Source organism: Anabrus simplex, chromosome 12, assembly GCF_040414725.1.
Source record: "Anabrus simplex isolate iqAnaSimp1 chromosome 12, ASM4041472v1, whole genome shotgun sequence".
In the NCBI taxonomy this organism is placed as follows: Eukaryota; Metazoa; Arthropoda; class Insecta; order Orthoptera; family Tettigoniidae; genus Anabrus; species Anabrus simplex.
In genome coordinates, this window is record NC_090276.1 from 82259185 (window position 1) to 82331273 (window position 72089).

Consider the following 72089-nt stretch of genomic DNA (forward strand, 5'->3'; position numbering starts at 1 on the left):
GTTTTTCCTTTTACATGAAGGCCCTGTAAGTTGGGTATTAAAAACCCCTGTATAATAATTTTCCTATTGTAAGTTGTGCCTTCAGAGGCCAGATTTTGTAAGTTGGCGTTGCCTTGAATAGGCTTGAAAACTGAGAGCCTGTTAGCTCTTTTTCAAAGTAAGATTACTGTATGCCTCTTGGAGGCTAGATGTTGAATTTTGGGAGCAAGTGCTCCATGAATTTAGGGGATTTCTGCCCTTTGAACAAATTTGTGCTCATTTATAAATTTGAGCTGGGAGCTCAAAAATTGTAAAGTGAGGTACTTGAAGCCCAGCACCTGTAGAATTCACTAAAATTGTGTTTGCTTAACTTGGTTCTAAATTGCTCATTGTACCTGTTACATTGTTATTTGTTAATTTTGAAATTCTAAAGAAATATAACCTTTGTTAAAGTTTTAAATTCAATTCTTGACTTTGTAGTTAGACCCATTCCAGCCCGCACCTTCTTTAACCTCTTTCTGCTCCATGGGTAACCCCGTAACAATAATAATAATAATAATAATAATAATAATAATAATAATAATAATAATAATAATAATAATAATAATAATACTGAGCTCAATAGCCGCAGTCGCTTAAGTGTGGCCAATATCCAGTATACGGGAGATAGTGGGTTCGAACCCCACTGTCTGCAGCCCTGAAGATGGTTTTCCGTGGTTTCCCATTTTCACACCAAGCAAATGCTGGGCTGTACCTTAATTAAGGCTACGGATGCTTCCTTCCCACTCCCAGCCCTTTCCTGTCCCTGTAAGTCTCTGTAAGACCTATCTGTGTTGGTGCGATGTAAAGCAACTTGCAAAAAAAGTAATAATAATTGAATAATAGTGGCCTCGGTTCCTTCTAATTTTTAAAGACATATTATAAGGATGACAAACGTACTGATAAAATTAAAGTGGAAGGATTATTACAGATTATTATTAAATATGTCTTAGAATATGTGGTATAATAATTTCATGTGGCTATTTCTTTTTTTTTTTTTTGCTTTACGTCGCACCGACACAGATATGTATTATGGCGACGATGGGATAGGAAAGGCCTAGGAATTGGAAGGAAGCGGCCGTGGCGTTAATTAAGGTACAGCCCCGGCATTTGCCTGGTGTGAAAATGGGAAACCACGGAAAACCATCTTCAGGGCTGCCGACAGTGGGACTCGAACCCACTATCTCCCAATTACTGGATACTGGCCGCACTTAAGCGACTGCAGCTATCGAGCTCGGTGTGGCTATTTCTAGCTGGGTGCAACCCTTGTAAGGCAGGCCCTCCGATGAGGGTGTGGCGGCATCTGCCATGTGTAGGTAACTGCGTATTATTGTGGTGGAAGATAGTGTTATGTGCATTGCAGGGATGTTGGGGACAGCACACTCAGACCCCGAGCCACTGGAATTAACCAATGAAGGTTAAAATCCCCGATCCGGCCGGGAATCGAACCCGGGACCCTCTGAACTGAAGGCCAGTATGCTGACCAATCAGCCAACGAGTCGGACAGGATTTGTGGTGAAGATGTTAGTCAATTCTCTACAATGTGACACTTGTAGGAAAGTAGTTGTACGTAAAAAAAAAAATCCTTATCGATTCATTTCTTTCAAGAATACAGGTAATTTGGATGTTCCTACGAAAGATGTTGTTCATGTGTGCAAGCTTACTGAGATGTATTTCCGAGAGAATAAATGTAATGGTTTAAGCTAAGTCGTGAAAGGGAACATCCCTAATGAACTCACAGCTGTTGTACGAAACATTTTAGGCTCACATACTTCAGATCTGAACCCAAGGACACGCACGTTTATCACCTTATTAGTGTAATTTCATCACAGGGCTTGAAAATACGTGTGAATCATGCTATAAGAGACTTGAATGGAAACAGATTTGATCATACATTGGTCTGAAACAGGTGGCTATTTTTAAGCATTTATACCAGTGTTTCTCTTTCTTAACAATAAAATAAAGGACCTAATAGGTCTAATTAATCAGAATTTTTGCTATTATTTCTGAGTGCTTTTAATTATTTGAATTACCTCCTGTCCAATATTCCCGTTTCGGCTACTATTTTACATTAATGCGTCGGGGAAGTGTAGTGACGTAAGATGATGGCGGCCGCACGCTTCTGGCTTCAGAATCCTGCTACTCATTGCCAGTCTATATCTATATGTCTGTGGAAATACGTCAGTGAACTCACGGCCAACTGGATCTCTTGCTGCACTCCCTATACCGGCCTTGAAAATCGCTTGTGAAGCCCAGCATAAAGCTGTAACAAATACTTTAATATGATAATACGGGACAGCTTGCTGTTTTCAGCGAGAAAGCCGATAGTGCTGCTACCTACACGGCTTGGTGTGACCAACTTTTCAAAACATGCTGCCATCTGTATGATTCTTGGCGCACTGCCGTGTTGTTTATAACGTATCAGTGTTTGTCACTAAATAATCTTACATTGCAGTTATATTCCATGAAAAGTGTTATGCGCTGAACAAATTACCCAGCAAGATAATGGGCATGGGAAATGATAAGGACTGCAAGTTTTAAAAAGAAGTAATGACCTCGCATCTGTGTTGAGGTTACATTCTACGCCCCTTATATTAAGAAATTTAATGTAATAGCCTACTGAAATGTTTTTTTTCTAGTTGCTTTACGACGCACCGACACACATAGTTCTTATGGCGACGATGAAACAGGAAAGGGCTAGGAGTGGGGAGGAAGCGGCCGTGGCCTAAATTAAGGTACAGCCCCAGCATTTGCCTGGTGTGAAAATGGGAAACCACGGAAAACCATTTTCAGGGCTACCGACAGTGGGGTTCGAACCCACCATCTCCCGAATACTGGATACTGGCTGCACTTAAGCGGCTGCAGCTATCGAGCTCGGTTAATGAAGTGTTAGTGGGACGTAAAACCAATAATAATAATAACAAATATGCTTGAGGGTCCATATTGTTAAAAAGTGCCATAAATTTCACAATCGAAAACTTGTGGGCCTGTAGCGTAATGGTTATCGTGGTAGTCTTGAAATTGAAAATTGAAGGCCATGAGTTTCGAAACCAGTCACCTTTTCTTTTACTGTAAGAACATAATAATAATAATAATAATAATAATAATAATAATAATAATAATAATAATAATAATAATAATAATAATAATAATAATAATAATTTTCTTTACGTCCCACTAAGTAGTTTTACGGTTTTTGGACAAGCCGAGGTGCCGGAATATAATCCTGTAGGAATTCTTTTACATGCCAGTAAATCTACCGACACGAGGCTGACGTATTTGAGCACCTTCAAATACCACCGGACTGAGCCAGGATCGAACCTGCCAAATTGGACCAGAAGGCTATCGCATCAACCGTCTGAGCCACTCAGCCCGGCGTAAGAAAATTATTTCAGTGTATTATTGGCATAGGCTTGAGCACCAGTCCAACTAATTTAATACGTGTGTATGGTAATTCTTCATGCATAAATTTGTGAAAGAGACTTTTGGAAATTCTGAACACTTCATCCTTGTCAGGAACATCGTAGTTCACTCACGTAACCTCAATATGTGTTTTATATATATATATATATATTACGTATATCTGTTTTCAGAGGTAAAACAGAAAATTCAAAGAAAAGCAAAAGCGAGATGGCAGCGTGAGTTTGAGTTGCTCTGTAGATCGGCCGTACCGAAGAAGAAGAAGAAGAAGAAGACAACATAATGGACCAAAGTACTGTTTCTTATTTACAGCTTCTTCTCTTTCCCAAAATCTTAATAAATCATGGATGTTGTTAGGTTATCTGCCCCCTTTGCCTCTTTGGCTGAATGGTTAGCTCTTCGTGTCACCCCCCCCCTACCCCCCGCCCTTTTCATTTTTCGAAGTGTCGGACCCCTTCCATTTTCCTTCTGATTAGTGTTAATAGAGGATGACTGGCCAGTTGTACTTCCTTTTAAATTATCACCACCACGGAATGGTCAGCGTACTGGCCTTCGGTTCAAAGGGCCCTGGTACGATTCCCGACTGAGTCGGAGATTTTAATCGTGTCTGTTAATTCCTGTAGATCGAGGTTTTGTGTTTGTATCCATACGCATCTTCAAGTATATAAAATACATCCTACGAAAAACAACCACAAAAACACGCAATAGTGAGTACGGTATATATCCCTCCACATATGATTGCTGTTATGAAAGGCATCCGGCTGGAAAACTAGGCTAAGTCCATACAAAATCCTGCGCTAGGTAATTGAGAACAGGCTAGAAAAAAGAGGAGAGTGTAGTTATTAAACATTTTCCCCAGAGGCTGGGTGGATCCTCAAACAGATTCTGCTTTATAATTTTTAAGACATAGCGAAAGGCACGGCTAACATAATGCTCGTTTGGAGGTTTATGAAGGAGGAATTTCATATTTTAAAATTTCATTCTTAATTATTATGATTATTCAATTATTTTAACAAAAATATTTCCAATGAGTGTAGTGCATTCCTCTCAGCTGTAGCACAGATAAGTGTGCAGTTCACACCAACACGCTAGATGTCACCACCGTCGCTGTTCGCACTCCACTCAATGCTGTTGAGATAGAGCTGTCCGGTATTGGTGTATTAAAGTATTTGGCTGTAATTGGAAAGTTTAACCATAATGCCGCTGGAGTGCTGGCCTCCTACTCACTGACAGGAAGCTGTATTTTGCAAATTGCCGCATTTCCAGTTTTATTTATATTGTTTCACTGTCGTAAATGTTTGCAATGTGTTCGCAATGAGGTGCTTGTTGGCTTGATATTGAGAGCTGATAGTTATGCGCTAGTGAGTTTAATTTTTTATTGTATATTGTGATTATATTTTTAAATTGTGTTTACAAATCTTGGAATCTGTGACATTATTCTGCACCCTTTTGTACTTTGAGCAGAAATTTTCTGTAAACAAGAACAAATGTAATGAGTGGCTCAAAGAGATTTCTCGCTGTAACGTCGTCCTAAACAAGAATTTTAATTTATGCGCTAATTCGTTTTTTTAATGGTGTAGTGATTTGCTTTTCTTTAACTGGGTTTGGAAATATTCGAATATGTATTGCTGTGTGCCTTTTTGTATTTCGAACAGAAAAAAAAAAAGAGCAAAGGGACACTATCATTTCACGAATTCTCTGTAGACCAGGACAAAACTACGAAGTGGCTCAAAGCAGTTAGCACTTTCATCTTAGTTTTCTATTTCTTCTTCTTTCTTTCTTTCTTTCTTAAGTGGTTTACCCCTCCAGGGTTCGCTTTTCCCTCAGACTCAGCGAGGGATCCCACCTCAACCACCTCAGGGGTAGTGAGACTTCGGATCGGTGAATACAACTGGCCGCAACTGCTATGCTGAACAGGAGCCTTGTTTTGGGGATGGGAAGATAAGAAGGGACAGACAAAGAGGAGGGAAGGAAGCGGCTGTGGTACCATCCCTGCAGTTGCCTGGATGAGAAGTGGGAAACTATGCAAAAACACTTTGAGGATGGCTGAGGTGGGAATCGATCCCCACTCTACTCACCTGACCTCCAAAGGCTGAGTGGACCCCGGTCCAGCCTTCGTACCACTTTTGAAATTTTGTGGCAGGGCCAGGAATCGAACCCGGGCCTCTCAGGGGTGGCAGCTAATTACGTTAATCAGGTATGTTTTACCCATAAATTTTCTTTCATTGAATAATCCTTTAGGCGGAGTCAAATTTGCCATATGACAACAACAAAACACATTTTTATCCAAGTTAATCTGAACTTTAACATTTAAACACTGACAAGTAGGAACCATTACTGTTATGACGGTAAGGGCATCGTATGAAGTGTTGTTACCTGAGCAATGAACATTTTACAATGTATTTATGGAAAATACTATTCTCTCACTGAGTTTTTATTTAAAATTCTTCTTCTTTTTCACTATTTGTTTTACGTCGCACCGACACAGATAGGTCTTATGGCGACGGTGGGATAGGAAAAGGCTAGGAGTGGGAAGGAATCGGCCATGGCCTTAACTGAGGTACAGCCTGATGTGAAAATGGGAAACCACGGAAAACCATCTTCAGGGCTGCTGACAGTGGGGTTGGAACCCACTATCTCCCGGATGCAAGCTCACAGCTGCGCGCCCCTAACCACAAGGACAACTCGCCCGGTATTTAAATTTCTAGTGCAAGGTATGAATGAAATGTAATCTGAAACTATTATATTGAAATTAAAATTTAAACATGTTTGAGTCAAAATATTAATGTTATCCATACAACGAATATAGAAAAAAGTAAGAATTTTATGTTTTGTCCAGCCCCTTTCCTGAGAGCAGCACTTGAAGAATTTAAAAATTCTAATTGAACATCGACTCTTAATCTCAAGATTAACATCAGAAGACAAAAGTATTGTGGTAAGTTCTGCTATGAATCTAAATGCCATGATAATAAAAACAATTACTATTATTCCTCACAGTTAAAGAACGCAGTTTCATTTCACGACGTTATTTTGGCACATATCAATGAAAGTAGCCATTAGGAGTAATCATTTTAATGGTATTAGTCAATGTAACATACTCCTTTATTCCCTAAATTAAGATAAATTGGCAATCAGAATCAATATCAGAACGTGAGCTGAACTACTCCATCTCTCCGCGGTTTCATTTCACGACATTATTTTGCAAATATCAATGAAAGTAACCTTTAAGATTAATAATTTTAACAGTATTAACTGTACCATTTCATTGCCCTGATTACATCAAAACGAGATGTTACAACACCAATTTTTGCCATGCATTGCGATAAAATGACAAGGATTACATAGTAGAAAAATACATTATAAGAGAATACAGACATACGGAACTAAATAGGCCATGACTATGTTATAATAGAAATACAAACATATAGAATTAAAGAAGCCGTGAATATGTCGAGAGAAATACAGACATAATGAGTCAAGTAAGCCATGATCAGGAAGTAAGACGTTCAGACCTATAGAATCCATGCGGCCATGATTAAGAAAAATACAGAATCTTTTAAATTGTTAAACCGGCAAAGTGAACAATCACATCTGAGCATCTGAACGAAGTAACACATGAGATTCAACACGTAAAGAAGGAAGAAACTGGTTATGGGAGAATATTTAATGATTGTTTGTAGGAACAATTAATAATATAAAGATATTACGCCAATTCTCGAATAAATATCAAGATTATCGAGCGTTTAAAAAAAATAAACAGAGAAGAAGAAGTAAATTGACAGAAACCATAGATCGAATTGGAAATTAACAAGGATTACTTAGAGAGGAAATTAGATCTCACCAATTTGAAGTACATTTATGTCAAACTAGAGATTATTTAAAGTACTTTACAAATCTTATAACTGAAGATATAATTGTTTACGGAGGAATAATCTGCTTGAGAGTAGAAATTAGATGCAAGATAGTTCATTATATAATTGAACCAGAACTAATGACGTTGTCAAATATGTTTTTATCGCATGTATATGACGGCATCATGATGAGCAACTAAGCCGAAAATGGGATTGACAACTGGCGGAGACCACCCTGCTGATTCCGCAAACCTGAGACTGGTGACTACTGCCCGTAGATGACGCAGACATGACCTGGAGCCGATGAACCAAAGAAGATCGAGATGAAATCCAACCCAGTCCAGTAACGTGGGCAGAAATAAGCTAAGTTCCATGTAGTTTAATATTTTTTTAAATTAACCATATTTTACTTGAAATGTAATGTGTTGATGTTTGGAATGTGATTACAGTAAGATCAACATTTATATCTTAGAGAAATGATTTCAATGTGCAGTGTCTTCGCGAAAGAATTCATGTAATTGTTTTGAATGATGGATTTAGGTAGTCTTCGATTACGTAAACTAACATTCATATGTAGGGATGCTAATATTCATTTGTGGAGAGTTTTGAAAGTGATTCTTCGATGTATTGCTAAAGAAATGTGTTATTCATAATATGATCCAATTCAATTGCAATGCGAAATGGAAATAGATCGTCTTACAGGACAGTAAAACTTCATTCGTCAAATCATCACCAAATGTAAGTAGATATGAGTCTAATGCACTAATGCCTGTATTTCTTTCACAGGAAAAGAGTAATTGCTTGTATTTGAATAATAATCAAACCCATAAAGCATCAATGTGATATGATAGTGGGATATTGAAATATTACGCTACTAAGAGAGGAATAATTGATATTTATATGTGTAATTGAAAGTATATACGACGGAATAATGAGATTAGAGTTGTGAATATTATGATGGATATATTTGCTGATATGGTTAATGTGAAGTTATGATGTTGATGATAAGAATATGATGATAGATAAGTATTTATGGTTAATTGATGGTAATTACACAACACAATACTAACTATAGGTTGTAGTTGTCGTAATTGCGTCTTGAATTACGTAGTGGCGTATGATGTTGGGTTGATATGATATACATATGGTTATATATAGTTATTGGATTCGCAGCCTATTAACGGTGTACGGTCGTCAAAATATTATTTCCAAATAAGTGATACTAAGGTATAAACTTGGTATTTTCTAGGAGAATTTTGCATGTTTGTGTTAAGTTTTATTTGATTAATGTTGAAGCTATAATTTATTGGAGGAAGCATCTTCATAATTTGAATTACTGCCATTAACAAGTAAATAGTTGTCAACTACGACATTTCTTGGAAACTTCGCAATTAGGTGATTGAATTTAAAGGAGAATTTAACCCTGGTAGATGTATGACCTTTTTATGAAAGTGATTATGTTATGTTAGGCGATTCCCACACATTTTTCAGGAAATATTGCAGATATATTTGACAGATAAAACTTATTTGATTATTTTTTTATTATTATTGGTATATTATAAGAATAGCCATTGGAAACTATGATAAATGGAAATTACTTATTATGCTTACATTATGAATGAAGTTTAAGAAAATAAGAGAAGATTAATGACTTGTGGAAGTCATAAATAAGCATTCTTGATATTTCGACAACATTGCCAGACAATATAATTGATAAATATTTTAACTGATTTTTCCTCATTTTAACATTTCTATTTAATAAGTACAACATATTTTTTTATGAGATAATGGTTTTATTTCTTTTGAATGAGAATACTATGTATGTAATTGAACATTTTGATAATTTAATAATTCATCCTAAGAAACGAAATGATCATGAATAAAACTAGAAGTTAAGAATTTAAATAATTATTATTGCTATTTTATTTCATTATTATAGAAGATTAGTTTAAGTCGAATTATTGCAAGATTATGATTGGATGAACTTGAGAGTTGATTTTTTTTTAAATACATTTAAGAAGAAATGGATATGCTGGTAAACAAGAGAAGAGAATATGTTGTTCCTCAGTCGATCACACGTTAAAAATAATTTTTTTATATATACATAATATTTATCCCTGAGAGATGTCGTGCAGCGAATCAGAAACTTATTTGACGCCAATAGTGAAATGTGGGAAGGAGATTGTCGTCCTAATCAAAAATAGGTCGGCGAAAGAAAATTTATTTTTGTCAGGTCAATAAAGAGGGGTAGAGCTGCAAGTACACATTGTACAATATAAATGCGTGGTTGTATGTTAATCAGTGATGGCATGTTCAAATGGCCTTCAACTGTGAAATAAGGAAAGAGGAAGATGCCGCAGGACAAAGTGTAGGCTCATTTATTTGGCTCCTACATGTGCGGCAGTTTGAGGAGAGAGGCAACCGGTGCATAACTTATGTAACATTCTCCATAACTTTAAAGTATGATAAATTGGCCATTAAAGTCAATATCTTTTCCATAAAGAAGTATTCATTTCTACCGCAAATAGATAGGCTGCCAGCGCCACGTGTTGAGCTGTGTAACTACTCCGATTACAGTGCGTTGACCCGATTGTCAAGGTCGGTAAGGAGCTAGCTAGAGTGACGCATCAAGTTGGCCGTGGTGAACTGCGGGAAGAGATTCCTATGACTTGGAATGAGTGTATACGTGCTGTATTGTAATACAATGTGTATACCATGTTTATTAGTAAGAAAAATATACAACGCTTATACGGGGTTTATTCACTGTATAACTAGGCCTATACAAGTGTTAAGCAACTGTGTGAGGAATTTTTATTAGTAAGACGGTTTGACTAAGAAAAGGCATACAACAGGGCACCTACACCAGTCATATGGAAGTGCCTCAGAGAATTGGGAGTGCCTGAATATCTCACGGGTAAAGTTCAAATGGTGTGCGTGTTGAGCATGACCACTGAGAATGGTTTAATACCACACAGGGTGTCCAACAAGGGAGTGCATTCTCACCATTGCTACACAGATTGGTGTTTGCTGACAATGTAGCCATCTGGGGAGAGACAGACTAGGCTGGATAAACGGGTAGCTAAGTTCAAACAGTATCAGATGAAACTAAGCACAAGAAAAACAGCTGCTGTGAAAGATACTGGCTGCCCCATAAAGCTTGCAGGGTAAAACATTCAACGTGTACTGCAGAGTGGCAAGCAGTTCCAATTTCTACAGTCTTGTAAGGCGAGGTGTTCATGAGAACCATTCTCGCACATAGTCTAGAAACATGTACAGTGAAAGAGAGAGAAGTTAGTAAATTGCAGGCATGTAAAACATGCAAGAACCATGTAAGGAATAATGAAATCACAATGGAACTGGAAATGTACTCTATAGAAGAGAAGCTAAGGATTTGAGCACACCATGTGCATGCTTAGGAAAAAAAGGTTGAAGGGAGAAGACATAGGGATGGCTACACCAGCTGAGGGAAGAGGAGGGAACTGGAAGTCAGTGGCAAGAGGGAGGCATTTCTGGACAGACAACAATGGCGAAGACTTGTTCAACATCATCTCAATTTCTTCTCCATCCTATCACTCAGTTTTTCTACCCCTATTTCTTTTCTGACCTTAATTTCTCATACTTTTCTCTTCTTGTCTTCCCTACCATACTAAGAAGTTCAACACCACCCTACCCAGCACACTGGAGGGATTCTATTATAATGATGATGATGATGATGATGAGTGTGAGACAGATTTGAAAGCTTGCCTGAGGATTTGCTTGCTTTTGATCGGAAGATGAGGACCCATCGTCGAGGTCCAAACACAAGTTCTCTATTTTGTGAGGATAGCCATCCTTCTCGTAGCACTGTATACAGAGGTCGAAGTCCTAGAAACACAAACCCGAATGTTCTCAAGCTCTGAAGGTTCTACACAATACACAACATGAATACAGTCTTACCTCCCTTTTTCCAAATACAAAAAGAACATACATATTTAAAGGAAACATTGTTTTGTGTAGATTTGTTTATCAATCTACACAACATCCTTTATCAGCCATTTATATTCATTTACAACTCTTGTGTGAATCTCTCCCAATATTTTTTTCTTTTCCTCATTTACCACATTTTTTTACAATTACCATTAATTTTCTGATACTGAATCTTATTTCCATCTTTCCTACCTCTATTCCATTCTTTTCATGATGATTTTCATTTGTTTAACAACCTCCTTCACCTTTCCATTCCACCAACGGGTCTCCTTTGCCTTCACTCTTACCGAAGTTCTGCCACAAATCTTCTCTGCACAGCTTACAAATATGTTTTTAAATTTGGTCTATTCTTCTTCTCCACTTTCCATTTATGATATAGGGATGTGTTGTTTTAATTCCTCCTTGAGTTCCATACCTTTATTTTCTGTTTACTCTATGCAGTTAAGATCCTCAGCCCGACCATTCAGCCAAGGAACCTGATTACACAATATGATCCAGCTGTTTGTTGCTACCTTAGTTATGTTAATAACAGATGCCATGCCAATTAACTAACATATGCATTTAAAAATAAGAAACATTTAATTTTTTATCAGTACAATTGTTCTACTGACTTTCCTGAGCTCACTATGGAAAGGATGGAGGTTTAAACTTTATATACTACCACCACTGTCATACAATGGCAATGAAAATAAACAACAACAAGTGCCTTGGATACGTATCTGTGACAGGCATGCAGTGGAACTCTTAGTCTGAAAACAATTTACGAGCAACTAAGAAGAAGAAATGTACTCACATCTCAGACAGTACAGCGGTAGCGAGTCTTGACGTGACCTTTACAGTTGTTACATGTGTACACGAAGCGATCCTGGCGCTGGTTATGCAACTCGTACAACATGGACGTAGATGAGAACTTGGCTGGACACAGTGACAAGAACTCGTAATGTCGTCACAAAGCCATCGTCAAGAATGCATCGTGACCATCCACCAGGTCACAGTTGATAAATGGATCAGGGTCTTGGATGGGCTGTAATAGAAGGAAGAATGAAAATAGGACAATTTCCATGAACACACAATGAAAAACAGGTAAAAATGGAAGTGATCATTAACCTCTAAAACAGTATTGACATCTCACGACAATACCAAGGTTGTTTCTCGACAAGTTAGCTCATTTCATTTTCTTCTGTCACCTGTAGATAATGATTGCCTGTAGTGAAGTTTTACCGTATTTACTAGTGTATTAGACGCCCGTTTTTCCCACTTTTACAGTCAAAAATGCAAGGGGGAGGGGTCCAGCATGCTCAAATTATGTGCAGTGAACACATGGCTTCTAGCCTATAAAGAGCTATAAATAATACATATAAACATTCTACGCTATTCTTTAACAAACTTCAAAATCAAAATCTCTTTATTTGCAAATGAGGTGTCTATCTCGGTGGCAAATGGTACACTAAAATACATTATTGTCAAGCACTAAATATTAAACTGACAAGAGAAAAAATTTTCCTATAATACAATATTATACAATTTATGCTAACAATGTTTTCTATTAAACACACAGCTCATCCTTAATAAATTTATATTGTTTACAAAATTCTACTTATAATATCTCCTGTACTACTTACAAATATAGTCAACTGATACACAGTATGTGGAATTACTTCAAATGATACTATACAACTGGTATAAGATTAATATTTACATTGCATTTATTTACTTGTTTACTTTTTTTTTTTTTTTTACCCATTCTGGAACCTAAGTAGCATAACGACCTGCTGCGTCTTAACCAGAGCACCTTTTGCCACCACTTTTCAGAGTTCCTGAAGGGCCTTCACAGCTACCGTAGCGGTCCCAGGGCCCTCGAAGTCCCCACTGTACTTCACCCCTACAGGCAGTCCCCTACTTTGGCTGTCCAAACTCCTTAGACCAGGGAATGGAATTAATTTAATCACACACATTTTTTTATTTATAATAACCTGCACTGGTCGAATGCCCTCTAACACTTCATTTATTTTCTCTGTTGCTGTTTATTCTCTTCTTGAATATCTGTACAGACTTTGGAAAAGGATCAAACACTACCCCTGGTAAACTGTTCCACTCCTTCACACCCTTCGCAATGAATGAAAATTTACCCCAATCGCTTCTGCTAAAATTCCTTCTAATTTTATATTTGTGGTCAGTCCTGCCGATATAATTATTTTCCAACTGAAGCCTCTCACGGATATCTCCCCATGCTTCTTCCCTTGTATAGGCTCTATATAATCCTATAAGTCTAGTTTTCTCCCTTCTCTTATTTAAAGTTTCCCACCCAAGTTCCTTTAACATTTCTGATACACTACTCTTTCTCCTGAAATCCCCTGTTACAAATCTTGCTGCTTTCCTCTGCACACTATCTATTTCTTTTATTAGGTGTTCTTGGTGAGGATCCCAAACACTGTTTGCATATTCCAATAATGGACGAACCATACTCAAGTAACTTTTTTCTTTTAATTCTTTGTTGCATCCTTTAAGTAGCCTCATTATGACATGTAACGATCTGTATGCTTTCCCAACAATGTCATCAACATGACCCTTCCATTGCAAATTACTTTCAAATCTCACACCTAAGTATTTGCACTTGCCATCTTTTGGGATAACTACCTCATCCAAAGTATATTCAAATTCAGTTTTAACTTATGAATGTATTTGAGTTAAACTGGCTATTTTCATTGGAAGGCATTATTTCTAAATGTAAAAAGACAATAAATGTCGAACACGACTTTTAGGCTTACATAAAGTAAAATTAGTCGGCTTTAGTTACTCATTAAAGTCATTCATTTCATCTCATTAATCCCTCTGATGAGGTTGATGTCAGGAAGGGCATACAGTCGTAAGGTGCTACAAATATTTGTCTCGCTTCATACTCGACCCCATAGAGAAAAAGGGTACAGGTTTCGTATTATATTATGCAATATTGATACAAAAGAATTTAATAGCCAATCATTTGTCTCCGTCAGTCAGTTGAGCAGCAGCCCTACCAGGTCTTGTGCTGCCAACTTCCCTGCTACCGGCGTGTCGTCATCTTCCCTGCCATTTCATCAGCCATGCACTGCCATCGAGAGCATTCGAAGTCCCGTCTTTTGAAGCTTTTAAAAATAGTTTTGTTCCCGACTATACGGTCCAAACTGTGAGAATCTATTCCCAGATGGTTTCTGGAGATGGTATCTTATATTCTCAGTTGGTCTATGTGTAGTAGAAGCCACTCCTTCCAAATAAAGCTGTGCTGTAGAAAACGTGCCAAACCCAGATGACAACTAGCGTACGTTACGAGTTGTATTGCCGAATGTAATCCATTGTGACTGGAAGCATTCTATGGACAACTGCGACTGTTGAAAGCCAGACCCTTATTTTTAAGTATATTTCATGATTATTCTCTACAGTACATTTATCACTTCAGGATTTACCTAAACAGCTGTAAATGAGATAAGAGAGAGACCGCATTGTTAAGGTTATGTACGCTATCAAGTGCCCGGATAGTGCCAGAAGTTTAACGATGGAAAGGATAAAAATAAATAACAAGAATGTTTGTCGCATTTATGGATATTTACAGGTGTGGCGGTAATGTGTTTTATTATCATAATGTTTAATTTTGTACATCCATTTTCTCCATTTTTTTATAACACATAGTATGTTTTGTTTGGCATTTCCGAAAATCGTTAAAATTGAGGGCATAAAATCATCATTATTATTATTATTTGTTAGGCACGTTGGCGAGTAAAACAATCGTTTATGATTGGATTGTTTTAATCACATTTTAAACCTACTTCTCTCAAAAAAAATAATAACAATCTGCACCGAGCTCGATAGCTGCAGTCGCTTAAGTGCGGCCAGTATCCAGTATTTGGGAGATAGTAGGTTCGAACCCCACTGTCGGCAGCCCTGAAAATGGTTTTCCATGGTTTCCCATTTTCACACCAGGCAAATGCTGGGGCTGAGGCCACGGTCGCTTCCTTTCCACTCCTAGCCCTTCCCTGTCCCATCGTCTCCATAAGACCTATCTGTGTCAGTGCGACGTAAAGCAACTAGAAAAAAAAAAATCCCTACATTGGCCCGAGTTGCAAGATACTAAACTTCACTTTGTTCATGATCTCGCCTCCAACTTGTAAGGGTTCAAGGGACACATTAGCAAGCTTAGGCATGATCGTGGACCGCACTTTAACGAGAGGCCAATTTTTGTAAAATTTCGCAAATAGAACAGAGGTATCAGAACAAAAAAATATGCATGGTTCAATTGAAACAAAGGTTTAATAAGTTAAATTACTTAAAATGCTATTTTATTATTATTAAATGAAAAGTGCACAATGTGCAAAAACAGTTTTTGTACAGATGGTCAACTATGCTAATGCCATTCTTATTATTGAGGTTGTCCTCATTTTGCAGTTTTGTGCATGGTATCTTTCACAATGATCGTTGCACAGGTTACATATACAGTCTTCGTTCGGCTGGTGGAAGTTTTTGGTTTGGCAGAATCTGTGGTGAAATCCATGAATGGCGTAACGTGTAATTACGTGCCGTAGCTCATAATTTGCTTGCTTCCACTCTTCCATCATTATGGCGTCCGTAGAATAGAAGTCGGACCAAATAGCATTTCTTTTCTCGTTTAAAGTTTGGCGTGCCTTCTCGTAGGGCTTGGTGTTTGGTAGACAAAAGTGTGTTTTGATATCGTCAATGAAGTAGTCCTCTTTGGTTAGAACATACGTTAACCTTGAATGGGCTGACTTTCCAATGCCTAGAATTCTCTTGAGATATCGGGCCTTGACTTTTTCTATTGTCATCAAGTCGCTGAGTGTGAGTTTTTCCCAGGTGATGCTAATCCCATAGATTGCTATTGGTGATATGGCTGTCCTGAACAGTAGCATTGCTGTACCCAATGATATTTGTTGAGGATGTTGAACGTTGTAGATGGCTTTTATTGCTGCGGCTGCTCTTTCTTTGACGTGGATATTGTAGGATGTTAGAGTAGTTTGGAGGGTGACTCCAAGGTACTTGAATTTTGGCACTACTTTTAGAGCTTTGTTGTGCATGGTTATTGTATTTTTAGGTGCATGTTTTCCTCCTTTCCTAAAGGTCATTTGTTTAGTTTTGTTGTGGTTTATTTGCAAACAATTTCTTTCTGCTCATGATGTGAGCCTATTGAGGACCTCTTGGAGCTCTTCTATGTTTTCTGAGCCTATTGCCATATCATCTGCATAAAGTATGAGCAATGCTGAGGTATCTGTAATTATTTCTGTGATGTCTGCTGTCATGATGTTGAATAAAATTGGGCTGATTGGGTCACCTTGTAGGACTCCGTTTGTTTGGGTTACGTTTTTGGATAGGGTTTTGTTGTCTGATATTTGGACATAGTTATATTTGAGGAGAATCGAGATTATGATTGCTATCAGATGTGTAGCCCCTATTAAGTAATTGAGTTTCCGGACGAGTGTTGCTCTATCAACAAGGTCAAAAGCCTTACGAAAGTCTATGAAGACTACAAAATATTTCTTTCCTGGATGCCTCAATGTATCTTGGACTTGTTCTATTAGGTATTTTACGGCATGTAGCGTGCTTCTTCCCTTTTGGAAGCCGAATTGATTTTCTGGTATCTGGGAGTCTATTTCTTCTGCAAGCCTGATTGTTAAGATTTTCATGAAGATTTTGAATGATGTATTTTCAACGGCTATACCTCGATATGAATCAGGATTGTCAGTTTCTCCTTTCTTAAACATAATTTTGATTGTTGACAATCTATTTTACAAGTGCATAAAAGAGTGAAATTAAAAATAAACACCAATATACCCAAGATAACTTAATTTTGAAGAATGTCAGTTCATTTGAAGTAATATTTGATGAATGACAAAAAGGAAAAAAGACCTAAAGACAAACTGAAATGAATAACATAGTTAAAACAAAACTCGAGGAACTGGTGAGAAGGGAACATTGGTATACAGTTGTGCAGCCAGTACTACCAATGAGTAGGGACATGAAAAATTAGCATCTATTTGTTTCAAAATTAGCATCTATTTGTTTCAAAATTAGCATCTATTTACAAAGTTAAAATAATCGCATGTCGGTGCTACGTAAAGCAAATAGCAAAAAAAAAAAATAAATAAATAAATAATCGCACGGTATTATTAATTTTAACAATTTCAAGTACATGAAGTGCAATTATTGTCCTTTGTTCACACACAATACAAATTCATTGTTCAAACGAAAGCATTGTCAGTATTTCGGCATTGCTTTTTTCAAATTGCACCGTCTGTCTGTGTTGTAATGAGACAACACGTGCTCGCTATCTGCATTGTTCATTGGGGTCCACAACAACTCAAGACAGTTGCTGAACTCTGTCTGAATTGCAGTTAATGCAAGCATGACATCACATTTTTCACTTTCTTTCATCTGGGTTTGAATTGCATATTTCAGAGAACAGTAACCAGACCAGATATCATTTTGAGAGAGATCTGTTACTCCAAACAATTTCTCAAGCTCATCTAATTTATCATTGTTATTCAAAATTATATTTTTTTGGTTTCAAAGCTGAGAAATTGACACAAAATGCTTATGGTTGGGGTCTTTAGCTTTCAGTGTGGCTAGCTTGCACTGTGAAGAATGAGCAGCTTTGACAAATGTGTCTCTACATGCAGCCTACTGTAGAGGAGTGAGCTTAATTAAAGCATCATTATTTTTTTTTTTGCTAGTTGTTTTACGTCGTACTGACACAGATAGGTCTTACGGCGACGATGGGACAGGAAAGGGCTAGGAGTGGGAAGGAAGCGGCCGTGGCCTTAATTAAGGTACAGCCCCAGCATTTGCCTGGTGTGAAAATGGGAAACCACGGAAAACCATTTTCAGGGCTGCCGACAGTGGGGTTCGAACCTACTATCTCCTGAATACTGGATACTGGCCGCACTTAAACGACTGCAGCTATCGAGCTCGGTAAAGTATCATTAGTTGCCGCAGAAAAATTCCCCTCACAAATTAAGGTAAACCTGGAGACAAGGTTATGTAGTTTGGGGTAAAGGAGATGAGAGGTAGGATACAGAGGCTCTTCAAGTTCAGTAAGAAGGTCAACCAATCCAGCTGCATGATCTGTGACGAAAGCCATGTGGGAATGAAGCCTATTCACTTCTCGGTCACTCAGATCAGTCAGGTACTTAATACTACAGTTGTTGATGTCTTTCATGTCAGACATCTTGAAAAATGTAACAACATCAGTAAAGTAAGCACTCAAATAGAAGACAGCCTGAAACCAGCTATTTCATCGGGTTATGACAGGTGCAGGAAAAAGCTTTGCTTCCTTTGAAGCACCATACTTTGATGTTAAGAATTGTAAATAATTATATTTTCGCTTTCTTATGTTCAAAAATGCAGACTTTACCATCACAACCACATGATTTAAATCTGTCATCACTGCGACCCAAGTATTGCCAACCAAGCTGATCTTATGTGCCCAGCACTGTACATGCATTAAATGATCCCCTATGACCACACTTAATGTTTCATAACACCGGGTCATGTACGGGGCACTGTCACTAACAAACACTGTAACTGCACAGAGCTTCTAAAACAGCATGAGAGCAGTTTTTAGCTTTTCCTGCATCAAAATAGATAGTTTTTTTTTTTTTTTTTTTTTTGCTATTTGCTTTACGTCGCACCGACACAGATAAATCTTATGGCGACAATGATAGATAGTTCACAGAAACAATGTGCAGCTCTCTTTTCGGTCCGGCTGGGACTTGGAATATGATGATGAAAACACAACGGCCCATTCTATCTGAAGTATCATCACAGAGTATGTTGATGTTCTTCCCCACTAGAGCCTCTGCTGTTCTTTTCTGGTGGTCAGATGCAACTTCTAGAAAGGAAGAATGACCTCAAATTATAACAAAATAATTTAAAATTACTGGATCAATTGGGTACGGGTAAGATAGTTCGATATGGAAATAGCACTCAAATTCGGTATCCTTCAATTTTGCGCGTGATTTCGATGTCGTAATACCTAAACCGTACCCGATCAATGAAATCGAAACTTACCCGGTAAATATACTTCACGTAGAGTTCTCACACATGGCAGCTCTTCATTTGGAAACTCAGTAATCCAGGCTCTTAGCTCTTTGCTTTCCAGCTTTTCCAGAGGTATATTTGCCTTGGCAAATACTTCAACTGTGCGTTTCGAGAAGTTATCTCTGGAAATTTGTTGTCGTGTACAACTATCTAACTGTAAGCACAGAAGATTGCTTTCTTTGAGACGTACTAGCAGCAATGGTTGAACTTTCGTTATCGCGTCGCTTACCCACGTGTTTTTTAGAATTAACATGTTTCACAATGCTATCTTTTTTTTTTCCCCACCCAACTCGGCAATTACAATACTGCTGAATCTGTGGCATATAAACCACCCTTTGCATATTGCTGAGCCCTTTCGTTCACAGTTTTTGTCGTGCGCCCCATAACCTAAACGATCGCTGGACTTTCTACTTTTCACTGGTTTGTTTTGAACAACAGGAAAACAATGCTGCATCTATCTTGTTACGTGGCACTCAATTTACATTTCGATAATAATCGATACATATTTTATTCCCCTTGCTATTCCCATTGTAAATATCGATTAAAATCAGCAAGCAGCAATCGATCGGCTACTTTCCTTAATCGATTGGAACTGTCGAAAGATTTATGCATCATATTTTGAGTACTTCTGACGATTTTGCCTAAATATGTTGTTTTTGCCAGTAATATAGCACATTTTCACAGAATTCGCATCAAAATCGCATATTCACACTAATTTCGCATTTTGGGTCACAATTCGCATTTTGTCGCACTTCTATTTATGTGTAAAAATGTTTTTATTCCACATTACAATTACCGTAGGCTTGGATTCAGTACAAAATTAATAAATTTGCATTTATCGCAAATGCAATTTTTTCAGGTCCCTACCAATGAGAGAAGAACTGCTTCTTCCACCAATTTCAATAAAAGTATTGCACACTATGTTGGTTGGCATGGATCCCAGTCATTTTTATAATGGTTAAGATCTAGCACTGGCATTTGTGAGGGCTTATTTTCTGCCAAAATTTGGATTTTATAATTTATTAAATCAAAAATAATCTACTCAGATCAAGTTAATACTTAAAACATGAAATATTAAAGAATTAATTAGTTCTAACTTGGGTGTATGAAGGGTATAAAAATGAACATTTAGACTTTCATGGCCCATGTAATGAACTATATAAACACTCTCGATGCGTTTCAAAAGGAACCTTGCCTTTCTTCATCAAGAGACAACAGAGAAATGAAATATGATGCATGAAAGGTTGCTAGAAGAAAGCAACAAGGAACTTCGAATGGTGTCCTAAGATGTAAAACGGACGCCATTTTAGCCCCATGCTAGAGACAACGAATCACAACAGCAAAGCATCATTCTCTAATGGTTCTGATAATAGGTAGCCATGATTTACTGAGGTTGTAGCCTGTATTGCGATTGAAATTATCTGGGCATTTAATTATTTCAACCGCCTCCCTGATGATTCTTTGGCGATATTGTCTTTTATGGGCAAGAACATCCACTTCTTGGAACATCACAGCATGACCAGGTGTTAAGGCATGATCAGCAACAGCTGATTTTTCAGGTTGGTTGAGTCTGATACCCCTGGTTATGTTCTTTGATGCGGGTGCATACCGTTCTCAAAGTCTACCCATCATAAACCCCGCCACAAATATAGGGAACTCTGTAGATACCACATAGTTTCAATTTAGGCAAACTGTCCTTAACTGGTCGCAGCAGTTGCCTAATCTTAATTGATGTTAAAAAAACCCAGTTCGTCCATGGTACGTAATGTAAGATTTTAGCAATACGATCCATCATGTTATGTATGTAAGGTAGGTAAGCAATTCCTTTTACATCTCTTTCCTTAACAGACGTCTGATTAAGTGTTGATTTCAGAACCGTAGTGATCAAAGCCTCGCTGTAATCGTTGCTCTCAAATGTGGTTCTCAAGGTATTAATTTTCTCTTGTAGAGCTCATACTTCACAAATACTCCTGGCCCTGATAGTTAGAGTTTTAAGGATACCACACAGATTCTCACCATCACCCTGCCCAGAAACATGGTATCCTTACAACTCCTAGAGCAGGAGTATTTGTGAAGTGTAAGACATCTCTTCAGTTTTGACTCAGTTAATTTATAACTGCTACGTTCTTCAGTCTGCCAAAACTAATTTTGAGTAATACGTTTGTAAACTACCTGAAAAAGAATACATAATATAACAGTATTGTATCTGGGAGAGAAAAAGAGAGACGGAGACAAAAGAAACAACTGAATTAAAATAGAATAAAAGAATTAAGTTTTCCTTTTAATCTATTTTAATTAAATCTTAATGGCAGATGTGCTGAAAGCCTGCAATATAACATCTCAGAACATGAAAATAGGTGCGGCAAGTACGATATGAGTACTGTATTATCATTTCCAAGACTGAAGTGATGTCAGCGGGAAAGAAATATAAGGGAACTGAATGTCAGATTGGAAACTCAAGCTGGAACAGGTACATCACAGAAGTATTTAAGATGTGTATTCTCCCAGAATGGTACTGCAATGACTTGAAATGAATGTGCTAATGCAGTGGGAATGCGCTACTTGGAATAACGAGAAAAGTCTAAGTCAGGAAATAAATCTTTGGATGCCGTGGTACACATAAACATTCGGTCTTGGGGTTATGTGAACAAATGGAGGAGTATTGGGTTATCTAGTAGAATAATTGACTAAGACATGGAGGATAACAGAAGAATAAGGAGTCTAAGATGACGAAGGTTACTCAGCTTCTAATGATTTAAAGACACGAGGTATGGAATAAATTTACAGAGGTTTGCAGACTGAATAGTAAAACGCGTAACAGTCTATAATGAAGAATTATGCATTAAAATAAAATTAAAGCTGCAAATGAGAACAGAACTTCTAGCCACATAGTGACCAATAAGAGAAGAACCTTCAGCCACTGAAGCAACATGCAGAAACAGGAGGAGGTTCAAAACATATTTTAGGGTCTGCAACCACATGCTTAAAATCGACAGAAACCATTAACCGAATCAGACGTTGTGAAAGAATGAAAACATGGAAAGCTTCCCATCAAAATTGGAACAGTTTGTAGAATCTTTAGAAAGACCAAGAGAATTGCATCATAATACTTCAATTCTGGATCACTACTTACCGCATTTGCAGCTGCAGCGTCGGCAGCCTCGGCTTGCTTTCACTCTTCTTCCTCTTCCTCATCCAACTATTTGATACTTTCTTCAAGAACGTAGGTAGAGATCTCTCTCAAAATATGGCAACTCAGTTGCTGAGGTAAGTTTGTCCTCGACAGCCTGTTTCAAGATGTCCTTGTAGTCAAATACTATCCTCTCGATAATGCCCTTCTCAAGCATTTCCTTATACCACTCCAGGAGATGCTTGGGTTTGGGAAACTTCTGCTCTGCTGGGTGACAGTGAAATATGTAGTCATCTCCTTTGGACATGCCCATTTGTGAGCCACTATGTACCTAAAATTAAAAACAAAATATTTGAAAAAAATTTAGAATTTCCCGGGTTTCCTATGACATTCAAAATATTAATCTCCCCAGTAAAATATGTAAATACTTCTTATCTGACATATTTGAACTTGCTTCAACACAACACTCTGATAAGCCCAAAAATGTCAATGCCGAACAGTTTGTGCTACTGCACAGAATCTCGAACGCCTTGACAATGAATAATTCAGAAGAACACAATTGGACTTCAGCTTTGGACAGTGAGGTTAAATAATAAATAACTATTCAGACTGGAATGTTGAAGAGACACAGAAACCATGAATCAGACCTTCAACACTATATTAAATTTGCTTTTTAAAGTCTTTTGACAATTTTAATTTGGAACATTTTATTAGTGTCAAAATGTTTGAGTTGTATCAGTGTTTATGATGTGTTACTGTCAACTATTATTACAATGTTGCACATAGCATGGGCTGACTGATTAACTGTTAACTTCACTAAAAATTGGCCAATACAATGCAATTAGACCGTTTTATTCTTTTATTATACTAAATCTAACATTATGTGAAGGTGGATTAAGAAACAAAATGGTTGTAATCCTTATGACTTGAACTAGAAGCTATGCTAAACATGGGGACAACACACCACTCTGCAGAAAACTGCAAAGTTAAATTCAAAGGTACCAATAAAACTAACATTATTAAGTTAATTTACTCACCCTAGCTGTTTAAACTTAGTCCAAGTACCCCAAAAGCATCTCATGATACACAGCCGTACGGAATTAGCGAGGCATGAAGAATTGAACCGAGTACAGGTACGCAATGTATACTCGCCTCGTGTTCGGGCAAGGGCATTCCGAGCCATACTACTCCACGTGCATACCAAAAAGGCATACATCCGTACAATCAACCTCCTCGGATGCAACAGGCAACTCACTCTATAAGGCAACTGTTCTGGTAAAACTCCAGCATCCACAAACCTGAAGCAACAAACTATCAAATTAACTCTGTTTGACATCTAGCCCTTAATATACTGCACAATCCATCAACAGTCTTGTATAGGATAAAAAAATAAAGAACTCAAATTAGCTATCTTCCCAGAAATATTGCCAGAAAGTTAGTTTCTATTCTGATCTTTGACAAGAAATTATGGGACACATCATTCTTTATTTTATACCCATCATAATTACTGGCTCTGTATATTGTTTTCTTTGGGATCTAAACCTTTCTTTGTAGGCCATTAAAACTAAGGCCAGTAAAATAAATACTGTATATTCGCAAATATTCTTCACATATATTTTCCAGGGTTTAGCGAATAAAAACTTGGCTGCACGCATTATTTGAAATAAGGTTGGTACTGCTTTGCCTCAAACAATGTATCCTATTGTACTATAGCATTGCCTGGTCTTGGCCTGTGCGGCATAAATAGCATGTTAGAAGTGAATTACGAGCATCGTATGAAGTATGAATACAAGTTCTCATAATTGCTTGTTCCCGGATTAAGATATACTTAGGGTTCTCGAAGATACCGAGAACATTGGAAACCGTGCAGCATGACGCAAGTACACATAATTGGCTTTATGCTCACCAACACAGATAGGTCTTATGGCGACGGTGAGATAGGAAAGCAGCCATAGCCTTAATTAAGGCACAGTACCAGCATTTGCCTGGAGTGAAATTTTTTTTTTTTTTTTTTGCTAGTTGTTTTACGTCGCACCGACACAGATAGGTCTTACGGCGATGATGGGACAGGAAAGGGCTAGGAGTGGGAAGGAAGCGGCCGCGGCCTTAATTAAGGTACAGCCCCAGCATTTGCCTGGTGTGAAAATGGGAAACTACGGAAAACCATTTTCAGGGCTGCCGACAGTGGGGTTCGAACCTACTATCTCCCGAATACTGGATACTGGCCGCACTTAAGCGTCTGCAGCTATCGAGCTCGGTGGAGTGAAAATGGGAAACCACGGAAAGTGATATTCAGGACAGTTGACAGTGGGGTTTGAACCCACTATCTACTGGATGCAAGCTCATAGCTGTGCTCCCCTAACCACACGGCTTGTACGAAGACAGTACGATGTCAGAGAAAGTTGAACTCGTGACTAACAAAACTCAAACACTACTTAAAAAAACACAATAATTGCTGGGCGTTTCGCACAACACAATCGTATACATCTATTAGCAGTCATTATAACAACAGGCAGGTGAAACTAGCCACCTATAAAAATCAGCTGCAGGTAACCAAATCATATGAAAATTCTGATCAACGCCGTTGTCTACCTGTGTGAAGCGTTTGATGAGTTTCTTAGAAACAATTTTATGTTTTTTCTGTATTCAGTTTTGGAGTCCATCATTATGTAAAAATAATTTGTTGTAAAGAAATTACAAATTAAATACAATTTTCTATTTTTTTAAAAATTCTCTCCTAAAAAATTAGGATGCCTAATTGTATCAATAGGATTCAATGGCGTGGATTATTTGTGGCATACAGTATGAAATGTGCGATTCCCTGGTATTTGTTTGGTGCAGTGAAAACAGATGGAAATTACGTGTTTTCCAAACAAGAAAATACATATCTGCTGTCGGTGATTCACAATATAGTTTGGTAATATTGATTATAAGTTCATTTCGGTAGACTAATAGTATCAGGTACCGACTACAGGAGAACAAATTGATTAAAGGATTATTGTTATCAGTTTTGCATCCCACTAATGACTTTTAAAACTTTTGGAGACACCAAGGTGCTGGAATTTTTTTCCACGGGAGTTCTTTTACATGAGAAATACATTTCAGGTTCCCTATAGGAATCAATGCCAGCCCCGTGGTGTAGGAGTAGCGTGCCTGCCTCTTACCTGGAGGCCCCGGGTTTCATTCCCGGCCAGGTCAGGGATTTTTACCTGGACCTGAGGGCTGGTTCGAGGTCCATTCAGCCTACATGATAAGAATTGAGGAGCTATCTAATGGTGAGATGGCGGCCACAGTCTAGAAAGCCAAGAATAACGGCCGAGACGATTCATAATGCTGACCACACGACACCTCGTAATCTGCAGGCCTTCGCGGTGAGCAGCGGTCGCTTGGTATTCAAAGGCCCTTCAAGGGCTGTAGTGCCATGGGTTTCTTTTTTTATAGGAATCAATATCTTTATCAACTAATGGCCAGGCAGGCATCACGTTTTGAAAATGAGACGAAGTGTAACATAGTGCATTTTTACAGCCGGTGGCTCCAGTAACCTAACGCAGTGATCTCCAAGGTATGCACTAGCAATGCATCTTGGTAGGTGTGCTATTTACCAACTGATGAGCCCAACTTAGCACAATGGGGCAAAACTCTGGCAACCAGGAATGAATTAGGTGAAAAATTTGTAATGTTCATTAACGGACCAACTACATTAGTATTAGATCTTGTACATGGCAGCAGATTTACCAACACATGGCTGACATATTTGACTTTCTACAAATATCACTGGACTGTGAAAGGATTGAATCTATGAACTTGGGCTCAGAAAGCTGCCCATTAATAGTCAGAGCCAATCAGCCTGGCAACTACAGAACAAAAGTCAGGGAAAGGTAAATTGGATGGGGGGGACCTTGAAATTGCGGAAACCTTGAAGTACTTGGGAAGCAAACTGACAAGATACAGGAATAAACATGGAGATCAGTACTGTAGGACGATAGAACAGGATATTGTATTTTACCAGAAGATAAGCAACTTGATCTGGAAGCAGGAATTAGCAACGAGGCGTAAAGAGGTGATGTATAACATGTATTATCACCCCATATTGACAAATGCACCAGAGCTCTATACACCGATAAGACAGACCAGTGAGATGTATGGTATAAACGGGTGTCACTGTTAAATTTATAAATGAACAGAAGAAATCCAACATTATGATAACAAGATAGGCGTGAACTTGTCAAATCTGAAAAAAGTAAAGGTTAAACTCACAGCTAAACTAGCAGCCAATTGAGCAGAATGCAGCCTGGTCACAAAAAAGACCTTCTTTGTGTTTCTCCATTTTGGCAAAGAACTTGGCCGACAAACCATTCCAGTTTGAGGTGTATTCGACTTCTTACTGTCCTTCCTTTGATTTGCTTTGGACTTGATGACTTCTTGGCATTCTCTTGTCCCCCCTTCTTGCCTTTGGGACCAGTTTCGCATCTCTCTCGCAGCAACAAGAAGATCTGACACACATGCAAGTGCGCTACATGAACAATACATACAAATTTGTCTCTACTCCTGCCTTCAAATTAAAGTGAGCAAATCCCTACTGAGTTTGGTTTACAAATAATTAATTAATTAATAAAATTAAAGAACATATAAACCAACCAACCAACCAACCAACCAACCAACCAACCAACCAACCAACCAACCAACCAACCAACCAACCAACCAACCAACCAACCAACCAACCAACCAACCAACCAACCAACCAACCAACCAACCAACCAACCAACCAACCAACCAACCAACCAACCAACCAACCAACCAACCAACCAACCAACCAACCAACCAACCAACCAACCAACCAACCAACCAACCAACCAACCAACCAACCAACCAACCAACCAACCAACCAACCAACCAACCAACCAACCAACCAACCAACCAACCAACCAACCAACCAACCAACCAACCAACCAACCAACCAACCAACCAACCAACCAACCAACCAACCAACCAACCAACCAACCAACCAACCAACCAACCAACCAACCAACCAACCAACCAACCAACCAACCAACCAACCAACCAACCAACCAACCAACCAACCAACCAACCAACCAACCAACCAACCAACCAACCAACCAACCAACCAACCAACCAACCAACCAACCAACCAACCAACCAACCAACCAACCAACCAACCAACCAACCAACCAACCAACCAACCAACCAACCAACCAACCAACCAACCAACCAACCAACCAACCAACCAACCAACCAACCAACCAACCAACCAACCAACCAACCAACCAACCAACCAACCAACCAACCAACCAACCAACCAACCAACCAACCAACCAACCAACCAACCAACCAACCAACCAACCAACCAACCAACCAACCAACCAACCAACCAACCAACCAACCAACCAACCAACCAACCAACCAACCAACCAACCAACCAACCAACCAACCAACCAACCAACCAACCAACCAACCAACCAACCAACCAACCAACCAACCAACCAACCAACCAACCAACCAACCAACCAACCAACCAACCAACCAACCAACCAACCAACCAACCAACCAACCAACCAACCAACCAACCAACCAACCAACCAACCAACCAACCAACCAACCAACCAACCAACCAACCAACCAACCAACCAACCAACCAACCAACCAACCAACCAACCAACCAACCAACCAACCAACCAACCAACCAACCAACCAACCAACCAACCAACCAACCAACCAACCAACCAACCAACCAACCAACCAACCAACCAACCAACCAACCAACCAACCAACCAACCAACCAACCAACCAACCAACCAACCAACCAACCAACCAACCAACCAACCAACCAACCAACCAACCAACCAACCAACCAACCAACCAACCAACCAACCAACCAACCAACCAACCAACCAACCAACCAACCAACCAACCAACCAACCAACCAACCAACCAACCAACCAACCAACCAACCAACCAACCAACCAACCAACCAACCAACCAACCAACCAACCAACCAACCAACCAACCAACCAACCAACCAACCAACCAACCAACCAACCAACCAACCAACCAACCAACCAACCAACCAACCAACCAACCAACCAACCAACCAACCAACCAACCAACCAACCAACCAACCAACCAACCAACCAACCAACCAACCAACCAACCAACCAACCAACCAACCAACCAACCAACCAACCAACCAACCAACCAACCAACCAACCAACCAACCAACCAACCAACCAACCAACCAACCAACCAACCAACCAACCAACCAACCAACCAACCAACCAACCAACCAACCAACCAACCAACCAACCAACCAACCAACCAACCAACCAACCAACCAACCAACCAACCAACCAACCAACCAACCAACCAACCAACCAACCAACCAACCAACCAACCAACCAACCAACCAACCAACCAACCAACCAACCAACCAACCAACCAACCAACCAACCAACCAACCAACCAACCAACCAACCAACCAACCAACCAACCAACCAACCAACCAACCAACCAACCAACCAACCAACCAACCAACCAACCAACCAACCAACCAACCAACCAACCAACCAACCAACCAACCAACCAACCAACCAACCAACCAACCAACCAACCAACCAACCAACCAACCAACCAACCAACCAACCAACCAACCAACCAACCAACCAACCAACCAACCAACCAACCAACCAACCAACCAACCAACCAACCAACCAACCAACCAACCAACCAACCAACCAACCAACCAACCAACCAACCAACCAACCAACCAACCAACCAACCAACCAACCAACCAACCAACCAACCAACCAACCAACCAACCAACCAACCAACCAACCAACCAACCAACCAACCAACCAACCAACCAACCAACCAACCAACCAACCAACCAACCAACCAACCAACCAACCAACCAACCAACCAACCAACCAACCAACCAACCAACCAACCAACCAACCAACCAACCAACCAACCAACCAACCAACCAACCAACCAACCAACCAACCAACCAACCAACCAACCAACCAACCAACCAACCAACCAACCAACCAACCAACCAACCAACCAACCAACCAACCAACCAACCAACCAACCAACCAACCAACCAACCAACCAACCAACCAACCAACCAACCAACCAACCAACCAACCAACCAACCAACCAACCAACCAACCAACCAACCAACCAACCAACCAACCAACCAACCAACCAACCAACCAACCAACCAACCAACCAACCAACCAACCAACCAACCAACCAACCAACCAACCAACCAACCAACCAACCAACCAACCAACCAACCAACCAACCAACCAACCAACCAACCAACCAACCAACCAACCAACCAACCAACCAACCAACCAACCAACCAACCAACCAACCAACCAACCAACCAACCAAAAAAACAGGGAAGTCTACATATCTACAATCATGAATACCATGAGTTTCCAAAAAATTTGTAAAATCTGAGGCCATCTCTTCAGTTCTGACTCAGTTAATTTAATAACTGATAGGTTCTTCAGAGTGCCAAATCTAATTTTGAGTAATACATTTACAAACTACCTGAAAAAAGGGAATATAATGTAACATTATTGTACTTGGGCAAAAAAAAGAGAGAGAAAAAGAAGCTGAATTAAAATAGAATAACAGAACTAAGTTCTTCTTCTTCTTTTATGACCACATAGTATCACTTTGGTCACTCCATCGTTGAGATCTCTTTGGAGGGATTGTTCGGGCTTTGCGGTCCTCCCTGTACTTCTTCAGACGGTCCGATCTTCGTGCCCTTTCCTCAGTTAAAAATATGCTTGTTGTTGGTTTGTTTCATGTAAGGGTAAAGTAGAGGATTTTATTCTTGAGTTTTGTATTCAATTTTATCTTGTTTGTGGTGTCTTCTTGTGTAAGGCCTATTTCCTTCAGATCCTCTCTTACTTCTCTGATCCATTTACATCCTGTTGTGGTATTTTTTGAGACGAGATTGTGTTGTACTAGTTCTTTCAGAAGTCACGAATCCTGCGTCCTCATCATATGTCCAAAGAATCCCAGTCTCCTCTTACGCACAGTATCTGTAATGGGTTCTAGCTCTTTGTACACAACTTTGTTAGGTATTATCTGCCACTGTCCATCTTTCTGGTATTTTATGTTGATGCAGGTTCTTCCAATCCTCCCTTCAATTTTCTGAGGTATGTCAGTCTTTGATTGCTTATTCAGGTGCTTCATATGTAGCTTCCAGTTTTATAACAGTGTTGTAGAGTTTTATATTTTGCATTTATTGATAGATATTTCATTTATTTTATTTTAAATAAATCTTAATGGCAGATGCGCTGAAGCCTGCAACATAACATCTTGGAACATGGAAGTAGGTGCAGCAAGTACGATATGAGTACAGTATTAGCATTTCCAAGACTGAAGTGATGTCAGCGGGAAAGAAATGTAAGGGAAGTGAATGTCAGATTGGGAACACAAAGCTGGAACAGATACATCATAGAAGTATTTAGGATGTGTATTCTCCCAGAATGGTACTGTGATGACATCAAATTGAGATGCTAATGCAGTGGGAAGGCAGTACTTGGAATAAGGAGAAAAGTCTACGTTAGGAATTAACTCTTTGGATGTCGTGGTACACATATGGATTCGGTCATGGGGATATCTGAGGCGAATGTCGGAGTATCTGGTTATCTAGAAGAAAAGGGAGTCTAAGATGACGAAGGTTACTGGGCTTCTACTGACTTAAAGATAAGAGATATGGAGTAAATGTTCGTAGGTATGCAGACTGAATACTAAAAGGCGTAACAGTCTATCATGAAAATGTATGCATTAAAATTAAATTAAAGCTGCAAATGAGAACAGGACTTCTAGCCACATAGTGACCTATAAGAGAAGTATCTTCTTCATAAACTGGCAATGAACATTAAGACAGGGACTTTCTAAATTTGCAGCGCCCAATAAGAGAAGAACCTTCAGCCATTGAAGCAACATCCAGAAACAGCGGGAGGTTCAAAACATATTTTAAGTTCAGCAATCACATGCTTAAAATTGATGGAAACCCTTACCGATTCGGGCAGTTGGGAAAGAATGTAAACACGGAAAGCCTCCCATCAAAACTGAAACAGTTCGTAGAATCTTTAGAAAGACCAAGAGAATTGCATCATAATATTTCAACTCTGGATCACTACTTACCGCATTAGCAGCTGCAGCTTCGGCAGCCTCGGCTTGCTTTCGCTTCTCTTCCTCTCTCCGATCCAAATTCTTGATACTTTCTTCAAGAAAGTTAGGTAGAGATCTCTCTCAAAATATGGCAACTCAGTTGCTGAGCTAAGTTTGTCCTCGACAGTCTGTTTCAACGTGTCCATGTAGTCTAATACTATCTTCTTGATAATGCCCTTATCAAGCATTTCATTATACCACTCCAGGAAACACTTGGGTTTAGAGATCTTCTGCTCTGCAGGGTGACAGTGAAATAGTATGTAGTCATTTCCTTCAGAGGGTAGACATGCCCATAAGTGAGCCGCTGTGTACCTAAAATTAAAGACAAATTATTTGAAAAAAGTCAGAATTTCCCAGGTTTCCTATCACATTCAAAATGTTAATCTCCCCAGAAAAACATGTAATAAATAAAATTAACAGTCAATACCATTTATTTGATCAATTAGAATTTCCTTAAACACAATATTCTGATAAGACAAAAAATTTCAATGAGAAACAGTTTGTGCTACAGCGCAGAGTCTCAAACACCTCGACATTGAATTATTCAGAAGAACATAATTGGACTTCAACTTTGGACAGTGAGATTAAATAGTAAATAACTATTGAGGCTAGGATATTGAAGAGGTACAGAAACCATGAAACAGTCCTTCAACACTACCGTATATTAAATTAGCTTTTTAAAGTCTTTTGTTCATTTTAATTTGGAACATTTTATTAGTGTCAAATTAAATGTTTGATATGACAGTTTTTAAGGTGTGTTACTGTCAACTATTATCACAATGTTATACATAGTATGGGCTGACAGATAAACTGTAATCTTTATTAAAAATTCGCAAATACAACGCAATTAGACCGTTTTCTACTTTTATTATATCAAATCTAATATTATCTGAAGGTGCATTAACAAACAAATGTGGACAATACTTATGACCTGAAATAGAAGCTATGCAAAACATGGGCATAACACACCACTCAGCAGAAAATTGCAAAGATATATTCTAAAGTAATAATAAAATGAACATTATTAAGTAATTTTATTCACACTAGCTGTTTAAACTTAGTGCAGTTACCCCAACAGGATCTCATGGTACACGGCGGTACAGAATTGACGAGGCGTGAAAAAATGAACCGAGTCCAGGTACGCAATGTATACTCGCCTCGTGTTCGGGCAAGAGCATTCCGAGCTATACTCCTCCACGTGCATACCAAGAAAGCATACATCTGTACCATCAACCTCCTCAAATGCAAATAGGGCATTCACTCTATAAGGCAACTGCTCCGGTAAATCTCCAGCATCCACAAACCTGAAGCAAGAAACTGGCAAATTAACTCTGTTAGACGTCTAGCCCTTAATATACTGCACAATCCATCAACAGTCTTGTATACAATAAAAAAATAAAGAACTTCAAATTAGCTATCTTCCCAGATATATTGCCAGAAAGATAGTTTCGATTCTGATCTTTGCACAAGAACTTTTGGGGCACATCATTCTTTTTTTTCTACCCAACATAATTACTATAAAGAGCTCTGTTATTATTTTCTGTAGGATAAAAGCCTTCTTTGTAGGCCATTAATACTAAAAGAAGTAAAATAAATAATGTGTATTCGCAAATATTCTTTGCATATATTTTCCAGAATTTGGCAAAGAAAAACTTGGTTGCACGCATTATTTAAAATAAGGTTGGTACTGCTTCGCCTCATACAATGAATCCTGTTGTATTACAGCATTGTTTGGCCTTGGTCTCTGCGGCATAAATAGCATGTTAGAAGTGAAGTACGAGCAACGTATGAAGTATGAATACAATTTCTCATAATTGCTTGTTCACAGATTAAGATACCCTTAGGTTTATTGAAGATACCGGGAACATTGGAAACCATGCACCATGAAGAAAATAAAAAACACATAATTGGCTTTATGTCTCACAGACACAAATAGGTCTTATGGCGACGGTGGGAGAGGAAAGGGCTAGGAGTGGGAAGAATCGGCCATGGCCTTAATTAAGGCACAGCCCAAGCATTTGCCTTGTGTGAAAATGGGAAACCATGGAAAGGGATCTTCAGGACTGTCGACAGTGGGGTTTGAAATAACTATCTCCTGGATAACAGCTCACAGCTGTGCTCCCCTAACCGCACGACCGGTAAAAAGAAAAAATGATGTCAGAGAAAGTTGTATTAATGACTAACAAAAATCAAACTCTACTGAAAAAGCGCACAAAAATTACTGGGCATTATCCACATCAAAATCCTATACAACTGTTATCAGTCATTACAACAACAGGCTGGTTGAAACTAGCTGATTATAAAAATCAGCTGAATGTAAGCAAAACATACGAAAATTTTGATCAGCAGGGTATTCTACCTGCGTGATGATTATGATGAGATTCCTAAAAACAAATTTATATCCTTTCTGTATTCAGTTTTGGGATACTTCATTATGTAGAAATAATTTGTTGTAAATAAAACGCAAACTAAAACCAATTCTCTCTCTTTTTTTAAATTCTCTACTAAAATTAGGATGCACAATAGCATTCAACAGGATTCATTGTTGTGGATTATTTTTGGTCTACGGTATGTAATATGCGATTCCCTGGTATTCATTCGGTGCAGTAAGATGAGACAAAAATTAGGTGTTTTGCAAGAAGAAATTGAATCACCTATCGGTGATTCCCAATAATGTGTGCAGATATTGATTATAAGTTTTTTTGATGGACTAACAATATCAGGTGCCAACTACAGGAGATTAAATTGATTAAAGAATTAATGTTATCGGTTTGCATCCCACTAATGACTTTTACAACTTTTTGGGACACCAAGGTGCTGGAATTATTTTCTGTGGGAGTTCTATTATATGAGAAATATATATCTGGTTCCCTATAGGAATCAATATCTTTATGATCTGATGGCCAGGCAGGCATCAGTTTATGAAAAAGGTACTAAGGTTGTGATAGTGCAATTTTACAGCTGGTGGCTCCAGGAGTCTACGCAGTGGTCTACATGGTATGCACCAGCCATGCATCTTGGTAGGTGTACTATTTGCGAACTGATGACCCCAACTTAGCACATTGGGTCCAATCTCTGGCAACCAGGAGTGAATAGGTGAAAAATTTGTAATGTCCATTAACGAACCAACTATATTGCTATTAGGTCTTGTATATAGCAGCAGATTTAACAACACGTGGCTGACATATAATACCCTCTTCAAATATCACTGGACTGAAAAAGGACTGAAGCTATGAACTCGGGCTCAGAAAGCCACCCCTTAACAGTCAGAGCCAATCAGCCTGGCAATTACAGAAGAAAAGTCAGGGAAAGGTAAATTGGATCGGGGGACCTTGAAAATGTGGAAACCTTGAAGTACTTGGGAAGCAAACTGACATGATGCAGGAATGAACTTGGAGATCCGTACTGTAGAAGGATACAATAGGGAAATGCATTTTACCAGAAGATAAGGAACTTAATCTGGAAGCAGGTATTAGCAACTAAGCGTAAAGGGGTGATGTATAACATGTATTATCACCCCATATTGACAAATGCACCAGATATCCAAACACTGATAAGACAGACCAGTGAGTTGTGTGGTATATACGGGTGTCACTGTTAAATTTATAAATGAACTAAAGAAATCCAACATTAAGATAACAAGATAAGCATTAACTCATCAAATATGACAAAAGTAAGGGTACAACTCACAGCTAAACTAGCAGCCAATTGAGCAGAATGCAGCCTGGTCACAAATAAAGAAAAACCTTCTTTGTGTTTCTCCATTTAGGCAAAGAACTTGGCCGACAAACCATTCCAGTTTGAGGTGTTTTCGACTTCTTACTGTTCTTCCTTTGATTTGCTTTGGTCTTGATGACTTCTTGGCATTCTCTCGTCACCTCTTCGAATGCTAATAGGGCATTCACTCGATAAGGCAACTGCTCCAGTAAATCTCCAGCATCCACAAACCTGAAGCAAGAAACTGGCAAATTAACTCTGTTTGACGTCTAGCCCTTAATATACTGCACACTCCATCAACAGTCTTGTATACAATACAAAAATAAAGAACTTCAAATTAGCTATCTTCCCAGAAATATTGCCAGAAAGTTAGTTTCTATTCTGATCTTTGCACAAGAACATAATTAATATAAAGAGCTCTGTTTATTGTTTTCTGTGGTACATAAGTTTTCTTTGTACGCCATTAATACTACAGGTAGTAAAATAAATAATGTACTTTCGCAAATATTCTTCGCATATATTTTCCAGAATTTAGCAAAGAAAAACTTGGTTGCACGCATTAATCGAAATAAGGTTGGTAATGCTTCACCTCAAACAATGAATCCTGTTGTATGATAGCATTGTGTGGCCATGGTCTGTACGGCATAAATAGCATGTTAGGAGTGAATTACGAGCATCGTATGAAGTATGATTACAAGTTCTCATAATTGCTTGTTCACAGATTAAATATGCTTAGGTTTATTGAAGATACCGGGAAAATTGGAAACCATGCAACATGATGAAAATAAAATACACATAAGTGGCTTTATGCTTAACAGACGCAAATAGGTCTTATGGCGAAGGTGGGAGAGGAAAGGGCTAGGAGAGGGAAGGAAACGGCCATGGCCTTAATTAAGGCATAGCCCAAGCATTTGCCTTGTGTGAAAATGGGAAACCACTGAATGGGATCTTCAGGACTGTTGACAGTGGGTTTTGAAATAACCATCTCCCGGATACCAGCTCACAGCTGTGCTCCCCTAACCGCACGGCCAGTACGAAGAAAGTATGATGTCAGGGAAAGTTGTACTCATGACTAACAGAAATCAAACTCTACTTAAAAAAACTCACAAGAATTACTGGGCATTATGCACATCACAATCCTATACAACTATTACCAGTCATTACTGTAGAGATTACTTGGATTTGATTATTTGGACTCGGAAGACGGTGATGAATTGTATATGTAATGTATTTATTAATTTGGTTTTTTATGTCTCTCCTCGGTATGTTAATTTTGGAATTGGTTGATTTTATTATAGCTTAAAGAGTGGTTCTTTATCATGGGAAAAGTAAAGTAAGATGTATTAGGAAACACCACTTCCTGTTGTGTAGACGTGCCAGATCGGCATGGATATGTCCGGATATTGCATCAGTTTCGTAATTTCTCGAGCCTTCCTAAATGGTCTTGGTCAGCACTAATTTATGCACTCCTATTGGAGAAAATAAAAGTAAATGTGATTGGTAGGTGAAGGAAAAAGATCGGATGCTCATTGGCCGTTGTAAAATTTCATTATTTCCGGAGAGAAGCATTGTCGCTAGAGCCTTGATCTGCCAAGGCGTCTTTTCTGTTTGACCAGTGAAGGGAAATGTCGCCTTCAAAGGTACGGGTCTTCTTGCCCCGCCAACAGGTAAGCACTTAATTGTTTTTCACCTTTCAGGTATTTAGTTTCAAATGTAGTGGTTCATTTAATTTATATTTCCAGAGCTTACCCGTGTTTCCTTCAGCTTCCAAATTGCATTTAAATGACCTAGCCGTATCGATAAGTCGCATCACTTTTGTAAAGAGACAGTTCCCATTTTGTTGATTTTGTAAATTAGATATTCAACGCCTTTCGATGTAATCACAATATGTAAATTACACCTTGGGGCTGTCTCGTTTATTGTGCTTCATCTTGGAGTATTCACCTTTAGGACAGACACACTTTCTCGGAAGCGTTTTTGAGGGGGCTACCGACTGAAGGTGCTCTGCACCAAGATTATATTTTAAATGTTGTTCTCTTTCTCACATTTACACCTTCATAATAGTGTAACGTTACCTTCCTTTTCTTTCTTTCCATCTGTTTCATGTGTATTAAAACTGTCGGCACGAAAAACGGGAGCGGAACGTCATATGTGATGTTCGGTATAAGATTAGATAACTGAATACTACCCTCGGGGTAAAATGTAATTACTGCTGGATTTCTGTTTAAAAATTTTAATGCTGTATTTTGTTATTTATTTACGTTTTAATTTGCATCTAATTTAAGTAAAGTTTATGATCACATTTGACTTCGCTTCTTCAGCATTGCAAATACCTTCCACTGCCTGGATGTGGTTCCCAGCTGCTTCCCTGTAATCCCTTCTTAGCTGTCATGTTGGTTAGCCAGTTATTATTTCTGTGCTTAATGTGTTTATAGTTTTAATTTCATACACATTGTTATGTCTCGTGTTAGTGTGCAACTATGTGAATGCACAACGGTAGCAAACCTTAATACTCTTTTTTTTATACCTACTTCATTTTTTGGACATCTAAACAGGACACCAGAGAACAGGATCATCAGGAGAATAATAGAAAAATTATGGAATAGTAAGTGCAACATTAAGTGGGTTACAGAAATCAAGGAAGATATGGATGAACTACAAATTACAGTGGAAGACCTAAGAAACAAATCCGACAAAATCAAGAAACTCACTGCAAATCAGAATCAACAAACAGACAATAGGAAGGGTGATTTCCGATGAAGAAAGTAGGATAAGATCAGAGAGAATGAAGAAGTACTGGGCTGACAGGAAACTGAAAAATTCTTTGTATAAAGTTGGCTAGAGTGGTCCAATGAAGGCCATAAAATGTAAATACTAATAATAATAATAATAATAATAATAATAATAATAATCATAATAATAATTCCTATTAGTTGTAATTTTACCCCTTTTGGGAGGTTACAATTACAACAACAGGCAGGTGAAACTAGCTGATTATAAAAATCAGCTGAAGGTAAGCAAACCATACGAAACTTTTGATCAACGGTGTTGTCTACTTGCGTGATGGTTATGGTGAGTTTCTTAGAAACAAATTTATGTTCTTTCTGTATTCAGTTTTGGGGTACTTCATTATGTAGAAATAATTTGTTGTAAATAAAACACAAACTAAAACCAATTATCTCTCTTTTTTAAAATTCTCTCCTAAAATTAGGATGCACAATGGCATTCAACAGGATTCATTGGTGTGGATTATTTGTGGCATACGGTATGTAATATGTGATTCCCTGATATTTTTCAGTGCAGTAAGAGGAGACAAAAATTAGGTGTTTTGCAACAAGAAATTATATCACCTATCGGTGATTCCCTATACAGTTTGATAAGATTGATTATAAGATATTTCGATGGACTAACAGTATCAGGTGCCGACTACAGGAGATTAAATTGATTAAAGAATTAATGTTATCGGTATGCACCCCACTAATGACTTTTACAACATTTGGAGACACCAAGGTGCTGGAATTTATTTCTGTGGGAGTTCTTTTATATGAGAAATATATTTCACGTTCCCTATAGGAATCAATATCTTTATCATCGGATGGCCAGGCTGGCATCATATTTTGAAAAAGAGACAAAGGTTCTGACAGTGCATTTTTACAGCCGGTGGCTCCAGGAGCCAACGCAGTGGTCTATACTGTATGCACCAGGGATGCGTCTTGGTAGGTATACTATTTACCAACTGATGAGCCCAACTTAGCACATTGGGTTGAAACTCTGGCAACCAGGAATGAATAGGTGAAAATTTTTTTATGTCCATTAACGGACCAACTATATTGCTATTAGATCTTGTACATGGCAGCAGATTTACCAACACGTGGCTGACATATTTCACCCCTTCAAATATCACTGGACTGAGAAAGGATTGAACCTATGAACTCGGGCTCAGAAAGCCACCTCTTAACAGTCAGATCCAATCAGCCTGGCAACTACAGAAGAAAAGACAGGAAAAGGTAAATTGGATGGGGGAACCTTGAAATTGTCGAAACCTTGAAGTACTTGGAAAGTAAAATGACATGATGCAGGAATGAACATGGAGATCAGTACTGTAGAAGGATACAACAGGGAAATGCATTTTACCAGAAGATAAGGAACTTGAACTGGAAGCAGGGATTAGCAACGAAGCGTAAAGAGGTGATGTATAACATGTATTATCACCCCATATTGACAAATGCACCAGATATCCAAACACTGGCAAGACAGACCAGTGAGTTGTGTGGTATATACGGGTTTCACTGTTAAATTTATAAATGAACTAAAGACATCCAACATTAAGATAACAAGATAGGCATGAACTTGTCAAATATAACAAAAGTAAAGGTAAAACTCACAGCTAAACTAGCAGTAAATTGAGCCAAATGCAGCCTATTAACAAATAAAGAAAGACCTTCTTTGTGTTTCTCCATTTAGGCAAAGAACTTGGCCGACAAACCATTCCAGTTTGAGGTGTATTCAACTTCATACTCTTCTTCCTTTGGTTTCATTTGGACTTGATTAATTCTTGGCATTCTCTCGTCCCCTATTCGAATGCAAGTAGGGCATTCACTCTATAAGGCAACTGCTCCGGTAAATCTCCATCTTCCACAAACCTGAAGCAAGAAACTGGCAAATTAACTCTGTTAGACGTCTAGCCCTTAATATACTGCACAATCCATCAACAGTCTTGTATACAATAAAAAAATAAAGAACTTCGAAGTAGCTATCTTCCCAGAAATATTGCCAGAAAGTTAGTTTCTATTCTGATCTTTTACAAGAACTTTTGGGACACATCATTCTTTTTTTATACCCTACATAATTACTATAAAGTGCTCTGTTTATTGTTTTCTGTGGGAAAAAAGCTTTCTTTGTAGGCCATTAATACTACAGGTAGTAAAATAAATAATGTATATTCGCAAATATACTTTGCATATATTTTCCAGAATTTGGCAAAAAAAGCTTGGTTGCACGCATTATTTGAAATAAGGTTGGTACTGCTTCGCCTCATACAATGAATCCTGTTGTATCACAGCATTGTGTGGCCTTGGTCTGTACGGCATAAATAGCATGTTCGAAGTGAAGTACAAGCAACGTATGAAGTATAAATACAAGTTCTCATAATTGCTCGTTCACAGATTAAGATAGCCTTAGGTTTATTGAAGATACGGGGAACTTTGGAAACCATGCATGATGAAGCAAATAAAAAGCACATAATTGGCTTTATGCCTCACAGACACAAATAGGTCTTATGGCGACGGTGGGAGAGGAAAGGGCTAGGAGAGGGAAGAATGCGGCCTTGGCCTTAATTAAGGCAAAGCCCAAGCATTTGCCTTGTGTGATAATGGGAAACCACGGAAAGGGATCTTCAGGACAGTCGACAGTGGGGTTTGATATAACTATCTTCCGGATACCAGCTCACAGCTGTGTTCCCTTAAACACAGGGCCGGTATGAAAAAAGTATGATGTCAGGGAAAGTTGTACTCATGACTATATAAATCAAACTCTACATAAAAAAACGCTCAAGAATTACTGGGCATTATGCACAACAAAATCCTATACAACTATTACCAGTCATTACAACAACAGGCAGGTGAAACTAGGTGATTATAAAAATAAGCAGAAGGTAAGCAAACCATACAAAAATTTTGATCAAAGGTGTTGTCTACCTGCGTGAAGATTATGATGAGTTTCTTAGAAACAAATTTATGTTCATTCTGTTTTCAGTTTTGGGGTACTCCATTATGTGGAAATAGTTTGTTGTAAATAAAACACAAACTAAAACAAATTCTCTCACTTTTTTAAAATTCTCTCCTAAAATTAGGATGCACAATGGAATTCAACAGGATACAAAGGTGTGGATTATTTGTGGCATACGGTATGTAATATGGGATTTCCCGGTATTCATTCGGTGCAGCAAGAGGAGACAAAAATTAGGTGTTTTGCGACAAGAAATTACCTATCGGTGATTCCCAATACAGTTTGATAAGATTGATTATAAGATTTTTCGATGGACTAACAGTATCAGGTGCCGACTACAGGAGATTAAACTGATTAAAGAATTAATGTTATCAGTTTGCATCCCACTAATGACTTTTAGAACACTTGGAGACACAAAAGTGCTGGAATTTTTTTCTGTGGGAGTTCTTTTATATGAGAAATATATATCAGGTTCCCTATAGGAATCAATATCTTTATCATCAGATGGCCTGGCAGCCATCAGTTTTTGAAAAAGAGAATAAGGTTCTGATAGTGCATGTTTACAGCTGGTGGCTCCAGGAGCCTACGCAGTGGTCTAAATAGTTTGCATCGGCCATGCGTCTTGGTAGGTGTACTATTTACCAATGATGAACCCTACTTATCACAATGGGTCCAAATTCTGGCAACCAGGAGTGAATAGGTGAAAAATTTGTAAAGTCCATTAACGGACCAACTATATTGCTATTAGATCTTGTACATGGTAGCAGATTTACCAACACGTGGCAGACATATTTGACCCTTTTCAATTATCACTGGACTGAGAAAGGACCGAACCTATGAACTCGGGCTCAGAAAGCCACCCCTTAACATTCAGACCCAATCAGCCTGGCAACTACAGAAGAAAAGTCAGGGAAAGCTAAATTGGATCGGGGGACCCTGAAAATGTGGAAACCTTGAAGTACTTGGGAAGCAAACTGACATGATGTAGGAATGAACATGGAGATCAGTACTGTAGAAGGATACAACAGGGAAATGCATTTTACCAGAAGATAAGGAACTTGATCAGGAAGCAGGGATTAGCAACGAAGCATAAAGAAGTGATGTATAATATGTATTATCACTCCATATTGACAAATGCACCAGATACCCAAACACTGGTAAGACAGAGCAGTGAGATATGTGGTATATACGGGTGTCACTGTTAAATTTATAAACGAACTAAAGAAATCCAACATTAAGGTAACAGGAAAGGCATGAACATGTCAAATATAACGAAAGTAAAGGATAAACTCACAGCAAAACTAGCAGCCAACTGAGCCGAATGCAGCCTGTACACAGATAACAAAAAACCTTTTTTGTGTTTCTCCATTTTGGCAACTTGGCCGACAATCCATTCAAGCTTGAGGTGTATTCGAATTCTTACTGTTCTTCCTTTGATATGCTTTGGACTTGATGACTTTTTAGCATTCTCTCCTCCCCTCTTCGAATGCAATTAGGGCATTCACTCTATAAGGCAACTGCTCCGGTAAATCTCTAGCATCCACAAACCTGAAGCAAGAAACTGGCAAATTAACTCTGTTTGATGTCTAGCCCTTAATATACTGCACAATCCATCAACAGTCTTGTACACAATAAAAAAATAAAGAACTGAAATAAGCTATCTTCCCAGAAATTCTGCCAGAAAGTTAGCTTCAATTCTGATCTTTGCACAAGAACTTTTGGGACACATTATTCTTTTCTTTATACCCAACATAATTACTATAAAGTGCTCTGTTTATTGCCTCTTGTGGTACAAAAGTTCTCTTTGTAGGCCATTAATACCACAGGTAGTAAAATAAATCAGGAATATTCGCAAATATTCTTCGCATATATTTTCCAGAATTTGGGAAAGAAAAACTTGGTTGCACGCATTATTTGAAATAAGGTTGGTACTGCTTCGCCTCAAACAATGAATGGTGGTGGTGGTGGTGGTGGTGGTGGTGGTGGTGGTGGTGATTATTGTTTTAAGAGGAAGTACAACTGGGCAACCATCCTCTTCTTCTTCTTCTTCTTCTTTTATGACCATATAAGATCAATTTATTCAGTCCGTCGTTCAGGTCTCTTTGAAGGGATTGTTCAGGCTTTGCGGTCCTCCCAGTACTTCTTCAGACGCTCTGATCTTCATGCCCTTTCCTCAGTTGAAAATGTACGTGTTGGTTTGTTTTGTGTAAGGGTAAAGCGGAGGTTTGTATTCTTGAGTTTTGTATTCAATTTTATCTTATTTGTGGTGTCTTCTGTTGTAAGGCCTATTTCCTTCAGATCCTCTCTTACTTCTCTGATCCATTTACATCCTGTTGTGGTATTTTTTGAGACGAGATTGTGTTGTACTAGTGTTTCAGAAGTCTCGAATCCTGCATCCTCATGATAGGTCCAAAGAATCCCAGTCTCCTCTTACGCGTAGTATCCGTAATGGGTTCTAGCTCTTTGTACACGACTTTGTTAGGTATTAACCGCCACTGTCCATCTTTCTGGTATTTTTTGTTGATGCAGGTTCTTCCAATCCTCCTTTCAATTTTCTGAAGACTGTCAGTCTTTGACTGTTTATTCAGGTAAAAGAGTGTTTCTGCTGCATATGTAGCTTCCGGTTTTATAACTGTGCTGTAGTGTTTTATTTTTGTATTTATTGATAAACACCAATCAGAGGGAACAAAGGAAGGGATCCGAAACTTTGAAAAATGAAGGTATCGGCCAAAGGAAGACAAGGGCCACAAAGGGCGTGAAAATGAAAGACTCCCTAGCCCTCGCAAACCTAATAGCCTCGGAGTCGGAAAAGAACAAGAGTTGACCAAGGGAGGTCGGATAGGATGGATTAAAGTGAGGAGCCTGGCACAAGTAAATGGAAGCAATGCTGGGACTCAGCTGATGGCCCCGTGGTCGCCAAACGACGCTCCAAATTTCAGAGTCCCTGGGGCCCCTTTTAGTCGCCTCTTACGTAAGGCAGGGGATACCGTGGGTGTTATTCTACGGCCCACACCCACAGGGGGATCAAACAATGAATCCTTTTGGATTACAGCATTGTGTGGCCTTGTCTGTACGGCATAAATACCATGTTAGAAGTGAAGTATGAGCATCGTATGAAGTATGAATACAAGTTCTCATAGTCGATTGTTCACAGATTAAGATATGCTTAGGTTTATCGAAGATACCAGGAACATTGAAAACCATGCAACATGAAGAAAATAATATAAACCTATGATCTCGGGCTCAGAAAGACCCCCCTTAACATTCAGAGCCAATCAGCCTGGCAACTACAGAAGAAAAGTCAGGGAAAAGTAAATTGGATCGGGGGACCGTGAAAATGTGGAAACCTTGCAGTACTTGGGAAGCAAATTGACTTGATGCAGGAATGAACATGGAGATCAGTACTGCAGAACGATACAACAGGGAAATGCATTTTACCAGAAGATAAGGAACTTGATCTGGAAGCAGGGATTAGCAACGAAGCGTAAAGAGGTGATGTATAACCTGTATTATCACCCCATATTGACAAATGCACCAGATATCCAAACACTGGTAAGACAGACCAGTGAGTTGTGTGGTATACACGGGTGTCACTGTTAAATTTATAAATTAACAAAAAGAAATCCAACATTAAGGTAACAAGATAGGCATAAACTTGTTAAATATGAAAAAAGTAAAGGTAAAACTCACAGCTAAACTAGCAGCCAATTGAGCCGAATGCAGCCTGGTCACAAATAAATAAAATCCTTCTTTGTGTTTCTCCATTTTGGCAAAGAACTTGGCCGACAAACCATTCAAGCTTGAGGTGTATTTGACTTCTTACTTCTTCCATTGATCTTCTTGGACTTGATTAATTCTTGGCATTCTCTCGTCCCCTCTTCGAATGCAAATAGGGCATTCACTCTATAAGGCAACTGCTCCGGTAAATCTCCAGCATCCACAAACCTGAAGCAAGAAACTGGCAAATTAATTCTGTTTGACGTCTAGCCCTTAATATACTGAAAAATCCATCAACAGCCTTGTATACAATAAAAAAATAAAGAACATCACATTAGCTATCTTCCTAGAAATATTGCCAGAAAGTTAGTTTTTATTCTGATCTTTGCACAAGAACTTTCGGGACACATTATTCTTTTCTTTATACCCAACATAATTACTATAAAGAGCTCTGTTTATTGCTTCCTGTGGCACAAAAGTTCTCTTTGTAGGCCATTATTACTACAGGTAGTAAAGTAAATAAGGAATATTCGCAAATATTCTTTGGATATATTTTCCAGAATTTGGCAAAAAAAAACTTGGCTGCACGCATTATTTGAAATAAGGTTGGTACTGCTTCGCCTCAAACAATGAATCCTTTTGTATTAAAGCATTGTGTGGCCTTGGTCTGTGCGGCATAAATAGCATGTTAGAAGTGAAGTACGAGCAACGTATGAAATATGATGAGTTTTTTAGAAACAAATTCATGTTCCTTCTGTATTCAGTTTTGGGATACTTCATTATGTAGAAATAATTTGTTGTAAATAAAACACAAACTGAAACCAATTCTCTCTCTTTTTTAAAATTCTCTCCTAAAATTAGGATGCACAATGGCATTCAACAGGACTCATTGGTGTGGATTATTTGTGGCATACGGTATGTAATATGCGATTCTGTGGTATTTTTTGGTACAGTGCCATGAGAGAAAAATTAGGTGTTTTGCAATAAGAAATTACATCACTATCGGTGACTCCCAATACAGTTTGGTAATATTGATTATAAGTTTTTTCGATGGACTAATAGCACCAGGTGTCGACTACAGGAGATTAAATTGATTAAAGAATTAATGTTATCGGTTTGCATCCAACTTATGACTTTTACAACACTTGGAGACTCCAAAGTGATGAAATTTCTTTCTGTGGGAGTTCTTTTATATGAGAAATAAATTTCAGGTTCCTTACAGGAATCAATATCTTTGTCAACAGATGGCCAGGAAGGCATCAATTTTTGAAAAAGAGACAAAGGTTCAGATAATATCTATATTATCTATATCTATATCTATATTATAGCATTTTTACAGCCGGTGGCTCCAGTAGCCTACGCAGTGGTCTACACGCTATGCACCAGGCATGCGTCTTGGTAGGTATACTGTTTAGCAACTGATGAGCCCAACTTAGCACATTGGATCAAAACTCTGGCAACCAGGAGTGAATAGGTGAAAAATTTGTAATGTCCATTAACGGACCAACTATAATGCTATTAGATCTTGTACATGGCAGCAGATTTACCAACACGTGGCTGACATATTTGACCCTCTTTAAATATCACTGGACTGAGAAAGAATTGAACCTATGAACTCAGGCTCAGAAAGCCACCCCTTAACAGTCAGAGCCAATCAGCCTGGCAACTACAGAAGAAAAGTCAGGGAGAGGTAAATTGGATCGGGGGACCTTGAAAATGTGGAAACCTTGAAGTACTTGGGAAGCAAACTGACATGATGCAGGAATGAACATGGAGATCCGTACTGTAGAAGGATACAACAGGGAAATGCATTTTACCAGAAGATAAGGAACTTAATCTGGAAGCAGGGATTAGCAACTAAGCGTAAAGAGGTGATGTTTAACATGTATTATCACCCCATATTGACAAATGCACCAGATATCCAAACACTGGTAAGACAGAGCAGTGAGATGTGTGGTATACGCGGGTGTCACTGTTAAAATTATAAACGAACTAAAGAAATCCAGCATCAAGATAACAGGAAAGGCATGAACATGTAAAATATAATGAAAGTAAAGGTTAAACTCACAGCTAAGCTAGCAGAAAACTGAGCAGAATGCAGCCTGGTCACAAATAAAGAAAAACCTTCTTTGTGTTTCTCCATTTAGGCAAAGAACTTGGCTGAAAAACCATATTAGTTCGAGGTGTATTCGACTTCTTACTGTTCTTCCCTTGATTTGCTTTGGTCTTGATGACGTCTTGGCATTCTCTCGTCCCCTCTTCGAATGCTAATAGGGCATTCACTCTATAAGGCAACTGCTCCGGTAAATCTCCAGCATCCACAAACCTGAAGCAAGAAACTGGCAAATAAACTCTGTTTGACGTCTAGCCCTTAATATACTGCACAATCCATCAACAGTCTTGTATACCATAAAAAAATAAAGAACTTCAAATTAGCTATCTTCCCAGAAATATTGCCAGAAAGTTAGTTTCTATTCTGATCTTTGCACAAGAACTTTTGGGACACATCATTCTTTTTTTATATCCAACATAATTACTATAAATAGCTCTGTTTATTGCCTCCTGTGGTACAAAACTTTTCTTTTAGGCCATTATTATTACAGGTAGTAAAATAAATAATAAATATTCACAAACATTCTTCGCAAATATTTTCCTGAATTTGGCAAAGAAAAACTTGGTTGCAAGCATTAATTGAAATAAAGTTGGTACTGCTTCGCCTCAAACAATGAATCTTGTTGTATTTATAGCATTGTGTGGCCTTGGTCTGTGCGGCAAAAATAGCATGTTAGAAGTGAAGTACGAGCATCGTATGAAGTATGAATACAAGTTCTCCTAATTGCTTGTTCACAGATTAAGATATGCTTAGGTTTATTGAAGATACCGGGAACATTGGAAATCACGCAACATGAGGCAAATAAAATAAACATAATTGGCTTTATGCCTCACAGACACAAGTTGGTCTTATGGCGATGTTGGGAGAGGAAGGGGCTAGGAGAGTGAAGAAAGCGGCCATAGCGTTAATTAATGCACAGCCCAAGCATTTGCCTTGTGTAAAAATGGGAAACCACGAAAAGGGATCTTCAGGACTGTCGAAGTGGGGTTTGAAATAACTACTGGTATTAGATCTTGTACATGGCAGCAGAATTCCCAAAATGTGGCTGACATATTTAACTCTCTTCAAATATAACTGGACTGAGAAGGGATTGAACCTATGAACTCGGGCTCAGAGAGACACCCCTTAACAGTCAGAGCCAATCAGCCTGGCAACTAGAGTAGAAAAGTCAGGGAAAGGTAAATTGAATCGGGGGACCTTGAAATTGTGGAAACCTTGAAATACTTGGGAAGCAAACTGACAAGATGAAGGAATGAACATGGAGATTAGTACTGTAGGAGGATACAACAGGGAAATGCATTTTACCAGAAGATAAGGAACTTGATCTGGAAGCAGGGATTAGCAACGAAGCATAAAGAGGTGATGTATAACATGTATTATCACCCCATATTGACAAATGCACCAGATATCCAAACACTGGTAAGACAGACCAGTGAGATGTGTGGTATATACGGGTGTCACTGTTAAATTTATAAATGAACTAAAGAAATCCAACATTAAGATAACAAGATAAGCATTAACTCGTCAAATATGACAAAAGTAAAGGTTAAACTCACAGCTAAACTGGCAGCCAGTTGAGCAGAATTCAGCCTGTTCAAAAATAAAGAAAAACCTTCTTTGTGTTTCTCCATTTTGGCAAAAGAACTTGGCCGACAAACCATTCCAGTTTGAGGTGTATTCAACTTCTTACTGTTCTTCCTTTGATCTTCTTGGCCTTGATTAATACTTGGCATTCTCTTGTCCCCTCTTCGAATGCAAATAGGGCATTCACTCTATAAGGCAACTGCTCCGGTAAATCTCCAGCATCCACAAACCTGAAGCAAGAAACTGGCAAATTAACTCTGTTTGACGTCTAGCCCTTAATATACTGCACAATCCATCAACAGTCTTGTATACAATAAAAAAATAAAGAACTTCAAATTAGTTATCTTCCCAGAAATATTGCCAGAAAGTTAGTTTCTATTCTGATCTTTGCACAAGAACTTTTGGGACACATCATTCTTTTTTTATATCCAACATAATTACTATAAATAGCTCTGTTTATTGCCTCCTGTGGTACACAGGTTTTCTTTGTAGGCCATTAATACCACAGGTAGTAGAATAAATAATGAATATTCGCAAATATTCTTTGCATAAATTTTCCAGATTTTAGCAAAGAAAAACTTGGTTGCACGCATTATGTGAAATAAGGTTGGTACTGCTTCGCCTCATACAATGAACCCTGTTGTATTAAAGCATTGTGTGGCCTTGGTCTGTGTGGCATAAAAAGCATGTTAGAAGTGAAGTACGAGCATTGTATGAAGTACGCATACAAGTTCTCATAATTGCTTGTTCGCAGATTAAGATACGCTTAGGTTTATTGATGATTCCGGGAACATTGGAAACCACGCAACATGGAGCAAATAAAATACACGTAATTCGCTTTATGCCTCACAGACACAAATAGGTCTTATGGTGATGGTGGGAGAGGAAGGGGCTAGGAGATGGAAGAAAGCGGTCATGGCCTTAATTAAGGCCCAGCCCTAGCATTTGCCTTGTGTAATAATGGGAAACCACGGAAAGGGATCTTCAGGACTGTCGACAGTGGGCTTTCAAATAACTATCTCCCGGACACCAGCTCACAGCTGTGCTCCCCCAACCGCATGGCCGGTACGAAGAAAGTATATTGTCAGAGAAAGTTGTACTCATGACTAACAAAAATCAAACTCTACTTTAAAAACGCAGAAGAATTACTGGGCATTATGCACAACACAATACTATACAACTATTATCAGTCATTACAGCAACAGGCAGGTGAAACTAGCTGATTATAAAAATCAACTGAAGGTAAGCAAACAATACCAAAATTTTTATCAACGGGGTTGTCTACCTGTGTGATAGTTATGATGAGTTTCTTAGGAACAAATTTATGTTCTTTCTGTAATCAGTTGTGTGGTACTTCAATATGTAGAAATAATTTGTCTTAAATAAAACAAAAACTAAAACCAATTCACTCTCTTTGTTAAAATTCTCTCCTAAAATTAGGATGCACAATGGCATTCAACAGGATTCAATGGTGTTGATTATTTGTGGCATACAGTATGTAATATGCGATTCCCTGGTATTTTTCGTTGCAGTATGAGGATACAAATATTAGGTGTTTTGCAACAAGAAATTACATCACTATCAGTGATTCCCAATACAGTTTCGTAATATTGATTATAAGTTTTTTATGGACTAACAGTATCAGGTGCCGACTACAGGGGATTAAATTGATTAAAGAATTAATGTTATTGGGTTGCATCCCACTAATGACTTCTACAACCCTTGGAGACACCAAGGAGCTGGAATTTTTTTCCGTGGGAGTTCCTTTATAAAAGAAAAATATTTCAGGTTCCCTATAGGAATCAATATCTTTATCATCGGATGGCCAGGAAGGCATCAATTTTTGAAAAAGAGACAAAGGTTCTGATAGAGCATTTTTACAGCCGGTGGCTCCAGTAGCCTACGCAGTGGTCTACACGGTATGCACCAGACACGCGTCTTGGTTGGTGTACTATTTACCACCTGATGAGCCCAACATAGCACTTTGGGTAGAAACTCCGGCAACGAGGAGTGAAGAGGAGAAAAATTTGTAAAGTCTATTAACGAACCAACAATTTTGGTATTAGATCTTGTACATAGCAGCAGATTTACCAACACGTGGCTGACATATTTGATCCTCTTCAAATATCACTGGACTGAGAAAGTATTGAACCTATGAACTCAGGCTCAGAAAGCAACCCCTTAACTGTCAGAACCAATCAGCCTGGCAACTACAGAAGAAAAGTCAGGGAAAGGTAAATTGAATCGGGGGACCTTGAAATTGTGGAAACCTTGAAGTACTTGGGAAGCAAACTGACAAGATGCAGGAATGAACATGGAGATCAGTACTGTAGAAGGATACAACAGGGAAATGCATTTTACCAGAAGATAAGGAACTTGATCTGGAAGCAGGGATTAGCAACGAAGCATAAAGAGGTGATGTACAACATGTATTATCACCCCATATTGACAAATGCACCAGATATCCAAACACTGGTAAGACAGACCAGTGAGATGTGTGGTATATACGGGTGTCACTGTTAAATTTATTAATGAACTAAAGAAATCCAATATTAAGATAACAAGATAGGCACGAACTTGTCAAATATGACAAAAGTAAAGGTTAAACTCACAGCTAAACTAGCAGCCGATTGAGCAGAATGCAGCCTGGTCACAGATAAAGAAAAACCTTCTTTGTGTTTCTCCACTTTGGCAAAGAACTTGGCCGACAAACCATTCAAGCTTGAGGTGTATTCGACTTCTTACTGTTCTTCCTTTGATATGCTTTGGACTTGGTGACTTCCTGACATTCTCTCGTCCCCTCTTTGAATGCTAATAGGGCATTCACTCTATAAGGCAACTGCTCCGGTAAATCTCCAACATCCACAAACCTGAAGCAAGAAACTGGCAAATTAACTCTGTTTGACCTCTAGCCCTTAAAATGCTGCACAATCCATCAAGTCTTGTATACAATAAAAAAATAAAGATCTTCAAATTAGCTATTTCCCAGAAATATTGCCAGAAATTTAGTTTCTATTCTGATATTTGCACAAGAACTTTTGGGACACATTATTCTTTTTTTTTGTACCCAACATAATTACTATAAAGAGCTCTGTTTATTGTTTTCTCTGGTACAAAAATTTTCTTTGTAGGCTATTAATATCACAGGTAGTAAAATAAATAATGAATATTCGCAAATATTCTTTGCATATATTTTCCAGAATTTAGCAAAGAAAAACTTGGTTGCACGCATTATTTGAAATAAAGTTGGTACTGCTTCGCCTCAAACAATTAATCTTGTTGTATTTCTGCATTGTGTAGAATTGGTCTGTACGGCATAAATAGCATGTTAGAAGTGAAGTACGAGCATCGTATGAAGTATAAATACAAGTTCTCATAATTGCTTGTTCGACGATTAAGATACGCTTAGGTTTATTGAAGATACAGGGAACATTGGAAACCACGCAACATGAAGCAAATAAAATACACATAATTGGCTTTATACCTCACAGACACAAATAGGTCTTATGGCGACGGTGGGAGAGGAAGGGGCTAGGAGAGGGAAGAAAGTGGCCATGGCCTTAATTAAGGCGCAGCCCAAGCATTTGCCTTGTGTAAAAATGGGAAACCACGGAAAGGGATCTTCAGGACTGTCGACAGTGGGTTTTGAAATAACTATCATCTCCCGGACACCAGCTCACAGCTGTGCTCCCCTAACCGCACGGCCGGTACGAAGAAAGTATGATGTCAGCAAAAGTTGTACTCATGACTAACAAAAATCAAACTCTACTTAAAAAACACACAAGAATTAATGGGCATTAGGCAAAACACAATCCTATACAACTATTACCAGTCATTACAACAACATAAACTAGCTGATTATATAAATCAGCTGAAGGTAAGCAAAAGATTGGAAAATTTTGAACAACGGGGTTGTCTACCTGTGTGAAAGTTATGATGAGTATCTTAGAAACAAATTTATGTTCTTTCTGTATTCAGTTTTGGGTCACTTCATTAGGTAGTTATAATTTGAATTAAATAAAACAAAAACTAAAACCAATTCTCTATCTTTGTTAAAATTCTCTCTTAAAATTTGGATGCACAATAGCATTCAACAGGATTAATTGGCGTGGATTATTTCTGGCATACGGTATGTAATATACGATTCCCTGGTATTTTTCGGTGCAGTACGAGGAAACAAAAATTAGGTGTTTTACAACAAGAAATTTAATCACCTATCGGTGATTCCCAATACAGTGTGCTGATATTGATTATAAGATATCCAAACACTGATAAGACAGACCAGTGAATTGCGTGCTAAGGCCTATTTCCTTCAGATCCTCTCTTACTTCTCTGATCCATTTACATCCTGTTGTGGTATTTTTTGAGACAAGATTGTGTTGTACTAGTTCTATCAGAAGTCATGAATCCTGCGTCCTCATGATATGACCAAAGAATCCCAGTCTCCTCTTACGCACAGTATCTGTAATGGGTTCTAGCTCTTTGTACACGACCTTGTTAGGTATTATCTACCACTGTCCATCTTTCTGATATTTTTTGTTGATGCAGGTTCTTCCAATCCTCCCTTGAATTTTCTGAAGTCTTTCAGTCTTTGATTGTTTATTCAGGTGCTTCATATGTAGCTTCCGGTTTTATAACAGTGTTGTAGTGTTTTACATTTTGCATTTATTGATAGATATTTCATTTATTTTATTTTAATTAAATCTTAATGGCAGATGCGCTGAAGCCTGCAACATAACATCATGGAACATGGAAGTAGGTGCAGCAAGTACGATATAAGTACAGTGTTAGCATTTCCATGACTGAAGTGATGTCAGCGGGAAAGAAATGTAAGGGAACTGAATGTCAGATTGGGAACACAAAGCTGGAACAGGTACATCATAGAAGTATTTAGGATGTGTATTCTCCCAGAATGGTACTATGATGACATCAAATTGAGATGCTAATGCAGTGGGAAGGCAGAACTTGGAATAAGAAGAAAAGTCTAAGTTAGGAATTAACCCTTTGGATGCCATGGTACACATATGGATTCGGTCGTGGGGTTATGTGAGGCGAATGTCGGAGTATCTGATTATCTAGAAGAAAAGGGAGTCTAAGATGACGAAGGTACCTGGGCTTCTACAGACTTAAAGATAAGAGATATGGAGTAAATGTTCGTAGGTATGCATACTGAATACTAAAAGGCGTAACAGTCTATCAGGAAGTGTATGCATTAAAATTAAATTAAAGCTGCAAATGAGAACACGACTTCTAGCCACATAATGACCTATAAGAGAAGTATCTTCTTCATAAACTGGCAATGAACATTAAGACAAGGACATTCTAAATTTGCAGTGCCCAATAAGAGAAGAACCTTCAGCCATTGAAGCAACATCCAGAAACAGCGGGAGGTTCAAAACATATTTTAAGTTCAGCAATCACATGCTTAAAATTGACGGAAACCCTTACCGATTCGGGCGGTTGGGAAAGAATGTAAACACGGAAAGCCTCCCATCAAAACTGGAACATTTCGTAGAATCTTTAGAAAGACCAAGAGAATTGCATCATAATATTTCAACTCTGGATCACTACTTACCGCATTAGCAGCTGCAGCTTCGGCAGCCTCGGCTTGCTTTCGCTTCTCTTCCTCTCTCCGATCCAAATTGTTGATACTTTCTTCAAGAAAGTTAGGTAGAGATCTCTCTCAAAATATGGCAACTCATTTGCTGAGCAAAATTTGTCCTCGACAGTCTGTTTCAACGTGTCCTTGTAGTCTAATACTATCTTCTCGATAATGCCCTTATCAGGCATTTCATTATACCACTCCAGGAGACGCTTGGGTTTAGAGATGTTCTGCTCTGCAGGGTGACAGTTTAATAGTATGTAGTCATTTCCTTCAGAGGGTAGACATGCCCATAAATGAACCGCTGTGTACCTAAAATTAAAGACAAATTATTTGAAAAAGTCAGAATTTCCCAGGTTTCCTATCACATTCAAAATGTTAATCTCCCCAGAAAAACATGTAATAAATAAAATTAACAGTCAATACCTTTGATTTGATCAATTTGTATTTGCTTACACACAACACTCTGATAAGCCAAAAAATGTCAATGAAAAACAGTTTGTGCTACAGCGCAGAGTCTCAAACACCTTCACATTGAATTATTCAGAAGAACATAATTGGACTTCAACTTTGGACAGTGAGGTTAAATAGTAAATAACTATTGAGGCTAGGATGTTGAAGAGGTACAGAAACCATGAATCAGTCCTTCAACACTACTGTATATTAAATTAGCTTTTGAATGTCTTTTGTTCATTTTAATTTGGAACATTTTATTAGTGTCAAATTAAATGTTTGATATGTCAGTGTTTAATGTGTGTTACTGTCAACTATTATCACAATGTTATACATAGCATGGGCTGACAGATAAACTGTAAACTTTAATAAAAATTCGCCAATACAACCCAATTAAACCGTTTTCTTCTTTTATTATATCAAATCAAATATTATCTGAAGGTGCATTAACAAACAAATGGGGGCAATACTTATGACCTGAAATAGAAGCTATGCAAAACATGGGCATAACACACCACTCAGCAGAAAATTGCAAAGATATATTCCAAAGCACCAATAAAATGAACATTATTAAGTAATTTTACACACCCTAGCTGTTTAAACTTAGTGCGGTTACCCCAACAGAATCTCATGATACACGGCGGTACAGATTTGATGAGGTGTGAAAAAATGAACCGAGTCCAGGTATGCAATGTATACTCGCCTCGTGTTCGGGCAAGAGCATTCCGAGCTATACTCCTCCACGTGCATACCAAGAAAGCATACTTCTGTACCATCAACCTCCTCGAATGCAAATAGGGCATTCACTCTATAAGGCAACTGCTCCGGTAAATCTCCAGCATCCACAAACCTGAAGCAAGAAACTGGCAAATTAACTCTGTTAGACGTCTAGCCCTTAATATGCTGCACAATCCATCAAAAGTCTTGTATACAATAAAAAAATAAAGAACTTCAAATTAGCTATCTTCCCAGATATATTGCCAGAAAGATAGTTTCGATTCTGATCTTTGCACAAGAAATTTTGGAGCACATCATTCTTTTCTTTATACCCAACATAATTACTATAAAGAGCTCTGTTTAATGTTTTCTGTAGGATTAAAGCCTTCTTTGTAGGCCATTAATACTACAAGAAGTAAAATAAATAATGTGTATTCGCAAATATTCTTTGCATATATTTTCCAGAATTTGGCAAAGAAAAACTTGGTTGCACGCATTATTTAAAATAAGGTTGGTACTGCTTCGCCTCATACAATGAATCCTGTTGTATTACAGCATTGTTTGGCCTTGGTCTGTGCATCATAAATAGCATGTTAGAAGTGAAGTACGAGCATCGTATGAAGTATGAATACAATTTCTCATAATTGCTTGTTCACAGATTAAGATACCCTTAGGTTTATTGAAGATACCGGGAACATTGGAAACCATGCAACATGAGAATAAAAAACACATAATTGGCTTTAAGCCTCACAGACACAAATAGGTCTTATGGCGACGGTGGGAAAGGAAAGGGCTAGGAGAGGGAAGAAAGCGGCCATGGCCTTAATTAAGGCACAGCCCAAGCATTTGCCTTGTGTGAAAATGGGAAACCATGGAAAGGGATCTTCAGGACTGACGACAGTTGGGTTTGAAATAACTATCTCCCGAATACCAGCTCACAGCTGTGCTCCCCTAACCGCACGACCGGTACAAAGAAAGAATGATGTCAGAGAAAGTTGTATTAATGACTAACAAAAATAAAACTCTACTGAAAAAATGCACAAAAATTACTGGGCATTATGCACAACACAATCCTATACAACTATTATCAGTCATTACAACAACAGGCAGGTTGAAACTAGCTGATTATAAAAATCAGCTGAAGGTAAGCAAACCGTACAAAAAAATTTTATCAACGGGGTTTTCTACCTGCGTGAAGATTATGATGAGATTCTTACAAACAAATTTATGTTCTTACTGTTTTCAGTTTTGGGGTACTTGATTATGTAGAAAGAATTTCTTGTAAATAAAACACAAACTAAATACAATTCTCTCACTTTTTGAAAATTCTCTACTAAAATTAGGATGCACAATGGCATTCAACAGAATTCATTGTTGTGGATTATTTTCGGCATACAGTATGTAATATGCGATTCCCTGGTATTCATTCGGTGCAGTAAGATGAGACAAAAATTAGGTGTTTTGCAACAAGAAATTTAATCATCTATCGGTGATTCCCAATACAGTGTGGTGATATTGATTATAAGTTTTTTCGATGGACTAACAGTATCAGGTGCCGACTACAGGAGATTGAATTGATTAAAGAATTAATGTTATCGGTTTGCATCCCACTAATGACAACAATTTTGGGACACCAAGGTGCTGGAATTATTTTCTGTGGGAGTTCTTTTATGTGAGAAATATATATCTGGTTGTCTATAGGAATCAATATCTTTATCATTTGATGGCCAGGCAGGCATCAGTTTATGAAAAAGGGACTAAGGTTCTGATAGTGCATTTTTAGAGCTGGTGGCTCCAGGAGTGTACACAGTAGTCTACATGGTATGCACCAGCCATGCATCTTGGTAGGTGTACTATTTACCAACTGATGACCCCAACTTAGCACATTGGGTCCAATATCTGGCAACCAGGAGTGAATAGGTGAAAATTTTGTAATGTCCAATAACGAACCAACTATATTGCTATTAGATCTTGTACATAGCAGCAGATTTAACAACATGTGGCTGACATATAATACCCTCTTCAAATATCACTGGACTGGAAAAAGACTGAAGCTATGAACTCGGGCTCAGAAAGCCACCCCTTAACAGACAGAGCCAATCAGCCTGGCAATTACAGAAGAAAAGTCAGGGAAAGGTAAATTGGATGGGGGGACCTTGAAATTGTGGAAACCTTGAAGTACTTGGGAAGCAAACTGACATGATGCAGGAATGAACATGGAGATCAGTACTGTAGAAGGATACAACAGGGAAATGCATTTTACCAGAAGATAAGGAACTTAATCTGGAAGCAGGGACTAGCAACTAAGCGTAAAGGGGTGATGTATAACATGTATTTTCACCCCATATTGACAAATGCACCAGATACCCAAACACTGGTAAGACAGAGCAGTGAGATATGTGGTATATACGGGTGTCACTGTTAAATTTATAAACGAACTAAAGAAATCCAACATTAACCCTTTAAAGTTCAAAATTCTATGATAGGTGTAATTAAATATTTTTTACAGTTTTTAGCTCCTTAGAAGGTCCTTTTTTGAAAAAACATGGTTTTCAAAATTTTGGATGACCAATTCCAACAAATATTTGAAGTGGGACACATATGTCCCATCAAACGTGACATAAGCATGGTTGTATTTTACGAGTTCTAAACATTTTGGGAATAGTTTTCAAATAAACAATGTAACATATCATACTGTCAAAATGAATTTATTACCAGTAAAAAAAGCTGAAAAATAAGAAAGAAAATCACAAACTACTAAGTACCATCAAATAAAACTGACTTCAATTTGCAAACAAGGATGTGAAGCAAAATTATTCTAGCAAATGGAACATTGCTATAAAATACCCTTATACTAGAAATACAGAGTCTACAAACAATTGCAAATCAATCAAATTACAAATCACTTTTCTTCTTAGTAGGAGGGTAGCAAAGTTGAAAATACACCTGGTCCTTGATAGTGAGGCGTCTTACAGATTATGAAAATGTGCAAGGCATGGGCTGGGACACAAGGGTACATTGCAGGCTTTGCATAATATTTTAGTTTTCTTCTGCTTCTCTTTTGTGCTGCACATTCTGCACATCCTTCTTGTCTCAGATTGCTTGGGAACATGGTTGCCCACATATTGGAGTCGAACTTTATCAGGAACCCCTACATGACCAAGCTTTTTTCGTACCATAAACTGAGATTTGACTCCCCTTTTCTTCCTGGATGAATAGAAATCAATGACACAACGGAACCACTTGCATGCAACAGGGAAGAATTGTCACTTGATAGGGTTTCATAATCTTCAGAATCGTCCCAATCATCTGCTTCAACATCAGAAGAAGTTAGATCATCTGGTAAGCCATGCAGGTAGTGCAAAATGTCTTCCTCCCGCAATCTCTGGAAGACAAGCAATTTGTATAAATTTCTTGAAATATACTCGCCTGAATACTATTCTTAATTAATTAACAATAAGTCAATGGCATTTTTAAGAGAAAATACATTAGGAAACATTGCAAGTTCAGAAAGTAAACACCATCAAGTTACCACCTGTTTTTGTCTACCAATTCACTATAGTACTTATTTCTTACATTTATGAATGAGTATAAATACTACTTGATTTGTATGCATAAATATATCAACAAAATTAACATATGTTTACTAACTGAAGAAGTTTTGCGATAATATTTTGCTCAATTATAGTACTAATTTTGAGGTTGGGGAAAGAAGTCCACTCACACTGAGGTTAGTGTTCCACATAAGGAACACTTGAAGAAACTGCCATTGACATTATTTATATAACACTTGATTATCAAATTCTGGTTCATTTTATTTCAGAAACATTATTCAACACAGTGATATTGAATATACTCACTTCATCCATGATGAACGCCAGATAATAACCAATTTGTGCCAAAACAGACTTGTGTAGCCTCCATACTCTGGTGAATCAGCTGTTCCACAGCGGTCAGGCGCTGCCACCACGATCTACAGTGAATGTTCGTATATAACTTCCATGTGTCAACATTATACAAGTCTTCCAGTAGATAGCAGCACCAGCTTCATGTGTTCCAGATAGATCCCAAAGAGTCTATGAAAGAAATTCGGAAGTGTTCCACATATGTCCCACCAAGCTATAAAGGGTTAAGGTAACAGGAAAGGCATGAACATGTCAAATATAACGAAAGTAAAGGATAAACTCACAGCAAAACTAGCAGCCAACTGAGCCGAATGCAGCCTGGTCACAAATAAAGAAAAACCTTCTTTGTGTTTCTCCATTTTGGCAAAGAACTTGGCCGACAAACCATTCAAGTTTGAGGTGTATTCAACTTCTTACTGTTCTTCCTTTGATTTGCTTTGGTCTTGATGACTTCTTGGCATTCTCTCGTCCCCTCTTCGAATGTTAATAGGGCATTCACTCTATAAGGCAACTGCTCCGGTAAATCTCCAGCATCCACAAACCTGAAGCAAGAAACTGGCAAATTAACTCTGTTTGACGTCTAGCCCTTAATATACTGCACACTCCATCAACATTCTTGTATACAATAAAAAAATAAAGAACTTCTAATTAGCTATCTTCCCAGAAATATTGCCAGAAAGTTAGTTTCTATTCTGATCTTTGCACAAGAACATAATTAATATAAAGAGCTCTGTTTATTGTTTTCTGTGGTACAAAAGCATTCTTTGTAGGCCATTAATACTACAGGTAGTAAAATAAATAATGTATATTCCCAAATATAATTCGCATGTATTTTCCAGAATTTAGCAAAGAAAAACTTGGTTGCACGCATTATGTGAAATAAGGTTGGTACTGCTTCCCCTCAAACAATGAATCCTGTTGTATGATAGCATTGTGTGGCCATGGTCTGTACAGCATAAATAGCATGTTAGGAGTGAATTACGAGCATCGTATGAAGTATGAATACAAGTTCTCATAATTGCTTGTTCACAGATTAAATACGCTTAGGTTTATTGAAGATACCGGAAAAATTGGAAACCATGCAACATGAAGCAAATAAAATACACATAATTGGCTTTATGCTTCACAGACGCAAATAGGTCTTATGGCGAAGGTGGGGGAGGAAAGGGCTAGGAGAGGGAAGAAAGCGGCCATGGCCTTAATTAAGGCATAGCCCAAGCATTTGCCTTGTGTGAAAATGGGAAACCACTGAATGGGATCTTCAGGACAGTCGACAGTGGGTTTTGAAATAACTATCTCCCGGATAGCAGCTCACAGCTGTGCTCCCCTAACCGCACGGCCAGTACGAAGAAAGTATGATGTCAGGGAAAGTTGTACTCATGACTAACAGAAATCAAACTCTACTTAAAGAAGGTACACGAATTACTGGGCATTATGCACAACACAGTCCTATACAACTATTACCAGTCATTACAACAACAGACAGGTGAATATAGCTGATTATAAAAATCAGCTGATGGTAAGCAAACCATACGAAAATTACGATCAACGGGGTTTTCTACCTGCGTGATGATTATGATGAGTTTCTTAAAAACAAATTTATGTTATTTCTGTATTCAGTTTTGGGATACTTCATTATGTAGAAATAATTTGTTGTAAATAAAACACAAACAATGTTGTGGATTATTTGTGGCATACGGTATGTAATATGCGATTCCCTGGTATTCATTCGGTGCAGTAAGAGGAGACAAAAATTAGGTGTTTTACAACAAGAAATTATATCACCTATCGGTGATTCCCAATACAGTTTGGTAATATTGATTATAAGTTTTTTCGATGGACTAACAGTATCAGGTGCCAACTACAGGAGATTAAATTGATTAGAGAATTAATGTTATCGGTTTGCATCCCACTAATGACTTTTATACCTCTTTGAGACACCAAGGTGATGGAATTTTTTTCTGTGGGATTTCTTTTAATGCGAAATATATTTCAGCTTAACTATAGGAATCAATATCGTTATCATCTGATGGGTAGGCAGGCATCACTTTCTGAAAATGAGACAAAGTGTCTCATAGTACATTTTAAAAGCCCATGGCTTTAGTAGCCTACTCAGTGGTCTACACGGTGTACACCAGCCATGCGTCTTGGTAGGTGTACTATTTACCGACTGATGAGCCCAACTTTGCACTTTGGGGCAAAACTCTTGCAACCAGGAGAGAATAGGTGAAAAATTTATAATGTCCATTAGCGGAGCAACTATACTGGTATTAGATCTTGTACATGGCAGCAGAATTTCCAACACGTGGCTGACATATTTAACTCTCTTCAAATATAACTGGACTGAAAGGGATTGAACCTATGAACTCGGGTTCAGAGAGCCACCCCTTAACAGTCAGAGCCAATCAGCCTGGCAACTAGAGTAGAAAAGTCTGGGAAAGGTAAATTGAATCAGGGGACCTTGAAATTGTGGAAACCTTGAAATACTTGGGAAGCAAACTGACATGATTCTGGAATGAACATGGAGATCAGCACTGTAGGAGGATACAACAGGGAAATGCATTTTACCAGAAGGTAAGGGACTTGATCTGGAAGCAGGGATTAGCAATGAAGCGTAAAGAGGTGATGTATAACATGTGTTATCACTCCATATTGACAAATGCACCAGATATCCAAACACCGATAAGACAGACCAGTGAGTTGTGTGGTATATATGGGTGTCACTGTTAAATTTATAAATGAACTAAAGAAATCCAACGATAGATAACAAGATAAGCATTAACTCATCAAATATGACAAAAATAAAGTTTAAACTCACAGCTAAACTAGCAGCCGATTGAGCAGAATTCAGCCTGGTCACAAATAAAGAAAAACCTTCTTTGTGTTTCTCCATTTTGGCAAACAACTTGGCCGACAAGCCTTTCCAGTTTGAGGTGTATTCGACTTCTTACTGTTCTTCCTTTGATCTTCTTGGACTTGATTAATTCTTGGCATTCTCTCTTCCCCTCTTCGAATGCAAATAGGGCAACTGCTCCGGTAAATCTCCAGCATCCACAAACCTGAAGCAAGAAACTGGCAAATTAACTCTGTTTGACGTCTAGCCCTTAATATACTGCACAATCCATCAACAGTCTTGTATACAATAAAAAAATAAAGAACTTCAAATTAGCTATCTTCCCAGAAATATTGCCAGAAAGTTAGTTTCTATTCTGATCTTTGCACAAGAACATAATTAATATAAAGGGCTCTGTTTATTGTTTTCTGTGGTAGATAAGTTTTCTTTGTACGCCATTAATACTACAGGTAGTAAAATAAATAATGAATATTTGCAAATATTCTTCGCATATATTTTCCAGAATTTAGCAAAGAAAAACTTGGTTGCATGCATTATGTGAAATAAGGTTGGTACTGCTTCGCCCAAACATTGAATCCTGTTGTATTATAGCATTGTGTGGCCATGGTCTGTACGGCATAAATAGCATGTTAGGAGTGAATTACGAGCATCGTATGAAGTATGAATACAAGTTCTCATAATTGCTTGTTCACAGATTAAATATGCTTAGGTTTATTGAACATACCGGTAAAATTGGAAACCATGCAACATGAAGCAAATAAAATACACATAATTGGCTTTATGCTTCACAGACGCAAATAGGTCTTATGGCGAAGGTGGGAGAGTAAAGGGGTAGGAGAGGGAAGGAAGCGGCCATGGCCTTAATTAAGGCATAGCCCAAGCATTTGCCTTGTTTGAAAATGGGAAACCACTGAATGGGATCTTCAGGACTGTCAACAGTGGGTTTTGAAATAACTATCTCCCGGATACCAGCTCCCAGCCGTGCTCCCCTAACAGCATGGCCGGTGCCAAGAAAGTATGATGTCAGAGAAAGTTGTACTCATGACTAACAAAAATCAAACTCTACTTAAAAACGCACAAGAATTACGGGGCATTATGCACATCACAATCCTATACAACTATTACCAGTCATTACTGTAGAGATTACTTGGATTTGATTATTTGGACTCGGAAGACGGCGATGAATTATATACGTAATATATTTATTCATTTCTTTTCTTTTGTCTCTCCTCGGAATGGTAATTTTGGAATTGGTTGATTTTATTATAGCTTAAAGATTGGTTCTTTATCATGGGAAAAGTAAAGTAAGTTGTATTAAGAAACACCAGTTCCTGTTGTGTACACGTGCCAGATCGGCATGGATATGTCCGGATACTGCATCAGTAATCAGATCAAAAATTAGATGTATGGCTTTTGCGGCGTTTGCTCTATTAACCAGTGTTTCGTCTTAGGTCTGACACTAGACTCTTCAGAGTGGGATGTGTCAGACCGTACCCATTGACGCTGGGGTGTATGCAGGTGAACGACGACGATGACGAAAATGTTTTCATTCCCCACATGAAGGGCGGGGCGGGCCCCCTAGGTCGTAACGCGATCTCTCGGGCCAAGAGAGGTGAAGATAACTGAGTGATGTGGGAAATGAAGAAGTTGGGTGATTGATTTGACAGATTGAATGAGGGGGGAATGACTGCAGTGACAGAAAGAAGAGAGGGTTGGCTTGGGAGTGAAATTTTAGAGTGGGGTACCAGGATGCAAATGGCGGGTTAGGAGATGCAGCGACGTTGTGATATTGAGGATGAAAAATGTTAAGGATCGTAGGATTTCAAGCATCGAAGGTGGATAGCGGATGTAACTAGGTGGGGGAATAGATGGACTGACGAATTGGTGAGGTTGAAAAGAAGTGGCTGGCCGGGTGCGACGAGAATTTTTGTTTGGATGGCGAACAGGTTGGGGTGGAGAGAGGGAGGGTTCCACTTTATGGCGATGACGATGGATGTAAACTCCATTGTTAATTAGGTGCTGGGCATCGGCGGCGCTCAGGACGTGTAGACGAACCATATAGGTTGGGCTAGATACGTTCATAATTCGGAAGATGCGACGGACTGGGACGCCTTCAGCTTGGAGGTGATAGAGAATGGCCTGTTCTGAGAGGGCAGGATCCACACCGCGGATCACACAGCTGGACATAGCGTGACGAGTTAAAGGAGGCTGCATCAGCGATGGTGATGCGGAGGCTGCTAGTTTATCGGCAGGTGGAGATAACGAACGTAAGATAGGAAACTTAAAATGGTCCACTTTATCAATACAAATAAATGTTATAAGTTTATTTACAACATGTATTTACACTTGGAACTTGTTTTGACGCTGTTTGGCGTCATCTTCAGCCAAAATGTGGGAAGTAGGCACATCCCACTCTGACGAGTCTAGTGTCAGACTTAAGATGAAACGCTGGTTAATAGAGCAAATGCCGGAAAAGCCACACATCTAATTTTTGATCTGATTTTTGATATGCTCTATTGGTGGAATAGAATCTAATTCCCTTCATGGGAACTTAGAATTTCCATTTGGAAGTGCTAGGCGGGCATTAATTCCATTGCGGAGTTTTATCTCCCGTATGCAGTTATCAGACTGTGCTTCATAAATAAGCTTCTGATAAGTTCATCTGCATACACCCCAGCGTCAGTGGGTAGGGTCTGACACATCCCACTCTGAAGAGTCTAGTGTCAAACCTAAGACGAAATGCTGGTTAATAGAGCAAATGCCGGAAAAGCCATACATCTAGAGATGGGCACTATCGACTTAAAACCACTATCGACTAGTCTGGCGATAGTCCCTTCAAACTATCGACTGAATAGTCGAATGTTTTCAGTCGAACAAAAGTATTCATTACTTCCTGTTGAGAAGACTGAACAGTCAAATGATTTCAGTCGAAAGAAAGTATTCGTATAACGCAAGTAGTCAGTCCATGAAAAACATTCAAATGTTTCGAGTCGAAACTCTCCGTATCAAAAATGGAGAGTCGTACTTTTACAAATTCAACTGATTTTAACGCAATTTACCAATAATTAGAAATAACTTGTATAGACACCCATTAGAACAAAATTAATGTTAAATTGAGTGACTTACAAATTTATTCAAAGGGACCCACGTTCGCAGCCGAGGAGTCCACACCACTCCACATTAGGAATAAGAAGCTGCACCACCTAGATATCCCAGGTCCGTATTCCATTCACTGACAGCGGATACCATATCCTTAATGCAGTTTTCCATGGGGTTTTCTACATTCATTCCTGGCAAATGCCACAATAGTACTGTACCTTGGGAGCATACCCCAATCCCAGACTTTTATAATCACACTATCGAGGAATTCACAGTTGCGCAGATTAAAATCCGATTTACGCACTTGTCCGTACACGGCGCTAATAAATAGGGAGATGCCCTTAATACGAATAAGCATCATAGGAATGGTCTTTCTTGGTGCTAAATGGACAGTGAAACGTAGAAAAACAACAATGAGGCTCTATTCCCGAACAGTGCTAACAATAATAAAAATTAATAAATTAATACAATTTGTTGCTGTAGTACACAATCAAGATATATATGAGACTAGCCAAACACACTAATACCGTATTTTCTAGATTATTATTATTATAGTTATGCAGATTTTATAGTTATGCCTTATTTATGAATAACGTAATTAATATAAACAAATATGCAATGAAATAAAGAGAACATAAACGACAAGAGAAAATCGCCACATTAAGTATGTACCTATAAAGTTAACATATTATATATTACATATCCGAAATGACAATAACCCGATAGTTCCATTCGCTTCCGCGTCGCTGTGACGGGAGTACGACTGAATTCAGTCGACTTGTTTTGTGCTGACTGGAGAGCAAAGCATGGAGAGATCCATGACGGGGACTGCGACAGGATTCAGTACACTTGTTTTTTAAAGTAGTCGACTGTTACGATAGTTTTAACTATCGACTAGTTCGATAGTTATCAGTCGATAGTGCCCATCTCTACATACATCTAATGTTTGATCTGATTTTTGATATGCTATATTGGTGGAAAAGAATCTAATTCCCTTCATGGGAACTTAGAATTTCCGTATTGCATCAGTTTTGTAATTTCTCGAGCCTTCCCAAATGTTCTTGGTCAGCAGTAATTTATGCGCTCCTATTTAAGAAAATGAAAGTAAATGTGATTGGTAGGTGAAGGAAAAAGATCGGATGCTCATTGGCCGTTGTAAAATTTCATTATTTCCGGAGAGAAGCGTTGTCGCTAGAGCCTTGATCTGCCAAGGCGTCTTTTCTGTTTGACCAGTGAAGGGAAATGTCGCCTTCAAAGATATGGGTCTTCTTGCCCCGCCATCAGGTAAGCACTTAATTGTTTTTCACCTTTCAGGTATTTAGTTTCAAATGTAGTGGTTCATTTAATTTATTTTGCCAGAGCTTACCCGTGTTTCCTTCAGCTTCCAAATTTCATTAAAATGACCTAGCCGTTTCGATAAGTCGCGTCACTTTTGTAAAGAGACAGTTCCCATTTTGTTGATTTTGTGAATTAGATATTCAATGCCTTTCGATGTAATCACAATATGTAAATTACACCTTGGGGCTGTCTCGTTTATTCCGCTTCATCTTGGAGTATTCACCTTTAGGACGGACACCCTTTCTCAGAAGTGTTTTTGAGGGGGCTACCGACTGAAGGTGCTCTGCACCAAGATTATATTTTAAATGTTGTTCTCTTTCTTACATTTACATCTTCATAATAGTGTAACGTTACCTTCCTTTTCTTTCTTTCCGTCTGTTTCATGCGTCTTAAAAGTTTCGCCACGAAAAGCGGGAGCTGAACGTCATGTGTGATGTTCCGGTATAAGATTAGATAACTAAATGCTACCCTCGGGGTAATTTATAATTACTGCTGTATTTCTGTTTTCAAATTTTAATGGTGTATTTTGTTATTTATTTACATTTTAATTTGCATCTAATTTGTTAAGTAAAGTTTAGGATCACATTTGACTTCGCTTCTTCAGCATTGCCAATACCTTCCACCACCTGGATATGGTTCCCAGCCGCTTCCCTGTTATCCTTTCTTAGCCGTCATGTTGGTTAGCCTGTTATTATTTTCTGCGCTTAATGTGTTTATAGTTTTAATTTTGTACATATTGTCATGTCTCGTGTTAGTGTGCAACTAAGTGAATGCACAACGGTAGCAAACATTAATATTCTTTTTATTATTCATATTACTTGTAACCTTAACCCTTTTGGGAGGTTACATTTGGTAGCAGAGCATGGTTACAGATGGTTAAAAGGTTTACAATGATCATTATCGGCTAACTTTTATAAAATTTATTTTAAATCTTAAGTTTGAATATAGGTTTTAAGTGTTACGTGTGTATTCTCAATTCCCGGTTCTTGTTTTTCATGATTCCTGCACGGGTTTTACGCACCACGTGTTTTTTGTTCCGCGATGTACAGTTTGTTGCTGTGTTTCACTTTGTTAATTAACGGTTGGAGGAAATGGTGTGTCACTATTTGTAACAAGTTTTGGGTTAATTAATTTTAATAAATTTTTCTGGTGTGGCAAGGTTGCGCTTGACCACGTGTTTGTAGTAAAGTGATATCTTCACATTTCGTGTTCTGTGTTCACGTTCCAAAAGTCTTCTTTGATAAATTTCAGTATGTTTGATTATTTCAAGTCTTCTTCGATACGTGTGTTTTGATCTTAACATCTGTGCGATAACTTGTTGCTTTAAGCTTTGTCATTAATTTATTCTAAATGCTGTACTTCAGTGCCTAATGTTATCTCCCGAACAGCTGAGTTGCGTATGTGTTGGAAACAGATGATTGCTTGACTTACTCCAAGATTATGAGCGCTCAATTCCATATTATAAAATTTCTCGTGTCGTAATCTTCTTTTTCTCCTTCTAGATACGTAAATTGTAGTATGTGTTTTGGTCAAGTTTTAGCATGGAGTCTCTTTTGTTTTTCAGAAATGTTTGTCTCCATAAATTGTCAGAAATAATTTTGAGGTTAAGGTTTGTAAAATTTCGTCTATTTTTTCGAGTGTTTTTCTGTTTGCAAATCTCATGTTTCGGCAAAGTTTTTCCAAAAGTTTGTTTCTTGTCACCTGGTGTATTTTATTTGCCTGTATTCCACGTGTGTGATCTTTTAAAATTGTTATGGTGTCGTACTTCAGCTCGGTATAGATTTTAATTTCCGGTTATGTGGTGTTGTTTTTGGTCTGTTGCTGTGTTTGGGTTCGTTTCTGAGTAAGTATGGGATTATTTTGGGGACAGGTTCCAGACCAGCATTTTGAAAGTTTCCTAGTGAGTCTTATAGTGCTTTTCCATCATGTAAGTGTCTGTTCCTTGTCACGTATATTTATTAACCCGTGTGTTCCTATACTTGTTAGGAGGGTCTATGTTGGCTCTGATAGTCTCGTAGGGTGAAACGTACTCACCATATTAATAGACCAGCATTGAGGCTGAGGCTTATTTTGGGAAAATTTGACGGGTTACGTATCTGCACTTGTGCTCGTGATATGTTTGAATTCTGGTGCATCTGGTATGAGATTCCTCGTAATCTTTTTCTTGGTATTAGGTGCCTAGGGGGAAAATTATGTCTCTTGTTATTGTTAAAATGAATGCTAGGAAGATTTTCTGCAAATGTTAATTTCGTTGTCGTTATGCTGAGCTGTTAATTTCGGTTAAATTGGTAGTTTGCTTATGGGTTATCAAGATTTTCATTCCTGTTATTTTAAATTCGTCAATAGTGAAATTTCTGAAGGTATCACAATTTAGTTCAGTTAGTCAATTTTCCAGCTTGTTTTGTTTTATTTAGTTTTCTTCATGTTAAAAGTTCTTGCATTATGGATTCATAACTTCAAAATTTATGTACTCAATTTAAAGAAGTATGGGATTCTGTAGACTGCGTACAGTTCAAAATTTGGGTAGCCATGCTGTATCTGTTCCACCATTTTGCAAATAATTGTGTGTTTGTCTTGGTGCCTTGGGTAGGCACATGTGTGTGTGTGCTGAGACTTAGGGCAAAAATGTACTGAGAGGCTATTCCTCTTCAGGGAGTACGATATTGGTCCTAAGAGTCTCATTGTCGTGTGATAAGTTCAAGTATACTTGAGGTCATGTTCTGTCCTTTTCTTTTGTGGTTATTACTTGATATGTCATCGCACGGATGTTTATGTGTGGATGTTTGTGTATGTGTACTGTGTTTTGGTGATGTCGTGTGATGGAGTCGGTGTTGAGGTCGTTCGTGCCTTTTACCGTAATTTGGTTATGCTGATTCAGGGATCGTCGTATTTGTGTTTTCGGTGGTTTGATGTTGTCTGTGTGTACGTCGGAGGACAGATGAGCTTGGTAGTCTTGTGTGTCGTGCGGTTATCTGGTAATCTCTGGTGTGAAGGTTGTACTTGTACCTTTTTGTTATTTATATCAGTGAGTTGGATTTCTGCATGCACACTCTTGTATAACTTTTGTTTTTCATTTTTGAGTTCCTGTTGGTAAAGTAATATGACTTTGATTTGGTATTTCTAGCTTAATCATGTTTTAATTTGACTGGTCTGACATGTAATGCGTAATGTGAGTTATCTGTATTAAAAATTTTATGAGTGCCTACGTGACAGGGTAAAATAAATAGTGACTTACTAACCTCAATTCATTGAAATGGTTGCAAGCTAACGTGATTAAGTGTATATTTTTCTTTCCTCCCATGTTTTGTGTTTCCTTGCAACATTCTAAATTCATCCTTTTATTTGTTTGGTTCTTTTCTTAATGTTGGGTGATTAAGAATGCACACGGTAATTTGTTTTTGTAGTTATAAGGAATTAGTTGTAAGCAAATTCTAGTTAATGGGCTGGCCAGCTGTTTTTCCGGATTCTACAGTTAATACTTTTGTTAAGTCACCTTAGTTGTAATGGGAAGGGTCATTTATGATCATGCTAGATATCATTTAGTATGTATTTTGGGGTAGAATTAAGATCTTCATAACTAGGGATGGTTGTCAAAATTTTGGGAATCAGGGTAAACTCCGGTAGAGTTTTCTGAGTTTCTTTTAACTTGTTCCTAAACTTTATCTTGAGGTATCCATAGTGCTGGCCTGAATGGGGGCTAAGATAGTCCCAAGCCTGTGGGGAAACCTCCCATATGAAGGTCGTGGAGACACCGGTTGGGTGCCTCCAAGCTCCTGTCCACCAGGGTGGCTTTAGCTTTTGAAATTCCCTGTCTGCTGCGGATAATTTTCTGTTGCAGTGGCCGGAGGGGGATACTATCGCCGTTTCTGCTGTCCTGCCTAGAGGAGAGGTGCGTTATGTCTTGGGCTCTGCCGATTTGCACTGCAACCCAGTGACCAGATGTCCAGGTGACAACAACTGTTCCTGCCTGACAACCTGACGTCCCTAGTCAAAAGGGGCACCGTCTGCATGGTGGTGACCATCATCCCATGCCAAGATCCTGATTAAATATTTACCAGACATACACTCACTTAGCCATTAGTGGCACGTAGTATCATCTATACTTGGACGTGTCAATTAACAGCGCTGTAACCGGATATTCTAATGACGCCAGTCATGCTAGGCTGTGCGCAGTCACCCAGTTTGAACAGTAATGTGGAGGCTGAAGATAGCGGCCGCGTCGTCAGTCACATGAGCAGCAAGAACTCGTGGTGCTATAGTATAAATAAATTAAAGAATCTCAAGAACTCAATCCAAAAGATGTCTTTCTTATTTTGTGTGGCCAGTTTTTTTTTCTCCAGGGAACGTTTGAGTTTTTTTTTAAAGAAAATAATTTCAGCGTGGTGTTTTACGAACATGAGAGGAATAGTAAAAATGAATATTTTTATCTCTTTAGTGTATATTTTATGCGCTTTCTCTTTCAATGAACATTATGCTATATGTCCTTTATTTTTCAGTGAAGTTTTTCCTTTGTCTTTCAGTGATTTTTTTAAAAAGTGATTAATTATTTTTTAAATTATGCAGAAACTGGACTGCTAAATTAAGTGAATAAAATTTTTATTTTTAGAGCTGTGCTTTAAATTAAAGGGGGGGAGTATGTAGTGATTACTTGGATTTGATTATTTGGACTCGGAAGACGGCGATGAATTGTATATGTAATGTATTTATTAATTTGGTATTTTTGTCTCTCCTCGGTATGTTAATTTTGGAACTGGTTGATTTTATTATAGCTTAAAGATTGGTTCTTTATCATGGGAAAAGTAAAGTAAGATGTATTAGGAAACACCACTTCCTGTTGTGTACACGTGCCAGATCGGCATGGATATGTCCGGATATTGTATCAGTTTCGTAATTTCTCGAGCCTTCCTAAAGGGTCTTGGTCAGCACTAATTTATGCACTCCTATTGGAGAAAATAAAAGTAAATGTGATTGGTAGGTGAAGGAAAAAGATCGGATGCTCATTGGCCGTTGTAAGTTTTCAGTATTTCCGGAGAGAAGCGTTGTCGCTAGAGCCTTGATCTGGCAAGGCGTCTTTTCTGTTTGACCAGTGAAGGGAAAGGTCGCCTTCAAAGGTACGGGTCTTCTTGCCCCGCCATCAGGTAAGCACTTAATTGTTTTTCACCTTTCAGGTATTTAGTTTCAAATGTAGTGGTTCATTTAATTAATTATACCGGAGATTACCCGTGTTTCCTTCAGCTTCCAAATTTTATTAAAATGACCTAGCCGTTTTGGTGGTGGTGGTGGTGGTGATTTTTGTTTTAAGAGGAAGTACAATGAGGTAATCATCCTCTCTGAACAAATAAGTGGAAAAGAAATTTAAAATATAAAACAAAAATTCATTTATTCAACACAGGAATTTGGAAACGCAGTACAAAATAGAACAAAAAATAATTATAAAACTAGGCCGAAAGGATTACTAACGTATCAAAAGGGAACGTACGTTCCCTGAGTAACAGTACACTTGTAATTTACTGTCGCACATAAAGCGGACGACGAGATCAGCAGTAGTCGCGTCATCGGCTAGTATGCGTTCGAGTGTTTCCT

The 72089-nt window shown here is 38.3% G+C and overlaps 1 long non-coding RNA gene across 1 annotated transcript; it reads right to left on the bottom strand.

The window, feature by feature from the left end:
• Positions 1–11043: 11043 nt before the first annotated feature.
• LOC136884164 (uncharacterized) lies at positions 11044–22785 on the bottom strand. Its single transcript, XR_011018870.1, has 3 exons — positions 22468–22785; positions 12049–12279; positions 11044–11153 (listed from the first exon to the last, which is right to left on the bottom strand). It is a non-coding gene; the product is annotated as an uncharacterized lncRNA (long non-coding RNA).
• Positions 22786–72089: the final 49304 nt, after the last annotated feature.